At 49.2% G+C, this 72,089-nt stretch overlaps 1 protein-coding gene across 1 annotated transcript; it reads right to left on the bottom strand.

The window, feature by feature from the left end:
• Positions 1-43,054: 43,054 nt before the first annotated feature.
• LOC144159999 (calcium-activated chloride channel regulator 2-like) lies at positions 43,055-65,175 on the bottom strand. The gene is made up of 7 exons (XM_077691626.1): positions 65,024-65,175; positions 64,780-64,959; positions 59,618-59,798; positions 51,833-52,116; positions 51,634-51,647; positions 47,874-47,980; positions 43,055-43,060 (listed from the first exon to the last, which is right to left on the bottom strand). Exons 1-7 carry the CDS (start codon positions 65,173-65,175, stop codon positions 43,055-43,057), a joined length of 924 nt encoding a protein of 307 aa, XP_077547752.1.
• Between the last annotated feature and the right edge of the window lie 6,914 nt (positions 65,176-72,089).

Genomic DNA, 72,089 nt, shown 5'->3' with positions numbered 1-72,089 from the left:
TTGTGGGTTCTCGCAAATGAGTAAGAGGTCGCATTCTGTGCTTTTACTTGTGTGACACCAATTTTAGCTATCTTCAGCTAGCGCCTCGCATACGTCGTGAAACCGCTCCCCACTGCCTACCCAAGACTGTTAATTCTGTGCTGTGAGCCTCACAGCTATTGTGCTCGCGAGAGCGGCAGTGGCCGTCGAGACCCTCCACCTCGCGGCCCGAAGACGGGCGTATGATGGCAGGCCGTACTCGTGTACTTCGGCAACAAAGTCAGGCATCGGGAAAGCGCCGTATTCGCTCGCCGACGCGCCCTGACCACATACGTGTCTACCGGGTTCTGGAGGAGGACTTGATTAGAGCGAGTTATGCTTTAAGAATGTAGGCAACGCAAGAAGATAATACAGCTGCATGTCCAACCCGGCCTGAAAATCCTCTGTTTACTGAAACGACGAGAAACAATTTGCTTGACGTTGATGGTGGCGGTGTTCGTGTCAGCGCTCAAATAGATACCGGTGCAAGTATCTCCGTCATGAGGTCCAACGTTCGCCGGCGCCTCCATAAGGTCCTGACGCCTGCCCGATCTCCTGTAGTCAGAGTGGCCGACGGCCGCGCGCTCACTGTCGAAGGACTGTGCATCGCTTGGGTTGGTGTTGGGGACTATCAAATTCCTGTCATGTTCACCGTCTTCGATGCATGCCCGTATGACATCATTCTCGGGCTTGACTTTCTAACCGACAAAGCCGTGCTCATTGACTGTGGCACAGGTATTCTTCGTCTTGACATGCGGACCAGCTGTGCCACAGACGTCGCCAATTTTCTACTACACGCTGTCATTCTGCATCACGGTGCTCCTCGTCAGCTGGTCACGGACCGTGGTCGGTGTTTCTTATCTCAGGTCAGCGACGACCTTCTTCAATCCTGTCGCATTTAGCAACACATCACCACGGCCTACCATAGGCAGACCAATGGGCTCGCTGAACGATTTAACAAGACACTCATAGATATGCTCGCTATGCACGTGTCCCCCAACCATCGTGACTGGGAAGTTCCTCTCCCATACGTTACATTCGCCTACAGTTCGTCCCGCCTAGACACTGCCGGATTCTCTCCTTTCTTCCTCCTTTTCGTCCGTGACCCTGCCCTGCCATTGGGTACAATGTTGCCTGACTCAGCCATGCCATGAACAGAGTACGCACGTGATCTCATTGACTAGGCTAATGTGGCCCGCCATACCACCCGCGCCAAGATTACGGCGTCACAGGCAAGTCAGTAGCACCGCTACGATGAGACCCACCGTGATGTCTGCTTCCCACCAGGCTCCCTTGTCCTCCTTCGGACGCCTTCACGCCGCCTTGGGCTATCTGAAAAACTACTGTCCCGCTTCACAGGCCCCTATCGCATCATTCGCTTGCTTACTCCTGTGACGTACGAAATTATTCCAGTCACGCTCTCGCCGTCAACTGTGTGAACAGGCAAGTCAGTGTGCATGTGTGCATGTGTGCAAAATTGTGCATGTGTCCCGCCTGAAGCCCTAATTCTTCCGTGATCAGCCCTCAACTTCTACCGTCTTCAGTACCTGGACGTTGCTTCTACCGCCGGCGGTCATATCATGGGTTCGGTCCCTTGGCTCCTTACTAAAAACAGAACCAGTAGCCAACCCCTCTCTGCGGGTATGCACCCACTGGGATAAGTGAACCCACAGGCTGGAGAAGAAGGAGAAGACGCTCGCGGATGTTGGTGTGCGTGCAGTACCTGGGACATCGCAGCTGCCTTGTCTGTCTTTACTATCCCGTCTATTTTTGTAATTACTATCTCTAAATACATCCCCTTCGTTGCCACGTCACAATGTGCAAGTGCAGGAAAAGGTGGCACGATGAAACCTAGAACTGCGTTGGAGCGAGTGAGAATCCGGCCGCGAGACAGGGCGCGGGCCGGCGAGCGAGCAGGGAAATTACCCAACGCCCGCTTTTGTTGTCGATTTTCAAGAGTACATCACGCATAAAGAACGGAGTCTTGGGTAGGTGGGGAGGGGTGATATCACATCTTAAGGCTCCAGCCTTAAGTTCTGCTACTGTGCGAAAGAGATTTTTCGTGAAAGGCAGTTTCTTTTTTTCCAGAACGAACCAAGTGCTGCTGTCTTAAAGCATAACACTGAATACTTAATGGCGGTTTTTGCAGTACGTTTCGCTTAAGATTGAGTGTTAATAAGCTGGAAGTTTAGGCTGAATATTTTCACTCACGCATGTGTTAAGGAAAGTGCTAGGTTGTACTGTATTTGGTAATTAGCTTGCGTTAACACTGCAGTGAATGCTTTTACGTGTTGCAGGCGCTTTCCACGTAAGGGTGCCTCCCGTGGCGAAGGGGCGGATCCAGCAAGGGGAAAGTCTCTCCCAAGCTGGAAATTCAAAAATACTGCTGTTGAACAATACATTTCCTTTAAGGCTGATAACTGCACTATTGCAAAAAACTTATTGTTTTTTTTTGTTGTTTCTGTTTTGTAAGCATCTGAAGTTGCTAAACACAGCAGGAACCGAATGGCACAGTATGAGCCTTTTTTATGTCTACTATTTTCGTGTTTTTATTTCATGCTGGAGTCCTGAAATAAAGAGCGTTATTTTCTTTTCTTGCGATTGTTAATCATTGTCGTGTGATAAATGTGTGATGTGCATAATCAGAGTAACCAAAAAGAGCTGGTGATTTTTTTAGGGAAGTCACGTAATTTCTTCCCTGAGAGTTCGTTTATTGGGCCAGTGCCGTTACGCAATTGCTCTGAGTATGTACATCGACACTGCAAACAATGGTCACGCGGATGCATCTTAGGCAGGGAATTACACGCTTCGAAATGCGATTTCTATTATGCTACGTAGTGTAGCCTCCTTGAAATTATATTTCACCTAATGCATCAAATTCGTCAAAGTTAAATTTTTGTGAAATCTTCATTGACATGAGGTACAAATGCTTTTCAAGTCTTCGCGTAGAAATTTGAAAAATGCGTTCACTTCCAATCATTGGAAATATTGTTCAGAAACTTCTTTAATGCATGCCGTTCTCCTTTTGGTCAGTGCCTATCCTATAGATTTCTTGCTGCCTCATTTTTGTTTTATACATGCCATTGCCCTAAAAATTACTTAAACTGAATTATTTTGAAGCTAGCATTGAATAGTTTCCTGTAAAGTGGCATGTATTATGCAAAACTAAGGCCGCAACAAATACTTGAAGAAATACCTGCAACCACGGCCACGTTGAGGTCGGCCCGTCAACCGGGCTTTACCTACTGCATGATTTACCCAATAAAGTCCTTTCCATCCATCCATCCATCCAACAAGTAAAAGACTGCATCAAGGGGCTGCAGTAGCATGGTTCACAGATTCTACGAAAGCCAAGGCATTGTTTCCACCAATGGAGGTGTAAGTCGAGATGTGTTGAACTCTTTTGGCCCACTCGGACCAGATATTGGCTTTCCATGCACTGAACAATTTCTTGGATACGAACCATACTCATGGTCGCGCGGGGGAGGATGTTGTGAAATAAGTAGATATCCTGCACTCGTGCCCCACTATCATCATCGTAAGTGTGCTCGATTAAAGAGAGCATCGGGAGGGGTCTCCAGGGCTCGTCCCTTTCTCCACACTGTTTAGGGGAGAACCTCCATTCTTTACACAAATTGATTTGCGAACACAAACTGAATCACAGTGGAAGGACAGCCAAACGAGGGAAATCCCCCTGTTACCTCCGTTGCAGTGGGTGTAAGGATGCGTGTGTGATTGGCGACAACGGTTGCGACGCATTCCTTGCAGAGCTGACCGTTGGGGTCGACAAGCCAGGCCTCAATTGCTCCTGGATGGTACTTTCTCACATGTACCTCCGTATTGTTTCCTGCTTCACTGTCGATGTAGAATGCCTTCTCAAACGTGTTTCTGAATTCCTCCTCACTTTTCAGCAACTGTTGTCAAAAAAGGACGAACATGCAAGTGAGGAAACACTTAACACGCATTGTTGTTTAAATCATTCTTCAAAGGGTGCCTTCGGGAAGAAAATGGCCCCTTGCCAGGCAGGGTCAGCGTTATGTCTTATTCCGGAGAGACTAATGTTACTGAGCCAACCTGGTGGGACGTTACTGGGCACACATTTTCTCTGGTGACTCCACGAATATATTACCGATGACAAGATTCAATGGTGCACCAGATCTGTCAACCTCTTTATCGTCTCTCCAAGTTTTTTTTTTTTTTAAATACGGTGAACTTTGCTTCCACTGCGTGGCTGGTACGTAGGAGATAGGTTATTCCGGTACGTGGGAAGAACAAAAAGAACTCACAAGTGTGCGGATCTTTTAAACAGTCGAATATCGAAGCGAGTGACGCAATATTTGATGCCACTTGGAATAAATTAGCATTATTTGGGAATTTCTAATTATTTTCGGAGAGTCCGAATACGTTAGAATCTCGATAAATGGAAATCGTTTAAACGGAATTACCGCTTAAATGGAACAGTTGCCTGCAATTTGGTTGGTTTTATATTCAGATAACGGAAAAAAACTCTCGGTAATCGGAACTAAAATTTCCGAATCACCGTGTAATCGGAACGAGAAATGGAACTTATTGTGAAATTCACTGGCATGAGAATCAGCTTTTTACGGTTCCGGCTGTTTCGTTCTTGTTTTTTTTCTTCCTCCATGCTTTTTAGCCTTGTTGGCCTCGTAAGCCTCGTGTCGTAAGTGGTTAGCCGTGTTAGCGCAACAAATGCAACATCGCAGTTCTTGTTCCAGTCGTTCGGTCTCGATTCTAGACGCCGAGGCTACAGGGCTCACCTCCTGTCGCCTCGTTCGTGCAATCGTTGTGCTATTCGTCCTTCATTACCACGTTACCGTCTTCTAAATTCGGTGGCTCGTAAGCACTCGCGAAGTTGAGGCTTCTAGCCTCCGTGAAGATGCAGTTGCAAGGACTCAAACAAAAATAATTGACGCATTTTGTAGTGCACAGTGACTCATTGTTGCCAAATCAACTTTGTGAATGCTCTGCCTACGCTTCTTGTAGTTTTCTTGCGTTCTGAAAACTATCAGCTATAGTCACTTTCTAGTGGTTATAGTTCCATGAAATGCCCTTAGAGGTGTGTACGCACATAATATTGCACCTTAGAACATCTCTCTCAGAAACAGAACTCCTTTGAAACGGAACTAATTTTTCCGGTCCCTTGAAGTTCCGTTTATCGAGAGTCTACTGTGCTTGCACCGGCGCTCTTTTGTTCTGGCGATGCGCTTTTCCGCACTTCTACTGCTAGATATCCACGGGCTAACCAGAAGCGCGGCGGACGTTTGCCGAGGGGTCAGTCACTGTCCTTCCCGAATTTCCGGCAGGAGGCTGGAAGGGTGGAAGGAGCGTGCATGACACCTGCTTGCTGTACCTGCGTTCGCTCTCGGAACCCGCCATCGTGTTCACGCGCAGTAGTTGCCGCTGCTAAAGGTACCCCACTCGGTGGAGCCAAGGCATTGTTTCTCTTTTTTGAGGGGTCCGCGAAGCCAACCCTCAAAGCTCCCTCCACTTCAACACCCGTCCGCCATTCTTTCGCCGGGTTTACCAGAACTTGGTGGCAATGCAAAAAGGTGGTTTCGCCGCATGACATCTACGCTTATTTTCTCCTAATAGGCCGTATATTTTAGCGTCGGATTTTGCACAACACGCCAGCTATAAGAAAAAATCACAACACGCAGAAAAGGCAGCATATACAGTTCAACCTGGATATAACAAAGTCGACGAAAATTGGCAGGTTTTCGTTGCATACAGGTTTTCGTTACATGGAGGTTTCGTATTGAGGCTCACAGGAGTTAAGTAGAAACAAAACCTTAATGCTTGACATCAGTGACAGTGAACACCACACAAAAACAGCGCTCAAGACAGGACACAAAGAGGCAACGCACACATAGCCCTGAATATCAATAAAGTCTTGTTTGCCTCTCGGAAATATAAGAAAAGGTTACACACAGAAAACGAAAAGAATACAGATACATAAAACAATAAAAGAACATAAAAAAACTATAAGCATTCTATTCATCGTAATACCAGTTTGACCATTTCGCTCCTAAACGATAACGGTTAGTCTTCAATAAACGCTATCTCCTTTGGGGAGAAGACAACAGAAGGGGTGCTTACACAATCAATACCTCTTTTATATATCGTGTAAGCTTCCAGCAGCACACGCGTGCGCTGATTACCATAGTGCTTTATCAGTTAACACTGCTCAAATTCCGCGGTGCACTTGCAGAACGGCACGTGCGAGGCGAGCCAGCCGTCGGACTTGGCTCTGACACTGGACGCGTACTCCATAAGCCGAATGCTCAGGCACTCACAGTGAACTGACCTTTCAAGGAGTTATTTCTCAGTAAAAAAGTGCGTGATTTCAACCGACTGCTTTTCCATGGCGCTATGAAGAAGCAAAGTGATTTACACCCGTATTAACAAATGTAACTTACGCATCAGTTTGGCTTTTGACACTTTTCGGTGCTTTAAAGCGTTTCAAGGAGCAAACTTCTGCTGAAAGTACACCTTTTTCGCGAACTCTATGCTCTTTTCCGCACACACAACTGGTGAGAGGGGGCTATCTAGGGTGCTGTACCGGGCGTCGACGCTCTTGTTTCTCGCCGGCGGAGACGGCATTTAAAATTTCGAGCATGTATGGAGACGACAAATCTTTTCTGTTTCTGGCAGCAGAACTCATCTCTGCTCAACCGACACCACAGATGGCAGTCTAGACGAGCGACTACACGCCGACAAGCAGGTCTAGCACCTAACCGACACCGCAGTTACACTGGAAACGCACCGCAGTGTGCGGTGCGGGCGTCATTTGCTAAGTGCATTTCCCAAGCCGATTTTTCAGAAAAATTGCAAGAAACAACGGCTCAACAGCATAGCGATCTTGTTACATCAAGGTTTACCATTGCAGCGGCTTCGCTACATAGAGGTTACAAAAAAATGGGTTTCAATGAGGCTGGCAATGGGGAATTAAAAAAGTTCGTTAAATACAGGAATTCGTTATATAGAGCCTCGTTACACCCAGGATTACCTGTAGGTGTTTACAATACTTTTATGTTCAAGAGCAAATTGTTTATCATTATGACGCGCGTCGTCATAAACGTCGAACACAAAAGACGAGCAAAGAATAAGTGTGTGAGCGATGTAAGCTGCAAGTGATGACACCGATCAACATATATTTAATCGTGGGGTCCCCCATCACATTCGCAAGCCCAAAATGGGTCCCCGGCCCACTCATGACTGAGAAACACTGTTCTAGGCTCTCAATTATGTTTTCGCTAACGAGTTGACTATTTTAAGGTAAACACGTACTTTCAAATGTACGTATTTATTACCTAGCATTTGTATACAAGAAACATTGACTACAATACTCGTTCTCAACTGCATTTTCCGAGGGCTAGTTTTTAAGGGAAAGAATTCCAACAGTAAGGGGACGTCTACCACAACTGAAACTCATACCGTTTGCGACTGATCAATGCCGCCACTCTGGGCAGTGGTAGCCTCCATGAAGGCTCTTTCCAAATCTAGACCCGCGTTCCCCTGGAGGTCTTGGAAGCCGAACGCCTTGCCACCAGTCAGTAATGCCAGCTCCTCGAGCTTGTTGTCCACCGTCAATCCCAGTGTCACTGTGCTCACCACGGCTTTCGCTTCAACCACCATCGGCAGAATGGCTGTGACGCTGGGGTCGTCGGTTTTTTTGCCAGCACTTACAAGCAGGATCAGACCCCCTTCTGCGGTCTCATTCGAAGAAGTGAGTTGCTGGAAAGGCAAAGATTGGGACTAAGTCATCGCTACTTACTCTTTGCGCGCCGCGCAACGTGACTACTTTATGACTACTTTTTACACCTTCACGTGAGAGAAATAATATTAACTGTCATTTGTGTTTGGATGTAGGATAGGTGCAAATCGACAGCTTTTTTAGGGATAACATGGCCTTTAGGCAATAAAGAACCGTTATTTAACCAATTTAACCAAAAAAATAAAAAAAACCCTGCTTTGTAGATGTCACAATTTATGTGCATCAATGGATCGTGCCACAATTTCTGAGCCTACCAATGCTCAGCAACCGCCATCCATCACATTAGCAAGGTCCAATAGGATGCCTGGTCCGGTCATAACATCGCCGGATACCACGCGAGGCTGTACTGATAGGTTCAACCATGCTAGGTGAGGCTCCCTGGTACACAAAACAGCATTTCCTCGCAAGGCAAAGATTTGGCAACACTGGTTGAATACATTTGCCTAAAAACCTCCTAATGATTATAGTACAATCACACTATTCGCCTTCAGGCACTCTATAGCGTGGCTAGAGATCCTTGGGACAGGCCTCCGTCCTGCAGTGGACACAACAAGGCTTACGATGATGAAGATTTAAACAGTTTATCAAGCCTGGGGAATCAATCAGACTTCCTGTTCATGTAAAGGAGGACACCAGTGTATTGCCAAGTAAAGGTTGTTCAGGCATATCAAATGAACAGAGAACAGCTGTTTCGGAAATACTCACATGCTTGCGCAAGAAGGCACCACTTACCGTGTTTATAAATTAAAGTGCATGGACTAGTCACTGGATATGCGAAACAGTGTTTGAGGGTGCTCGTTGACGCCCCTTGGCTATAGAGAGACTGTGTGTGTGTGCGTGTGCGTGTGCGTGTGCGTGTGCGTGTGTGTGTGTGTCTGTACGCGTGTGCGTGCATGTTTTGCGTGTGTGTGCGCGTGCATCCGTGCGTGCGTGGCGTGCATGTGTATGTGAGTGTGTTTTGCGGGCGTGTGCGTGTGCGTCCACGTGCGGTACGCTCTAGTAATATACCTATTCACCCCTGTAATCACACTTAAAGTAGTAATTCCCCAGAGCAATTACCCAACTTTTGGGAAACACTGAGTTTTTTCACTACTACTACTACTTCTACTACCACAGCCAGGACCTTTAGGGCAGCTGAACGTTTGGAACAGTCACCTCCACAATATCAGTCCCATCCCTACATATCAAAAAGCTGCCAGTCTTCCCACAACGCACCCATTACAAATCAGAGGTATGGCCGAACTATTCGCGCGGTGATATAATTCATGTCTCAATGCTTAAGCCCTACCACTCCCTACAGGAACGCCGCTTTTCCTCTCCTTGGGTTATGTTCCGCGGACATAGGAGGCAAGCCAGAAGGAATATCCAGCGCAACCACGTCTTCACGCATGCAATATCTCAGCGCTATGTGCGTGTGTCGTGCCAGCTGTACTCCTAGTGCTTGCAGTAGGCGATAAGGAGGTCTCCCTCATGTTGGGGCCGCCTTCCCTGGCTTGTGACCCCACCTACTTGGACAGTGCCTACTGTACATACCTGTCAATACGCTACCCTTCCTTGTGCCTTCATCGTAACATCTTACGCTTACAATACGCCACTGTTTAAGGCATTCGATCGCAACAGTTCATTAAGAGCACATACAATATCTACACGTGATTCCCTTCCACGTCATCTATAGCCAAAAACCTGCAGGCCGCTGAGCTTTTGCATACCTCAAGCGCACTCTTGAGACCACAACCGATGCAAGTAGATCCGTCCCATTCCAACTTTTCAATTTCGTCCAGGTATCTCCCCCGTGTGATGTTATTCACCAGCATCAAAGGGTGGACAACTTTCGCGTTCGTACTGCACGCAACGATGCCGAGTCGTCTGGAGTTATCTTCAATGTTCTGGACATAGCGCTTTGCAGCCTCTTTCAGGAATTTCAACCAGTCGTTTATCTGTAACAAAATTTGTGAGCGAGCTAGTGAGTGACCGAGTGAGTGAGTAGTGAGTGAGTGAGTAAACAAATAAGAAAGGAAGAAACAGTAGAGCTGCGGGCCTGTGATATGAAAATGAAACGTTCTGTTGACAGCAAATAAGGCAATGAAACAGAAAAACAAGAATCAACTGCTACGTAAGCCTCACAGTGCAGGGATTGTAACCGCTGAATCGCTAGCAGTTCTTCTCGTGGAAAAAAGCAATGACAAAGACAGATTTCCGTTAGACATAAAAATGATGTTTCCAGATGTTACAGACACTTATGACGAAATACTTACATTTGTGCTGTTCGAAACATCCTGGACAAGAACAACGCGTTGGGTCAGGTCATCCTTCTGCTGCGCCTCCTCAAAGGTAACATTAATATGCTTTGACAGATCCGGCTTTGTAAGTCTGTATTAACGAAAATGAATGGGTCTGAATATTCACGGTGCCGCAATTGCCATGGAACACAACCAGCGACATATCAAATGTTCCCGAAATTGTTTTGAAGTACGCTGAACTAGCTGTTTGTTATGGGAATTTCCTGCGGCCTATTTCTTTTTTGTTCTGTCATATAGCTTGTCGCATTCAACTATATACAGTAATTGTGCGCGTGTTGAAACAGCTTTGCCAGTAAAACATGCGAGTGAATGCAGAAGTGACTGCTTTGGCTTGTGTCAGTTATGTTGGAATCTTAGGTTTAACGCGACTATATTTTTCTACAAAACGTACGCTTACACAAAACGACGAACAGGACGCACCTGCAACATCTCTCCGCTTTCACTTCACGGTGTTCCCTGTTTTAACGATTGTGTTCTTTAAATACAGCATCCTCCAATGTAAGATTCAAAACAATCAGTGGGTTGATACTGCCAAGACGCTTATACACGTGCTGCGCGCACCTTAAAAATAACTATTCAATGAGTAAACAAGAGTAGGATGATGCAAATCTTTAATGAAAAAACAGTTGGCGTAACGCTGAAATAGTCATCAATCGACTTGTGCTTGTACCCTGGCATCATCACTTGCACGTTGTTACAGTGCACGCAGATTTTATCGTCTCTGTAAACGTACTGCGGAAGGGTCTTATCCATGTGGTCGACCACCACTCGCAACCCGGTGGTCGACGGTAGAGGTCGAACTGGACCCGTGTGTCATGGGAAGCCTCCAGCACACAAGGCGTAAACCCATCGCTTTGAAGTCCGGACTAAGCCATATTTAAATTACCGACGACGACCACGGGGGTGGTGTGCACGCAACTAGGCGCTGGTCCTTCGAAAAGTGAGCCCTTCTTAGGGGGGCCTACTGTCCAATAGAACGCCAGCGAGGCAATGCTTCCACCCACGTTCTCCAAAGGCTTCGACCTTTTGCAGCCTGAAACGATGTGCTTCGCGATCCCATTGCAGCTTAAGCTTTCACTGACTTCAATCTCTTTCCTACGCGTTGCGCTTCTGCTTGTTTCCTTTCGCTACTGCGCAGCAAAAGCGCGTGCTATATAACTCCTCCCGCAATGAAACGCCTCGCGTTGCGAAGTTAGCCTAGTACAGCTCCTTTGTACAATGGGAGCGCTGCGATATAACACCACTTGCCGGGAAGTGGTTTGTTTTCTATGCGAGCGCTACATCTAAATTTCTCCATTCAGTCGTCTTATCTAAAACACCTGCGGGTGGTGTATTAACGCGTTTTTTTTTCTTTTTTGCCGAATTGCTCTCAAGTCAGACGTGTTTCGGGCTTTTCTGATTATTCACTTTCGAATATGTCGTGACTGATCGCATGTAAAATCAAGTGGCGCTTTATTCCCTTATCCATGTCACTTGTGACTTGTCACATCATGAATCACGTGATTGCCTTCTTGAACATTCTTTTCGTGCTCCTCACGTGCTTTATGTTTAAGATAAAAACATTCCAGTCTTTTTTTATGACAAAACTGAGCGCTGAACAACCCAAAGCCTCCATTTCGTAATACAGAGCATAAATGAGACTTGAGGTAAAAAGATACTACCACAAAATTCTATTAGCGTTACGTAACAAGTTTTTGTGACAGCCAGACTACAGCACTTTGAACTACAGAGCTACTAGCACCTAACAACAGTTTATTTTTCTATTTGTATTTTTATTGTTTTACAGCTTCAATTACATCTTATATTGTGTGACAATAAGCACGTTGTGTAAAGCGTTATTTCATAAACTAAACCAGAACAGTGATATACGGCAAACATCGCATTAAAACCACTCACTTTTGAAAGTCGGCATGTTCACTGATCACTTCCCAAGTCGATCTTTGATTGCAGATGGCGTTTTGTTCATTTGGAGCAAATGGGTTGTGTTGACGGTTTCCATTTCGACCCTTGCAGAATTGGTTCACCTATTGGGTTTTTGTGGCCAAGAGGACCAAAACTGCAATGTAACTGTGAACTACAAAAAGCACACACCAAATGCAAATTTTCTGCAGACGAACTACACTTGCACGTGACAGTGCATTCCCTTTTTATAGATAGCTGCTGCTCTTCAGAAACCCAATGAATCTCCTTTAGGTCAGATGGCTGCAAGAGTACTGACAAATTTAAGTGCCTTGAAAAAGCAAAACAGCCAGACAACCCTATGTAATGCAATGGCAACATCTGTACACTTGTTAAGACATGTAAACTTTGTTTTTATTATGGAAGAAACCTCCAACCCTTCCAGTGCGGGACCTACGAGCAAAACAGATGGAATAAACTTTTTTAACTACAAGGTATGGTTTGAAGTCTTTCTAATAAAATTGCAATGAAAGACGAAAAAGATGGTGAATTGAGCTTGAGGTGAAGGTTCTCAAATGTTCCAAAAAAGTTTTATACACCGCTTGCTTAGGATGGTTTGTGAAGTGGCAGAAGGACAGCATCCGCCTATTTCAGGTGATCTTGCTTTGCAGCTATGCAAATTGGATGAGAGGCATTGGATCTTGCCAATAAAAGTCACATTCTTGCAATTATGCAAATACCAGAAACCATGAGATTTTCTGCCAGAAATACACCGTAAGCCTCAGGACGTAATATGCTATAAGTGTTAGGAAAATTTTGAGTCGCAGTTTGAAAACCATGATTATGTGCGAATTCTTATTATTTTTTCTTCTGTATGAAAGACTTCATGAGGTCTCTTTAAAAGCCAATTGCAATGAAATTTTCTGTTCCTTAAACCCTATTTTCGGTAGACATGAAGTCTCTTTAAATGCCAACTGCAACAGAATTTTCGGCCCTTAAGTACAATGTTTTGCGGTAGTATTAATTAAAAAGGTTGAAACAGGCAAAATTTGGAGGTCCAAATATGGGTCGCTGCATCGTAAACGAAGATCAAAAATGCTCTTTCCAAACCGAAACTGGAAAAGAAGGGCGGATATTACGGCCGGGCGGAAGTAACGTATCAGTCAGGAATCGAGTGAGCGCAGCCGGCGGATTCTTACAACGCCTGCCTGCCAGAAGTCGGCGCGCAATCCATGTGTTTCGGGTCATCCGTTTTTTTATTTCAAAAAGTTAAAACATGATCGCAAATTGGTTGGGAGGTTCGTGCAACCATTATTGCTTCGCTGTAAGCGGCTGAGACGCGCCTATAGTCGTCCGGTAAAAGGTAAACACGCATCGGGAGGAGTCGTGGCGAAGCTGGGAGCTAGGAAATACGTACACAAAAGGCACTGTTCAGCGCTAGACGGGCACCGGCACAGCCATTCTGCCATGTGCCGATCGAACCATTTTGTGCTTACGAGTGCAGTCATCCTGCGTTTGTGAGAGCACAAAACAAAGGGATACGGTGGGAGGAAAAAATTCCCCCGCATTTCCCCGAGGGGGAGAATGTGAAAGTGCGAATGCACGGTTGTCGGCCCGCTTGCGGCGCTTGAGCTCGGCCCCCGCAGCCCACCGCCTCGCCGCCTTCTCTTCCATCTCTTCCATCGGGTTTGTAGTATCACGTGTACACCACGCAGTTATCAAGCCGCTATAACGCCGCTGAGTCGGCAACGCACGCCGCTGACGACGTAGTTTGAATGCGTTAAAGATATAAGGCGCGTTACTAACACTGATACCAGCGTCGCGTCCGTGGCTTAGTCGGTAGAGCGTCGCGCTGCGGCCGTAAAGTCCTCGGATCGAAACCTGGCGCCGGATGCTGTTTTTTTTTATATATAGAGAGGAGGACTGCGGATGCCGCCGCCGCCGCCGCCGGCGGTGGAAGGTTTGGGGTCGCTTATAAAGTGCATTCGCACTTAAAACGTCGAAAAATGCCGGCTAGCGTTTAAGAATTCGGCTTCAGCGCATGTTATCAAAGTTCAAATCTGGAATTTTACTATTTGTGTTTACATGGGCAGCTTTGTTCCTGTTATCAGGATAAAATCGTTAGATAATGTCATGCCATGCAGCGACGAAAGCACTGCAGTGTCTTCGCTGGCGTCGTTAAACAGTAGCGAGTTTTAGCTGACCGTCTTTCACGGTCCGCTCCGCTCCGATAGCGAGCGGGAGTGCCATTGCGCAGGCGTGGCGCGCTCGTGCGCGAACGGCATTGGCTCCGGTTGCGCTGAGCAAGCCGCCGATACTGGAGCGGACCGTCGAAAACGGTTAGCTAAAACTCTCTAACGACCTTTCCCGAGACGCAATGCTGCCAAATGTGGCCCTCTTTTTTATCTCTTTTTCTAACCGGTGAGCAAAATTTTGCCAACAGTGGGTGATTTTTATTTATTTTTGACGAAGTTGCTTGAACTGAATCGATTCCGTGCAGCGCGCCGCATGCTGTAGTTGTTCGCGCTTCGACCGGCCGCGATAACAGTGACGACCTTCCTCCATGGTGACGACAACGTATCGCACGCGTCGGCCCTACTCGCGCCACTCGCGCTCTCGAAGAATCGACCATCCGTGATCGTGCGGAGCGCCGCAGAGCTAGCTTCCGTAGAGTTCCTGTATATCGCGTAGCGCAAGAGTTGCGCGTCTGATTGCCACATGACGCGGGTTCCAGTTCAACAGAAAGCCCGCTTTCAGTGCTGCGCACAGTCAGTTCTACTCAACTGGGCATCGGCGGTTGTGGAAGCGGCGGCAGCGGTGGACGCTCATCTGATAAGCGGTCCAATATCGTGCGCCAGTTTTCGCCCGGCCGCACCTCGCCACTGCTCCTCGCCGCTGCAACTGGCGCGGCGGCAGCTTTTTCACGCGAGAAGGGTGGCTTTCCCGCACGACCTGGAACTCAAGATGGCGGATGAACGCGCAACTCTGCTCCCCTAGGAGAGTTATATACAGGGATTCTAAGCTTCCGTACTCGTTCGCACCCTCACCGGCCCCGACAACAGCGTATCGTCTTGCGTTGGCCGTTCTCGCTGGCTGCGCATTCCTAGAGACGCGCGGCCCCAAGCCTGTAATGCGCCGCAGAGCGGCTGTACTCGTTCGCGTGCCGACGCACCGACCAGCCGCGCCAACAGCGTATCGTCTCGCGTGCTCGTGGAGTCTAGCGACAGACTGCTGCCCCCGTCGCGACCACAAAATCAGCTGTTATGCAACTGCCGTACTCGCTCACCGAAGGTGTATCACCTCGTGTGGGCTGGCCCGGGCACTCGTGGAATTTGCTCGTTTAGGGCGCAGCCCTTTGGCAGCCGTTGCCTGAGGTTCGTGGCGTGGGCGTTGTCATAACAGAGTGACCGAACGCGGCAATTACGGCAGACAGATAACAGAGGTGCGTCTGGCGAAAAGTGAGGAGGATGGCGGCACGCGCGGTAATGACATCATCTTTCTCACTGCCTCCCCTCACTCTGGTTTCAGACGTCTACGCACAAAGAGTGCCCTCCCCGCGCACCCCCTCCTCCAACGCTATTTCGTTCGCCGCTAATTCAAACCACGTGACATTTGCGCGGGAGGTTCAAACATGATTTGCAACACTCTGGCCGCCGGCAGCGACGTCCTACGAGGCAGAGTAGCGCGCTCCGCCGGCCGTTCGCTGACCACGCCATCACTTCCTCAGACGCCACAGATATGCGCCGTCACCGCGACGACTTCAGCTCGCGCTGTGCCCAAATTTTGGATTGGGCAGTATTTAACCGCCAGTACATTTTTTTGTCTCAGCAACCAAGAACTTCTTCAGCTTCTGGCATTACGGAAACTATTGAAAGCAATTTTTCATGCACGAGGCACGAATTATGCGTGTGCTCGCTCGCGTGTGGCCGCACGTAAAGGGGTACGGATGAGAGGCGACAGAAGCCGCGGGAACATCCGGGAGTTCACCGCAGTGGCGACAAGTTGTGGTGACACTCCGCTAGGTGATGCATCGACTGCAGTGGCGTGTTTTAGAATGGGTTCAATAAAAACACCGCGGATGTGGAGCTTAAAAGTAGGTCACAAGAGACTTTAGTGGCGTATACCACACGTTGAAACAGAATTTGGGGCAGGTAAATTTTCGTTTCAGTGGGCCTTTAAACCAGACAATATAGAGATGCACATGCGAGATGACACGCTCTGTGATTGGACAAATGTACGCTTCGTATTTCTGCAGTTATTACCACCCGCCGTTTGTAAACTACGCTTTTAAACACACAAAAGATACAGCGGTTATCTGCCGTACTTCTGCTCGGCTTGCTAATGAGTTATCTATAGGTCTTGAAATATATTTACTACTGGGAGTAGGTCTTGACGATGGTCGCCCTGCATGCTCAAAGTATTCCTGCATCTAACACTCTAGAGTTGCTACGTTAATTAGATGAGAATAATAAAATATCCACCTTATTTTTTAGTACTTATACGGTATAAGAAGAATATTTTGTGCCGCTGAGTAGCACGCGCGGCAGCATCTTTTTATATAAACATGCGCAAGGTTTCGCAAAAGGTTCTCTGCAGCTCTTGCGGTTTTCTGCCTGCACTGATGTTTCATGGCGGCGGTTTGAAGCACCAAATAAGCAAAACTGGAGAAAAGAATTCCGGTTCCTTTCCAGGCCTTTAGAAAACAAATAGGTTTGACGTTTCCCTTGAGAACCATCCTTAATTTCCTCATCGCCTCCCCACCTACAATGTACACCAACATCAATCATTTTCCACCTTTGAAGCAATTTCGACGGACATTTTTAAGAATTCAACGTTTTTACGTGGAGAACGACGCTTATAAAATTTTGATATATCCAGGCTTGACAAATTTTTTCATCTATACAAGAGGACTGGCGGTAATGCCCTTTCTTTGTGGCTTTTCATGGTTTACTATCTACTATCCCCCATGCCCTTTCTCTCTTGTTTTTTTACTACTCACTATCCACTATCCACCACACTAGCCGCCATTTTACTATTCACTATCCACCCTTAACTCCGAAATTGTAATCAATTCGACAGCCCTTTCTACTTCCACCTGAACGAATGAAAGTGTCCATTATCTGTTATCTGGCAGTCTGAAAATATTCCCAACATCGCCTGCATTAATCTCAGCTCAGTGATAAGACCGCCGAAATATATATATTGTGCATTAATTGGGAGGGAGACACGTACAAGTACTGTCTGATTTATTTTTAAACTTGTATTTCCCGCATATTTCTTGTTTTTTCTTACCAGAAAGTTAATCCTGTGGACGTCTTTTAACTCAGGTAGCCACAGTGACGTTTACAGTCACGAAATAGTACCAAATGTAGTTATATTTGTTTTGTTAAGGGTTACGAAATAGTGCCGAATCTAGTTATATTCGTTTAACTGACGCGATATTTGTAAAACTTTTTTGGTCCTCTACTGGCCTCCCTAACTTGCTGCGTTCATTTCTGATCGCAAAATAGCCCTCACAAAGTGCGTGCTATAAAATATAAATATGAACAATCGCTCAGAATCAGCTAGTGCCTCAGATCTGTGTGTACATTTCATAAGCTAAAGTATAATAAAAACCCTTCCCAACAAAACCTAACCGCAAATACCTGCAAAATACTGCAGAGGAAGATTTGGACAATCTTCCGGAGGGAACGTCAAGTTATGTTTTCAAATAATAAATTTTTCCGGGACGGCCTAGAACATCACTGCTTTCTACCGGTATGGTCCACAACAGGTCACTCTCTTTCGATACCGAACCCTTAACACAAACGTCCAACGTGCAGTTAGCACCCGTGCACCTGAAACTGCTAAGAGCGTCAACATGTTGCGTCATCAAACGAAACTTCCTAAATAGCTAACTAATCGCACAGGTTACTTTGTTCTTGAACTGAAACCGAAATAGTAATGGAGGCTTGCAAAAAGTGTCTAAATGCAGGAGTGTATTAAACACTTGGATTGACAACCAGGGTTCACCCTGTGAAAAAAGCCATAAGCCAGATCCTCAGCCACTTTGCAAGCCCACTTCGCGCGAACATTGCTTTTAGAGGGAGCGCCGTGCCAGCTACATCTTTCAAAGTCGTTCATCGGGTCCTAAGGCAAAATCACTCGCCTGCGCGCATGCTGCGCATTTCTTATCTCTTCGCTCAATTGGAGCCTCCCCAGTGCGGTACCACGTGACAAGGCAAGAGTGAAACGGCTGCTTCGACTGCGCTTGATCGCTCAGCCCACGTTGGGCCGTCTGTTTGTGCGGTTTAGTGCAAGTGAACCGAGTGACTAGGCAAGGGTTTCACAGCTGCTTCGCCGATGCTTGGTCCATCAGTCCCGTCACATATGACGCACACGCTGGCTGTCTGCGCGTGCCATTCAGAGATAGCAATAGGATGAATACAATCACCCAGTAGATATAGCCAGACAGCAGACAGCAAAATATCAAGCAAAGGGGAACTTTCACGGAACACTTTGTGCACTGTCTATACGTTCCGTCGTGATATATATGTCTAGACTTGCCAAACTGAAGTTTATTTTCAAGTAGATTTATAAATTTTGCCTATCTTTCTCTCTGTCTTGGGACGGGCCTTAATAAACATGTTATGCTCCATGATATAGGTAGTTGAATATATGCAACCGAGCGCACTCGATCTTGCAAAAAGGCGGGGGGTCTAATGCTCATGGTACTTTACTCGGTATAAAGACCATATTTGTTTTGGACGTTATTCATCTTTCCTTTTTTTCACCTTTGATCTAGACGACATGACTCCACTTTCATATTTTTGGTAAAGCCACGTTGTTGGATGGATTGTTTCACTTTGATCTAGACGACATGACTCCACTTTCATATTTTTGGTAAAGCCACGTTGTTGGATGGATTGTTTCATTGCCATCCTCCTTCATTTTTTGCAAGCTTCGTAACCTTTGCCAAAGAAAAAAAGATCCGTGGCTGAAGGGACGCGACCATGTGTGCCACTTTTAAAGAATCTTTATTCTTTTATAGTACAGAGAGGCGTGTGACCAGTTTCCTCAATACGACCCCCCAAAAGTTGACACCGGTTTTCAAAAAGTTCCACAAAGGTTTGCAAAGGTTGTGAGCACGTACATGCAAAAAGCTATGCATGCTTTAAGAGTGCAAAGCCCCGTTTCAATCAAGGAACTACGAAAACTACTTACATTCTTTATGTAGGGCATGAACATGATTGATGATTCAACATCCGCAATCTGCATGGGGATAACGATTACGCAGTTGTCGGGAACAGTGCACCTTTTGCTGATGCGACAAACAGTTCCCGGCGTCTCCGCGATGAGTTTAAAGGTGATATTCCTTGAGCAGGCGTTCAGCTGCACCTAAGGCAAGTATTAAAACAAGGAAGAACATGGTGCATGATTAACTACGACATTTATGTTAATTCCAATGTACTGCTGCCAGCAGTTTTGCGGAAAAAATGGGGCATCTAAAACGTAGCGTAACTATTAAAAATCTCTGCAGTTCCGCATGGTCATGTGCCCGATGAGAGTGGTATGGCTAGTATCGAAATTAGACCTGACATGCTTGCCTTTTTTAGATAGCCCATAGACTCGCAAATAATTCTTTTCTGCAAGAACCCGCACATGCGTAAGATAAAAAAGGTACACATTCCCTGTTCCTTTGTCTTGTGTCCATTTGCTTGCTTACCTAGTGCGAGGGATGTTGTAACTGTTCTGTATGTTGACTTTGTGAGTACATTGGTGTATGAATGGGTGCTATCGCACACCTCCACTTACAGCAGCAATAAAGAGAAAATATAGACTTGGTTGTTCGAAAGGTTGCCTCGTTTGGAGAATGCTCATGCAGCATTTTATGACGATGGTTCGAGTTTTTTGGCGGAAGGCCAGCTGGGGCAAAGAGCGCCAAACAAATGTATATAAAAGAAAGTAGTGGCTACTAAAGCCAGAATAACAATAAAACAATTAACGGCAACGGTGATGGCTGGTGTATAGGGCCAGATTTGATTACGCATGGTAGGAAAGGAGGTTTAAAATTTTAACATCAGGTCAATATTTAAAAACGAGTTGTACAGAAACCATGGCATTGTCACCCAGAAACAAGGAAGGGTGTAGCGGAATGTGTTGTCTGTATAGTTCCTTAAAGTGTCTGTGTCTTGTTGTGTCGAGTGCCTTGCATGTGATTAGGACGTGGACTACAGATAGGCCCTCACCACACCTGCTACACACGGGTCTGGGAGAGCTAGTGAGCAGGTGTGAGTGCGTCGCATGGGTGTGGCCCATCCGTAACGTGGCGAAGGCGAATTCCATGTGTCTGTTGCGTGTGTCGGTAGTGTATGGTCCCAAGTGTGGTTTTATTAGGTGTTACGTGTTGCCTGTCTGTGTATTCCAGTCTGCTTGCTATACATTGTGAAGGTGCTTTCTAATGTGTGGCTTGGGGTCTGTGTAGGGTACTGTAGCTATATGTGGAGTATTTGCAAGCACAGCAGCAGCGGCCACCTGTTCCGCGATCTCATTCCCAGCTATCCCAGAGTGGCCAGGCACCCAACACATAGTTCAAGATTCTAGACATAAGCAGAGATAATGGTCTTGAGGACGAGATTGACGACATAGCTTTTGGATGATTTTGTGGATGACAATGCTTGCACCACACTCAACGAGTCGGTATAAATGACAGACTTAGGGATGTTATGTTCAATGATATGATTTACAACGAGAAAAGTGGCATACGCCTCCGCTGTAAAGGTACTGGTGTGTATATTCATGGTTCTACGTGCAATAAAACTGGACCTTGCGCAGCACAGGACACGGTGGATAATGTTTTGGACGCATCGCTGTAAAATCCTGCGCAGCGGTATTTATTCTGTAAAAACAAGAAGTCCTGCAGAATTGCGCTTCTTGGAACTCCATTTTTTCCGATTTTTACAAATGACAAGTCGCATAGCATAAGGCGAACTTGCCATGGGAGTAAAAGCTTGCTACAAGATGTTTTATATGTATATAAAAAGGAGACAGTCAGTTCAGACACCTGCCCTTCGAATCTGAGTGAGAAAGGTGCAGAGATGATTGGGCGATTTAGAAGGATCTTGGATGGGGCGGCATCATTGAAATAGTTTTAAATGAATGGTCTTATATTGATGAAACTTTCAAAGCATATAACAAGTCAACATAGGTTCACTGGTGCGATAAGCACCATTTGTCACACTCTACATAAAGACTCTGGACAGGGCTAGTCCGGAATGTGTCACACGAAAGACGAAGCCCCAAGTGCAGTACTGGGTCGAGCATTTTGAGTGTTGTTTTTGTTTCCGACCCACAGACCCCACTCGCTTAGTCCAAAGGAGATCCCAACAAACTGGAAAAAACACGCAAAAGAAGTTGTTTGTCCGCACCATAGGACTGGTGTGATTTTAAAAATGTAATTGTTTTCAAGCATTTATGTTTGAGCTGTTTGATGTGGTCAATGAAGGTGAGTTTTCTATCTAGAACTACACCTAAAAACTTGTGCTTCTTTTTTTCATGAATCCAGTTGCCTTGAAGTGTAATGTAGGATCCGCGTGAATCCCACGCCTCTTTGAAAATACGGCGCAGGTACTTTTTGTAGGATTCAGTTTAAACCCATTTTGATCAGCCCAGCACGCCAATTTATTAACGGCAAGCTGGACTTGGCGTTCGCAAATGGACAGATTACAGGATTTGAAAGATATCTACACATCGTCTGCATACATGTAGTACAAGATTGTTCGAGGCAGTGCTTTGCCCAGCGAGTTCATCTTCATAATAAACAATGTGCAGCTCAATACTCCACCCTGAGGCACACCGTTTTCTTGTACATGAACTCGTGAAAACGCAGAACCTACTCTCATCGGAAATGTTCTGCTAGACAAGTAGCTTTCAAATATGATCAACACGTTACCGCATATTCCAAAAGATTTCAAGTCAATGAGGATGCGATAGCGCCATGCTGTGTCATACGCTCTTTCAATGCCAAAACATATGGTCATGCAATATTGTTTGTGCACAAAGGCATCTTTTATATATCACTCTAAGGCCACAAGTTGATCATTCGTGGATCTCCCCATCCTGAAACCTGCGTGGCAGCTCTCGAGAAGACCGTTGTGCTCCAAAAAGTACACGAGCCTTCTGTTAATCATCTTCTCAAGAATCTTGCACAGGCAGCTTGTCAGTGCAATGAGACGATAACATGTGGGTAATGTGGGGTCCTTTCCCTCTTTAAGAAAGGCTACTACTATCGCTTCCCTCTAAGACATACGAAGGTGCCCCGAAAGCCATATTTATTGTGTAAGTGGAGAAGTGCTTCTAGGGTTTCTGCATGTATGTGTTGTATCATTCTGTATGTAGTGTTGTCTGCACGCGGAGCTGAAGGCTTACAAGTGCTTAGATGAGCAGCCCTAAACTCATGGAGCCAAAACACGCAGTTATAAGCAGACTTACATTTGTCTTTTTCATGTAAAGGCTTCTTTTCAGCAGATCTTTTGTGTTTCATGAAAGTGTTTGTTTAGTGTTCAGAATTGGAGACGTGTTGGAAGTGTTCTGCGAGTGCGTTAGCCTGGTCTTGAAGTGTGTCCCTTGTTGTGCTGACAAGGGGCAGGCTATGTGTCTGTTGTCCGTTATATTTACGTATTAGCAGAGTCCTTCAATGCTTTGAAGGACGCTGGTATTAGTATCCATCCCTTGTGTGTGTCTGTGTATGAGTTTATGAACGTGAGGAAGGCGCGCCACCTCTCCCTTTTCGCCTCACGGCACACAGGCTTTCCAAAGGCCTTTGCCCGTTTAGAGAAGATGAGGTTCTGCGACGTGGGGTACCGACGGAGGACACCCCACGCCTTGTTCTGGGCTTCACGCACCCGCCTACAGTCCTCATTCCACCACGGCCTCAATGGACATATTCTCAATTCGATGTTTACACCCTTTTCTCCATTTGAAATATTTTTACATTTGCGGGATTATGCTGCATGCAGCCCCCCGCAGTTCACACAAGAGAGGGTATCGGATGGGCAGTTGTCACTCGGATGATCATGCGCCGCGCATTTTGCACAGGCCGTGCGGCCACGGCAAGAGGTTGTACCGTGCCCGAACCGCTGGCACTTAAAACAGCGGCGCGGGTTCAGGATGTAGGGACTTATTGAGCACCGGATAAAACCTGCATTTATATGTTGGGGGAGAACTGCGCGGTCAAATGTCAAGATCATGTGCTTGGTAGAAATCCTCTTGTCGTCTCTGTGGATGGTGATGTGTCCAACGGCAGTGACGCCCTGATCCTTCAAGCCCGCTTGGACCCTGGCCCTCTCCATCGTCCCAGAGAAAAGTGTTGGTTGTTTTGTTTGACTATTTACACGTAATGGGCGTCGCAGAGACACTTCAGAACTTTACCTGTGAGATCATGTGGACTTTTACGTCACCACGCAAAACTTCGTGTTCCCTTTTTCTTTTAATCTCTTCTTTTTTCCCCTTTCTTCTGCCCGACTTCTTTTAGGGCCTTTACTCCCTTCTCCCCATCCCCGCAGAGTAGCATGTAGGCGGCAACATGCCGGCAAACCTCTCTGCTTTCATCTAATAAAGAGCTCTCTCCCTCTCAAAGAGGTCCGCATCCGTTTCGTTCAAAAAATCTGTCTCGGATATCGCACCATGCGAGCTCTTGAGACTCCGATGCGGTGTGACCCTGATTTTTATTGTCTGAGCTAGGAATTTTGTGGACTGTTGTTTGTCATTTACCTCGATCAGTAGTTCACCAGTTCACCAGGCCTTAAACGATTTTCCTATTATGGCTTCAAGATATTTGGCGATCAAGAAGACTGACTGCGATGCAAGAGGGTGGGCTAGACTGAGTGATTTTATGACAAGAAACCGAGAGTAATGATGCGGTTCAGGAAAAGTTATAGAGAGCAATGAGGGAAAAGATACTTCGGTGCAGCCCCTTTTCGGGGGCCGATCACGTTTGAGGGGGGTTAGAAAAAACTCCCACCTCCCCTCGTGGGAACCCCCGTGTAGATGCGACGCATAGGGGGTTCACGTTGCAGCGTTGGACAGCGGAGGAACGGCGCTGGAACGATGGAGCGGAACGGCGCAAGCACCGCGTTTTATAGCGCCCATAACGGTGAGGGAACGCGCCGGCGCCAGTGCGTCTGGCGCGGCTATGACGCAACGCAATCCAACACAATCCAACACAATTTACTTTAATCCAATTCAATCCAAATCCAATCCAATCCCAGCCAAGCCAAGCCAAGCCAAGCCAATTCAATCGAATCCAATCCAATGCCCCTCACGAGAGAGTGTTCGCTATCGGAGAGGAGAGGGGGTGAGCGGTGGGACAGCGCAGCTGGCGCGGCGAGGAGAATGGGGGAGGGGGGACGCCGACGACGACGACGCCGGATGCAGGTACAAGGCGAGTGAATGAGATGCAGTCGCATCTAAAATACCATATAGCATAGTATAAAAGCAAGGAGACGGTGGTACTTTCTTCGTCAGCCTTACCCTGATAGCTGAAGACGTCCCGGAGCTCCCTGCCTGGCAAACAGGCAGGGAGCCCATCCGTCGGAACTTGACCTGGGCTCCGGCGGCCACCGTTTGTGGTTTCTGCGCTTCACCTTACAACTCGTAGCCACGGTAGCCTACAGCAAGAGTATGGGGGCTCGGGGTCCGTGGTCTCGCCAACGCCGTCACCAAGATTACTCAAGGGGCCCCGTGCGGGGTCATGGAGCATTTCAATCGATCAATGAATTACCCTTAGTTCCAATGGAAGGCAGAACGAGAAAAAAGCTACGTCTAATTATTCTACCTAGAAAAATAGAGAATTTGCAGATGACGACCCACTCCCATGAGCATTGCAACCACTTTCAAGTATTTTAACCAGTTGTGTATCTCTAAATGCAGATGACGACCCACTCCCATGAGCATTGCAACCACTTTCAAGTATTTTAACCAGTTGTGTATCTCTAAATGATGTGAGTGAGTGAGTGAGTGAGTGAGTGAGTGAGTGAGTGAGTGAGTGAGTGAGTGAGTGAGTGAGTGAGTGAGTGAGTGAGAAGCGGATACTTCACTAAATATTCCATACGCCACATTGTTACGCTTGGCCGAGCTGGGCCTCAGGTCGACGCAGAAAGCTCATGCCGGATGCTGAAAAGGCCACATTTATTGCGGCTCACTTGCCGACAGAACAGAGAAAAAGAACCCGACAAATAACATAAGTGTTTTTCCATAGCCCATACCAGGCATGCACCCGCTTCTTCGATGGCAATGTAGGCCCGCTCTCGAATTTTCGGCTCGCGTAGAGAATTCGGTGCTCGTGCACAAACTACACCTAACCCTTTTTTGATTTCGAAGGGCGTAGCAATTCTTTTTCTGCCATTCTTGGAGCTGGCGCTGGCTGCTATTCTCATAATAGCGCTTTTTAGCTTTAGCTTGTGCCTCGAGCTTAGCCGCTTTGACAAGAAGCTGCGTGTCGTACAAGGGCTACAATTAGTTACAAACCTACTCGACTACCACCGAATCACTGTCCTGTTCCCCGTTCTCACAAATTAGCTTAAGTTAAGAACGCAATACCCTCCCGTACACGAGCTCTGCTTGGCTGAATCCGGCTGATTCATGCACCATCCAATGCAAAGCAAACAGCATGGCTATTTCTTTCTATTCTTTTTTTGTATTTGGCTTTTCTTCGGGTTCTATTTGGCTTTGGCTTTTCTTCTGACTTTTTCACTATTCTTCTTTCTATTCTTCCTGTTCTTTTGTTCGCAACACAAGGCCCGTAATATGCGCTTCATTACGGAATGAACCTTCTCTCAACTGTTGCATTGGGTATAATGAACAGAGCTGTGGTGTATTTCGATACCCCACTTTTTCAGAAAAGTAGTTATCAGCTCGCTTGTGAGGACGCAACCAAGATCTGACTGTATTTCACTGGGAAATCCAACGCGGGCGAACGATGATAGAAGCCAATAAATATTTCTCGAGACGTATCATCGCACAGTAGCACTGCCTCTGGAAACGTGGCCGCGGGGCAGACAATGGCCAAAAGATACTCACACCCTGACTGTGTCACAGGTAAAGGTCCAATGACGTAAACTACGACTTTGCAAAACGGCTGAGTAATAGGCAGTGTTGTCATGGTTGCCTTTCGTTTCTCGTTCGGTCGACCTGTACGCTGACAAATGCCAGAGCTACGAACAAATACCTTTTTCTTGAGTAGAAAATAAAACAGTAGCCCTGTAGTACCCCTCATAAGTTATTTATTTTATTTGTTAAAAGACCCAACTTCACTCTCGGCAAGAGCTATAGCTCTTGCCGAGAACGTTTGTAGGGTCCCTATACAGACACTACGAACTGGCACTGCATCCGCGGAAACGATCTGTTTTGGGAATTCACGTCTTCTTTTTTTTGTGCGTGTGTTGAATATGCAAAAAAGGGTATGTGCATTCGTATATAAAACAAATAAATACTTTGAAACTGATATATGCAACCGCCGAGACTTGAACCCACACCCCTGCCAGAGTAGGCATCCGAGCAAGACGTTCCAGACCGCTTGACCAACGCGGAAGCAAACGGAAGGGTGCAATTTCAGCTGTAATTCACCAACCCTCTATCGTGCGGATGTAACGCAGAAACCTACGTGTTTTTTAATTGGCGCCACATGTTGTAAAATGGACCGTTGCAACAAGGTTGCAGGTTGATAGAGCATCCCATACTATGCCTCTGCAGGCCGCAACGTTTGTTACGGTGGAATGCGTTTGACGTAACTTCAATTTAATTTGCAGATTACAGCGGACGCAAGTAATTTTTTACTTTTAATTTTTTACATCAGACTCAAACATTAAGTTAAAATAAAATCGGACCTAACTTTAATTTAAAAAATCGCGCGGCTTGGTCCGAGTCACCTATGCCGAAGTGAGTAGGTTATTCTGCTTATTCTGGGAAGGGTATAAATTAAATATAAAACTGGAAGGTCATTTTGTACCGGGTTGAGCGGGAGGGAACCACCAAGAAGGTTGAAATAAGAACGGTTTCAAATCGCCATGGGTTAAAATCGAACAGGCTAAATGGGAAAAGGCGAAACAGGAAGGATGTTTTGCGCCGGGTTGAAACGGAAGGGAACAAGCCGGAAGGTTGAAATGGGAATGGGTTCACACGGGAGCCTCCCCCTAGAACATGTGCGTTTTTTTCTGTGTTCGCAAATGCACACTAAACCTTTTTACACCCTTTTTGGCCGAAAACGGTGTAAAAATCTTGTCCCATGGCTAACAACTTTCAAAGGTGTTTTGGCAAAAAAAAGGTGTATGGATGAAAAAGGGTGTTGAGCTCAACACCTTTAAAAAGGGTGTTGAGGATGCTCAACACCCTAATAAAGGATGTTGAGTCTCACACCCTTTTTTTTTAGTTGATGGCATGCGCAGAGGCAATGTCAAACGGCAGAGCGACAGCATTCAAGAGAAACAGCCACTACGTACAAGTTACAGTTGGAACACGGGATGCAAGCGGTACAGTGTTATGACTCACTGGCGCCATGTTAGCGCGGGTCAGTCACCCGCCGGTCGACCTCCCCACCGCTTGACGACGGAAACGAAAGGAGGCCGACACCGCGGCGGCGGCCACTGACTGACAGCGGCTTTTGAGCGGTGTTGAGTGTTGTCGCCCCAAAAGGGATTAAGGAGCCGCCGGTCTGCCCCCGGCCTGAGCAACTGAACGCGTGTGCGCGTGAAAGCCCAGACGGCGACGACCGGACAATGGGACCCCGTGGCGGCGGCAGCACAGCGAAGAAGGCAGTGGCGATGGTCAAGCCATTAACCCTTCCCGGAGTGATTCCACGAACCTTGTTAATCTGTGCTGTTGGGCTCCCTGGGAACGCAGCGCGCGGCAGACACCAAAAGAATACGCGGCGCCCACGCGGGTCCTGACGAGTGGCAAGGGTGTGTGTGTGTGTGCGTGTGCTGTGCATCTGCCGACATACCTGAAAGGCGTGTCCCTACCCGAGGGCGGTGCTTCACAGCGAGGAACGTACACATCACCATTGGTCCGCATTGTTTTGTATGGGGATCCCTAACCTAGGGAACTAGGGATCGGGGGTCAACAAAAAGGGCGTGCTGCGGCCCGCCAAGAGCGGTCTTCTGTCTTCATATCCACAACTCACTGTAAAAATGTAAATAAACCCGTTGAGTTTGCTCTAAGCTCTCCCCTAGTCCTGGCTCGACGGAGCGACGGCGACCGGCCCCGCTACCAGCAGACTGCGGTCGCTACAACTCGCTACAAGACGCGACAACTGGATGGCAAGCGGTTGGATCTGAGCCTGGACGTCGGAGAATGATCAACACGCCGAGATCACGGAGACTGACAGCTGTGAACTGGTGAGTGCTGGCTTTGGTTTTTTGGTTGCCAGGCTGATAAGATAGAAGTGCAATCTTTTCGCTGGTAGAGGCTACCACAGAAGCAGTTGTTTCCGGAACTTCTGGGTAGAGAGTGAGCCGCACCACACTAGTTCTCTGTCATGGATTGGAAGCGTTTGTTGAAGAATCAGCTGCTGATTCTGGGGGAGGAGCTAGGAGCAGAGGTAGATTCGGGGATGAAGAAAGACGCAATTGTTCGCGCTATCGAGGGCTTGAATCTGAGCAGTGAAGATATCAAAGAAACGTGGAACGAGATTCAAAAGCAACAGGAACAGGAGCGCGAGCAAAAGCGGGAGCAACAGGAGTGCCAGCTAAAGCAACAGGAGTGCCAGCTAAAGCAAAAGGAACTGGAAGTAGAACGGCTGCGCCTGGAGGTGGAAGTGAGGAAGATGGCCGAGGTTCAAGGAGTGGAGGTAGCAGGCAGACAAAATCTTTGTGATTTATCTAAACTAATGCAACCCTTCAAAGTAGGGCAAGATGTGGGCCTCTTTCTTGTGAACTTCGAGAGAACCTGTGAAAAAGCGAAGCTTGGCCGTAGCACATGGGCTCGAAATTTGTTAAGTTTGCTGCCATGTGAAGCAGCGGATGTGATCGCGCGGCTTCCGGTGGAGGATGCGGACAATTACGACAAAGTGAAGGATAGCCTTCTAAAGAGGTTCCGACTTTCGTCAGATGCGTTCCGGCAGCGGTTTCGCAATCTGACAAAGAAGCAGGGCAGCACGTATTCTGAGTTTGCCTACGAGTTGAAAATCAACTTAGTAGAATGGATGAAGGGAGCCAGCGCTTTTGGGAACTTCGAAAAGGCTCTTGAAGTAGTGGCTCTCGAACAGTTCTTTTCTAAGCTTTCCGAGCCAATGAAGCTCTGGATCCAAGATAGGGCCGGAGTAGTAACCGTGCAGGCAGCCGCCGACTTGGCTGATGAGTACGCGTCACGCCGGGGAGAAAGGGACGAGGTTCCTCCAGCAAAAGCGGGAGATAAAGGAAAACCTTGGACGGGAAAGCAGGGGGCTGGCGCAGGTATGACGGCACAGAAAAAGGCGGACTTCGCTGAAAGTAGTCAAGGATCGCAAAACAAACAGGAGGGAAAGGCTTCGGAGACTTCTTCCAAAAAGAGCCCTTTTGACGCGCGGCAACCACCTACCTGCTACAAATGCAAGGAGGTCGGTCACATTGCCATAGGCTGCCGTAGGCCCAGGCCAGCCCTTTCATACACTTGTGACTCTGCTACTAGTGAGGAGCTACTTAGTCCTTACCTTTTTAAACTAACAGTGAACGGGAAGCCATGCCGCGTCTTACGAGACAGTGGGGCAACCATTGATCTGGTGCACCCGGACTATGTGGCACAAGCAGATTACAACGGCAAGTGCGCATGGATTAAACCGGTTTTGCAAGAGGGAAGCATTTGTCTCCCGGTAGCTCGAGTAGTCATCACTGGGCCGTTCGGAGAAGTAGAGACGGAAGCGGCGGTGTCAGACAAGCTGCCCTCGCAGTACTCCTACTTGTTCTCGAATCAGACCGACCGTCTGCTTAGAGAACAAGGGAAAAGTTTTCAGGAGGGAACAGTCCAAGCCTTGACTAGAGCTAAAGCACGCACGCCAGCAGCCGAACTAAAGCGGAAAGAACCGAGTTTCACCGGAAGTACAGCAACACCAGCTGGAGTCAGCTCAGCGGAGTCTACTATCCCGTCGCCTACTGAAAAAAAGAGAGAGGGGTCGGAGGAGACTAGCGCTGATATAGCTGAAGGGGAATCGGAAGAGGGGCTGCTCGTGTTGCCTGTATCAAAATCACTAGACAATGTAAGGGAGAAAGTGACAAGAGACGAGCTCATCGAGCAGCAGAAAAGCGATCCTAGCCTTAAGGAGGTTTGGAACACAGTCAGAGAAGGGGTGGCGAGGAAGAATGTCAGTTTTCCCGTCAAAAATGGCATCTTGCACCGCCACTACCGGGATGCAAAAGGTCGCACGTTTGACCAGATTGTAGTTCCGACTAAGTATCGGCATGACATTGTTGATCTCTGTCACGGAGTTGGTCGGTCGGGGCATTTAGGAACTCGGAAGACCAAAGATAGGCTCCTAACGGAGTTTTATTGGCCAGGATGCTTCAAAGAAGTTGAGAACCACGTAAGAGCGTGTGACACCTGTGAGAGAGTGGGAAAACCGCACGAGAAGGGAAAAGCGCCATTTAAGCTTGTTCAGCTCATTCCGGAGCCTTCTCACCGGCTGGTAATAGACGTTGTGGGACCACTCCCAGCGACAAAATCAGGCTACCGGTATTTGCTTACCGCTATTTGTCCACCAGCCAAATTTCCAGAGGCGATCCCAATGAAGGAGCAGAGCTCGGTAGAAGTAGTCAACGCACTACTGTCTATTTTTTCTAGAGTGGCCTTACCTAAGGAGATACAGTGCTACCAGGGTTCAGTGTTCAGCAGCGTTCTGACTGCGGGCTTCCTGGAGACGTGCGGGATAAGGCTGATGAACCGAGTTCTGCAGGGGGCTGAAGAATACGCTGTTCCCTACTTAGTCGACCTTGCTATGTACTACAATACATGGGAAGACCACCTGTACCATCTTAGCGATGTCCTTAGACGTTTGACACACGCTGGACTGACAGCGAAGCCGGCTAACTGCCAGCTAGCTCGCGCCGAAGTACGGTACCTAGGGCGCGTGGTAGGGCAGGGCAGGAGGCGACCTGACGAGTTGAAAGTAGAGGCGGTTAGCGAATTCCCGCAACCAGAAATGGAGGATGCTTTCCAAGGCCTCAAAACGGCTCTTGTAAACTCGCCCGTACGGCATGCACCGAACTATGATCGTCCCTTTACTGTGCAATGCGATGCCCGCAACAGAGGCTTAGGAGTAGTACTCTGCCAGGAGGATGAGAACGGTAACGAGAACCCTGTGCTGTACGCCAGCAGGAAACTCTCGGTTCGCGAGGAGGCCTACAGTGCGTCAGAAAAAGAACGTACCTGCAATGTGTGGGCCATCCAAAAATTGGCCTGCTACCTCTATGGAACTTCTTTTGTCTTCGTCACTGACCACTGCCCACTGACGTGGCTGTCGCAAATGTCGGGAAAGAATCCACGACTACTACGCTAGAGCCTTGCGCTTCAGGAGCTTAACTTCACTGTGAAGTATAAGAAGGGTTCTGCCAATGCCAATGTTGGCACATTAAGCAGAGCCTTCTAGCTTTTCTTTCGCGTTCTTTTGTTTTCAGTTGAGGAACGTTTTCAGTAATGGTTTTGAGTAGTGTTGTGAGTAACTCAGTCTAAGCTTTTAGCTGTGAGCAAGAGTATTGGTGTGGTTGCCATATGAAAAAAAAATTGCAAAGCGTAGGTGCATTGTAACACCTTTGAAAGAGCAGCCTGGTTGCCGAAAACTCATTGCCGGCGCTTGCTGGTTCGGGAGGTTGATCTTTGTGGTTTCAATGGTGCTGAACAAATGCTGCTACTGTGATCTCTCCCGTCGAGCAGCTGATACTACACGACGTCCGAGATCTTCCCGTCGGCGGAGGAGCTGTTATGACTCACTGGCGCCATGTTAGCGCGGGTCAGTCACCCGCCGGTCGACCTCCCCACCGCTTGACGACGGAAACGAAAGGAGGCCGACACCGCGGCGGCGGCCACTGACTGACAGCGGCTTTTGAGCGGTGTTGAGTGTTGTCGCCCCAAAAGGGATTAAGGAGCCGCCGGTCTGCCCCCGGCCTGAGCAACTGAACGCGTGTGCGCGTGAAAGCCCAGACGGCGACGACCGGACAATGGGACCCCGTGGCGGCGGCAGCACAGCGAAGAAGGCAGTGGCGATGGTCAAGCCATTAACCCTTCCCGGAGTGATTCCACGAACCTTGTTAATCTGTGCTGTTGGGCTCCCTGGGAACGCAGCGCGCGGCAGACACCAAAAGAATACGCGGCGCCCACGCGGGTCCTGACGAGTGGCAAGGGTGTGTGTGTGTGTGCGTGTGCTGTGCATCTGCCGACATACCTGAAAGGCGTGTCCCTACCCGAGGGCGGTGCTTCACAGCGAGGAACGTACACATCACCATTGGTCCGCATTGTTTTGTATGGGGATCCCTAACCTAGGGAACTAGGGATCGGGGGTCAACAAAAAGGGCGTGCTGCGGCCCGCCAAGAGCGGTCTTCTGTCTTCATATCCACAACTCACTGTAAAAATGTAAATAAACCCGTTGAGTTTGCTCTAAGCTCTCCCCTAGTCCTGGCTCGACGGAGCGACGGCGACCGGCCCCGCAACCAGCAGACTGCGGTCGCTACAACTCGCTACAAGACGCGACAACAAGGAGTGCATACTTACTTAGCAATGCAAAAACTGATATTTTAGCGCAAATTTTGAAAGTATGGATTTTACTACAAGAATATACAGATCAACACGCGGATTTGCAAAAACGTTTTAATTACGCGGTAGTTTTTCTGATCCGTAACTTATAGAATTTTATTAAATACCATACAAGTCTTCCCTACCACCTCAACACCCTTCAAAAAGGGTGTTCATTATTTCAACACCCTTTTTCCCAGAAGGGCGTAAAGCTACAAATTAGGGTGTTCGAAACTAAGAAAACGGGCGTAAAGAAAAAAAGGGTGTAAGAAAAGACCGCCAACGAAGAAAAACAAACCGGTCTCGAGATCTTGTGCGCATACCATCATGCGTTGCGGGGGGTCTGCGAAAGTAGTGTAAAATTATAAGTATAGTGAACAAGGTGTCACTTTAAAAAGACATCCCCCTCGCGAGGGGCACGATCAAATGCACAGCATTTCCGAGGGGGTGCGCCGGCAAGTCGTATCTCTTGATTGCGGGACCCGTGTCGCCATCTTTTGGAGGCGCGGGACAACTTGTGGCGCTTTCGAAACAAACGAGAAATGAGTGAAGGATATAAGGCGCGTTCGGTGCGTCGAAATGTGTGTCGGTTTCGTGGCTCGGTCGGTAGGGCGCCGGGCACCTTGCGTTCCGCCCGCGGCGTCATGGGTTCGAAACCGGGCGCCGGAAACTGTTGTTTTATTTCTTCCTGGCTGCGGACTACGACAAGGCGCGCATGCGGACTACGACAAGACGCGCATGCGGACTACGACAAGGCACGCCAACGCCGCGTGACATTGTGAGTTACTAAAATGCTATGCATTTAAAAAGGTGGAGAGACCTCCAATTTTGGTGGCATTTTGTACCTGTTTACACGGGTGGACTGAACATTCTCTACAAGCGGGCGAGGGGAGGGGTTGTACCTCACGATGTTTACAGCAATATGAATTGGCATAATTTATTACCAAGGAAGCTCTTTAAGCTTCAGGAGGTAGTTTCTGTGGTATTAGCAAAAAAATACAAAAAGAATTGCCCCCACCTCCCCGAAGGGAATCGTGAGGAAGTGCGAATGCATTTCTTGCGCCGAGAGTACACGGCGTAGTAATTCTGCCATCGCCTTGAGAGGCGCAGTACCGGCGAGGGGGAGCTGTCAGGCGAGGGGAGAGGCGCGCGCCGAGGGTGAGTGCAAACCTAACGGGGGGAGAGGTGCGCCAGCTGCAGAGCATGTGACGTCACGGCGCGAGGAGAGGGGGAGCAGACGCAAAGGCGCCAGCGCGCGGTGACGTGGGAGTGTGACGTCACGGCGCGAGGAGCGGTGCGGGAGCCGGCGCGGGCGCGCGCAGCCACGGCGCGGGAGACGGAGCGCGCGCGGGTCACGTGGGGTGTGACGTCGCTGCGCCGTTGCTACAGACGCTCCTTTCCGCTCCTCGCGCCGTTGCTAGGAGAGAGGAGGAGGAGAAATGCGGACGGCGGATTCAGGGTCGCTTATAAAGTGCATCGCACTTAAAAAAGAACTGAGGCACTTGTAAAGGGTGCACCACCGCAGATAGGTATTATAACAGTGAAGTCGGCTTTCGAGCTTGTTAGAGTGTGAGCACAAGGGGCGTATGTGTATCCGCACCTCTTACTGTACCATTTCAAAGGTACTAGCCTTTTTTGGATTCTAAAAGGTAAAAAAATTCCCGCACCTTGCAATAGTGGTGCAAGGCTGGAGAAACAGCAACGCTGGGGGCCGACCTACCTTGTTTCCCTCTTGAATCTCCTGGAAATGGGGAGGGGGGAAGGGGGCACACTGGAACAGCCTTGTAAAATCCGGTTATATTTGGCCTCATCCCTGAGCGGTCATCCTGGCTTAGCAAGAACACTGTAAAGCTTAGCAAACTTAACAAAACTTAGCAACACCGGAAGAAACTAGGTCGACCCCCCGCTCCACAGTTCTTTTTTTGCAACTGAACACCTATTTCACACCGTTTCAACAACCTACAGAAAGCCAAGCGTGTTGCAGTTGGTAAACATCCTTTTCACCACACGACTACAGTCTTCTTAATTTTGAAGGTTCAAATTGGTGTTTCACGTGCCAAAGCTAAACTTGGGACATTTGGTGCACCGAATAAGGACACGAGCGATCATTGCATAAGACAAATTTTTTTTGCATTTGGAAATTTCTTGCGAGTAGAGGAGCATATGAGGGGATGTCTTCTTCTTTAGTGTGCTATTATGCATCCGAACATGGCCTTATTCAATGAACAGCTGAACACCTTTTCCACACCCTTTCAACACCCTAAGAAAAACCAAGGGTGTTGAAGTTGATCAACACCCTTTTTTTTCATACAAAAAGGGCGTAGAGCTAGGAAAAGGGTGTTGAGACTCAAGAAAAAGGGTGTAAAGGCCTCCCAACACCCTTTTTCCACTTATGCTACACCCTTTTTGGCTAAAAAGGTGTAAAAAAGTTTAGGTGTTTCGCACAAGGCTGTCTACAAACTCCGCTGCTTTTCATACCGTTTTCACGTCTGGCCCATCTAGAACCCATTCATTGTCTATTTGGGAGCGTACTACAAAACTGTTCTAGGCAAATATCCTCAAACATTTTTGCCTTGTCATCGAAGGCTCTGGCTCCTTTCATCAAGTTTTCAAGAAAACGTGCCAGCTTGTCCGCAAACTCTGAGTGACTTTCATCTGGGTGCTTCAATGCTTCTCGAAACTTTAAGCGAAAAGCTTCCTGAGACAACCTGTACTGCGCTAACAAGGCAATTTCTACATCTGCATAATACCAATCATCGCCCCCTCACGTGGCATCAACAGATGTCAAATAAAAATGGCATATTGTTTTGTAGGAGCCCTATCTTGCATCCGTATGCATTTACGGTTAAACACTAGAAAGGATCGCTGCCCGCAAATGCAGATGATTTGAGCAGGGCTTTCTCATCGTTGGGGTAAGACCGCAACGATGCAGTAGTACAATGATTCTCAGTTCATTCCCCTGCCTGTCGCAGGTCCCCATTGGTCGCCAGCTCTGTTTCCCATAGAAAAGTACTGACACTCTCTGCGCATCAGGTCTGGCCTGGCCGCGCTAGGCGGTTGTTTGTGGCACTTGCGTGGGCTTGCTTTCTTGCCTACATCCAGGATCCTGGCTTTGAGCACTTCTCCTACAGAAATCCTGCGATGACAGCAGTTCTTAGTCTCTAGCTACAAGAACTGAAAAGTCGTCAAACGTGATGCGCTCGCCTACAATCCCGAAACCAACCCCTTTCAAGCATCAGGCTACAAGTCGTCAGCGGTGCTCCTATGCTGCCTCTTCCGAAGAACTTTCAACCTAAGTGGTGGAAGTCAAGCGTGGCACGTTGCTGCCTACTACCGGCTCACCTACCAAACTTTTGGAGAGGAACACCCCCTCTCCTATGAATTCTTCCGGCGGGAGGAACTGATGGTAGTGTTTCGCGTCCGTATGAGGCAGTTTCTTTAGGAAGAAGCCTAGATAGAGTGTGCGAAGACGTCGACGAGAGGTGGCCTGCCACCGCATTCGATAAGCGCATGGGCCGCGAGTGAGCAGATGTTACATCGTCGCTCAAACAGTGCTGGGTGCTCCCGAAGCCTCACGAGGCTCATGGCCTCTTACGGGGACATTCTACAGCAGCAGCAGCGTGCCCAGCAGGTAGAGGGTATGCTGCAAGCCAAGCTGACGCCGCTGCCTGTGTCTGTTCGTCACGCAACCCGCCGAGCCGACCCACGTTGCGGCTGATGCTTGTGCTGCATCAACACCCCCCCCTGTGTGCTCGTGCAGTGAAGTATTCGCTGGATGACCCCGCCGCAACTGTGACGGGGCGAATGGACGAGACGGAGCACCAAAAGTGCCCGTGGGTCGTTTCGGATGGCTCGGATGACGAGCGCGGGGCAAACGACGTCATGCCGAAGAAGAATGGGTGAGCGATGGCCATTGCTCGCTCTTACAAGGGTCGGAGCCGGCTCGGGGAAGCCGTCAATGCGTCATGAGCCCATGTGACCCCCATGACCCTCTTGTCTCTCTCCCACCAACCACCGCTCGCCCGGGTGAGCTTCCGCCAGCTTCCATAGCCCCTCTTGATAGCGCCACGAGCTTCCGCGCATCGCCAGCCGCCTCAAGCACCAGCGCTGCTGCCTTCCCTGCTGATCTGGTCATCGCGCAAGATGGCGGTGCCCAGGACCACAAACAGCCACTCGGGCCCCTCTCCATGGAGATCGCGACCTGTGGCGGTTTTTCAGGCGGCTCCACAGCCTCGGAACTTGCTCTCGGGAATCGCGAGGGCCCATGGACTCTCCAGCAGAGCCAGGACGGCGGAAGGCCAGGAAACTGGCTGCGCGGACCCAATCGCGCGGCCTGCCGCCGGCGCTTGCCAGTTCCGTCCCGCAGACCGAGCTGCCTCCTTCCTCACGGCATCGAGAGAGGTCATCGCTCGTGACCTCGCCCCCACCCGCGGGCTGTCAAAGGTTAGGAAAAACACCCGGAAGAACGTGGTCGAGGCCGACGCCAAATACGGACGAGTCTTTAGCTGCCCTCCTGGCCACTCAGAGTGTGGCTGGGATTACGGTGCAAGCGGACCGCCCCGCCAGTCGGGGCACGAGCCGCGGTCTCATTTTTGGTGTTGACCATCAACTCACCATCGAGGAGATCCAGGCCAACATCGATGGCGAGGTGACGGTCAGGGCTGTGGCATGGAAAGCTGATGGGGCTGTGCTGTTCACGTTTGCTGCCCCTTGCCCTCCCCTGTTTGTGTCTGTGTACAAGTTGCTACTGCCTGTGCGGCACGTCCCTACGGCCAATGTAGTGTGCGCGCTGTGGTCGACTGGACCATGTGACAGCCTGCTGCAGGGACAGGCAGGTGTGTGGTTGCCGCGGCAGGGGCCACACCGCTCTGCCTCTACCACACGCTGCACCAACTGCAGTGGCCCGCACCCCATCACCGACCCTCGCTGCCCCCGCTGGCAGCACGAACGCAACGTGACCACAGCCATCGCACATGCACTGAAACCAGTGCCCCGAGCTGAGGCTGCAGCGCCGGTCCGCACTGAACAGCCACCAAGCTACGTGGAGATGGCCAGGCGAAGTTCCAGCCAGCAGCAGGCCAGCCGCCAGTTGCAACAGCCTCCCGCCACCCAGGGACGCCAGCAGACGCAGCCTGCAGCTACCCTAGGATGGCAACAGCAGCCACGCCAGCCACCCAGGCGCCCGCCTACGCAGCCGCTCGCACAGCCAGTGCTCGAGCAGCTGCCTGCAGCCTCATCCTCAACCGGTCAGGACAAGCGCCTGCCTGCTGAGCACCCTGCACGCCTGGCGGCCACTGCTGCCCTGGCACACCTGTGTCCCCGCGCCCCCCGAACAAGGCAAACGCTCAGGCCAGCGGCCACACATCCTGCAGTGACTGCAACCACCTGGGGCTGCGCCACACGGAACTGGCAGAGCAGCTGCTGCGGAAGCACTTCTGTATGTATGCATGTGTTTATGGCACAAGGGTATCGTGGCCAAACAGCGCCGTCTCAGCCTGTGTGATCTGTCACTCAGTAAATAAACCATTAGAATGGGGTGTAAAAGGCCCTCAGGTTAAATTACCAGTGGTAGGTAATAATGTTTAAAAATCCGATATCTTGATTGTAAGTCAAAGGCAATTCGTGGGAAACATAGCTCCATCTGCCAAAAATTACGAGGGGTGAAGGGGAATGGCATATCTATAAATTTCGGTAAAGTGTCGGCGTCTGGCGTCTTCAAATCATAAACATTCACTAAAAATGTGTATAACTGAGAGCCGATCTTCACATCTATTGCATACCGGTGGTTCAGTGCTTTTTCATAGGTAGGAATCAGTACCACACGTCCCGCCAATTCCCAGTCTGCACATAGATATTTCAGTAAATTTGTTCCATTTTTCTGTAGTAGATTGACCCCGCTGTGGTTTTATTAAATGTTCTTGTTAATAATTTGTTCGTCCAATTCCCGTTCTCATTGTTGCAGGAGTTTTCTTCGTAGACGTAGCTTCATGTCCTGGTATCGGACTTGCGATTTTTCTATGCCACTTCGGTGTGCGGCCTTACCGGCCAATCTATCAGCAATTTCATTCTCCAGAATTTTACTTTGTGCAGGCACCCAACAAACTAATATTTGGATGTTGTCTGAATAGGACAACACTATCAATTTGATGAGATTATATACAACCATGTTTCTACTAGTTCACCATGTCTTCAACGCTGTGACAACGCTCAAAAACTTCAATGTGCTGGTGCTGCAGGAGATCATCGTCTGTGGTCATCGTCTGTGGCGTGGCACACGTACCCTGCGCCGGCCGGGGTACGTGTGCCACGCCAGCGCAACCAGCTGCAGCCTTCTCTCCTGCACCAGGCATCCATGCCAAGACGCCAGCCACCCACCAGGCAAGTTCCAGGCAGCTGTCTACGTGAGGGCCGCGCTCAACAGTGCTCCAGTGGACCTGGCCTCGGCCGTGGATGGCCCCATGGAATGCGCCACCGTCATGGTGCACATGGGGTCCACGGACACCACTATGGCCAGCGTCTACGTCCGCCCAAAGCGGCCCTACGATGCTATAGCAATGGGACGGCTGCGGGCCCACCTGGGCTTGGATGTTGTGTGTGGCGATTATAACGTGCACAACCCAGCCTGGGGCAGCCCCCGCACCACCCGCAGGGGACAGCTGCTGGACGCTACCACAGCCTGCGGCCTGCTAGTGGTCAGCGCAGGCAACCCGGCGTTCACCCGCCCTGGCCCCTTGGGCACGGTCCAGCTTTTCCACATTGACATCTCACTGGTGTCCAAGGGGTGTGCCAAGACCTGGGAAACTGCCACCATCACCTGGAATTCCGACCGCTACCCCGTCCTGGTCACCCCCAGCAATGTCCACAAGCGAAAAGACACCAGGATCGTCACCATTACCAACTTGAACAACTTCCGCAAGGAGATGGCAAAGTATCTGAAAGACCCAGAGCCTGATTTCCTGGCAGCTGTCGTGCACAGCGCCAAGGCCATGGAACGTGGGGAGGTACCCTTCTCCACGGCACTGCAGGACCTGGAGCTCCTCAGACTCCGAGCCAGGCGCCACGAGCCGCAAAGTCGGGCCATCGGGAGCAGGCGTCCAGAAGACTGGATGGCGTACCGGAAACTGGATGCGCAGGGCAGGAGGAGAGCCAAGCAGCTGTAGAGCCAGAGCTGGGAGTCACTCTACTCCTCCATGAACTCGCGTAGGAACCCGCACAAAGCCTGGAGAGTCTTGAGGGCCCTGCTCCAGCCTTCCGTAACCAACCATCGCCCTCTGGTGGCCTCCCTCATTTCCTTGGGCATCACCGAAGACGCCTTGGCAGAGCGGCTAGCCTAGCAGTTCACCCCGGCTCCACCGGGCGCTACGGCCCAGCTTCATGTGACGTATCAGATGCTCCGAAACTTGGACATCACCCAGCTGGAGCCACTTCTGCAGCTCGTCAAACGGGTGTGGAGGGAGGTCAGCCTTCCACCTACTTGGTGGGTGGCACTTGTCAGGCCAATGCTGAAGGTCGGTAAGCCGCCCACCGGGCCTGCATTGTACCGGCCGGTTTCCCTGACATCCGCAGTGGGGAAGCTGATGAAGAACACAATCCTAGCCCACCTCCAGTGGATTGGTGATCGTTGGGGCGTCTTCAAGGAGCAGCAAGGCGGCTTCAGGCGCCGCCGCCGCTGCACGGCGGACTCTCAGGGAGATGTCGCGTCTATGCTGGAGCAGGCTCGCCATGACAAGGAGGTGGCCTTCTTGCTCCTGCCGGACATGAAGTCGGCCTTCGACTCTGTCTCCCGCACGGCCATCCTGGAGGCCCTGAGCAGCATCGGCGTTTTGGGGCACCTCCGGAGTTACCTGAGGGCATTCCTCGCTAACAGGACACTACGAGTTAAAGAGCTGGTGAAGAGCTTTTCAAAAAAAATTTGTTGGGTGATTACATTATGGTTTTCTTGACGCTGAATTCAAAAAACATGTTCATTTTGTGTGTAAATACACCCAAACCATCTTTTTTCGTCAAAACAAACGACCCCTGCCCGCGGGCGTGGTGAAAGCCCTGGCTGCCTTACGCGATTGGCTGGCGGTAGATGTCATATTCGGATGTGCCGGCACTGCGGTAACCGCTCCGCCTGAAGATGTCGTTCTGTTCCCATTCAGATACGAGCCAGAAGGTCCTCTGGTAAATGGAGGGCTCACACAATCTTTCCTTAGAATAGGAGAGCCTAAGAGAAGTATAAACGCAACAGGTTCGTTCGCGGCGAGATTTAGAAAGGGGTTCTCCCCCGACGACTCATGGCCGACTTGTTTCTCTGGTGCAGGGAAATTGTGCAGATATTGGTTCGCCGCTTTCCCTACCAGCGCTACTCATAATTCCTAGAACAATTTTTCAACCAACCATCATCCCCATCCTCGAATGTGGAACTTTGTTTTTGCATTTTGACAGGCAGCAACAAATTCTGTGCAGCGGCCTGCGAAGCGCACGAGCAGCGCGGCCGACGCCGGCCGCCGCGTCACGCAGAGCTGCTGGTGCTAGGTCGCTGGTCGGCCGATCAGTGCAACAAGGCATTGCTGCACACACTCATGTATTAGAATAGGGGAGCCGAACGTTGGTCGCCCCGAAAAGGTAGAACCCAAGCGCAGCACGCTGGTACCCGACGAGCTTTAGAACGCCTTCCCCAACAGCTCCAGCCGGCTCAGGTTGCACGGATCGCCGCTGATGTTGGGAACATTAGGCTTAGCATCAATGGAGATAGTTGGTCTGTGCTATCTCTACAATTGCGAATGACTATCCTTACCACAGTTTTTCATCACACTATCATCCCCTTTATCGCATGTGGAACAATATTCCTACGTTCATAGTCATTCTAGCGATCGGTGCTGTGCTCATTCTTGAGCGCAGGTAACGACATCCATCGGCCTCTGGCCGCATCTCGTGCTCGGGCAGATTCGTTTCCTGCCGTCGATGAGCCTCCGTGACCGGTCGGCGCTCCGCATGGCGATGCAAATTGGATCACCTCTTTCGAAATCACCTTGGATCCTCTCTTGCACGTTTACCTTGCTTTTGGCGACGGCCTTTATTCTGGACGGCAGCGAAGAGCGGTCGCTGCCGCGGCATGCGTGGTGCGAGCCGTTTTGTGCGCTGTACGGGCATGCAGGACCGGCGAGTGCGCGGAGTGCTTCCGCGCGCAGAAAATGCTTCATTCTTTCTGCTTGCTGGATTTCTTCTTAAAATCTAGCTATTCAGCTAAGCTGTCGTCACAGCCAACAACGTTGATCGGGAAAACGAGCAAGAAGTTCCGGAAGCCCAGAGCGCTGTGATCCCACCAATTTTCTAATTCCCGTTTAATAATGGATCAGGAACTTGGGGTACCTCCGTATTTGTTTGAGTCTGTCGCTTCGCGTATGAAGCACAGAGCACCCGACGACACGGCTGACCCCGCGACTTCTCGTGAAGGTAATGCAGTAGCCACGGGCGCTCGGATACGAAATCTCAGGTATCTAGGAGTCGCTTAAGGAAATCACACAGTAGCATTACGGTTAAAAATCGACGCGGAAGAACTCTAGACAATGATGATTAATAAACTGCTGATTACACGCCTGCTTGTTTCGGAACTTCGCCCAGAAAACATGGACACAGCGAAGCGGCGGCGCCCGTCGCCGGCCGTCTTCTGAATATGACGCTACTGCCGGTCGCTGCCTTTCAGTTTCTGGCTCTTCCGGCGATGCGGCAGGGAGAAGTGGGTGGCGCCTAGGGTCAACTTTAACGACGAATACCGTTGTCCCCAAGCTAAAAATGACGAAAAAAACTTTACAGGCATAAACTGACCAATGTAATAATTGTAAAAAGTAGAATTTTGCCCTGTTTTAAAAGCGCTTCAGTACCCATATAAAATGGGCCGAGCAACCAGAAGTCACCAGACGTCAACTCTGGGGTTCCTCAGGGGAGCGTGCTCAGCCCATTCCTCTTCAACCTCGTCCTGGCTCCACTGCCGGACTGCATCCCAGGTAGGCTTGCATTTTCAGTGGCGTGGCAGTCTATGCCGACAACATCGCCATCTGGGCACACGGACCAAAGAGACTACTCTCCAAGGTGAAGGCGTGCCTCCAAGGGGTGCTGTGGGTTGTCGCCGCCTTCCGGACAAGCCGCGGCCTGCAGCTGTCCGAGACAAAAACGCAGGCCTTGGTCTTCCACCCGAGGGGCTAAAGGGCACTGAAGGCGACACCACTGCTTACCTTGAACGGCCAGTTCCTTCCGTAGTGCACCAGCGCTAAATATCTGGAGCTTCTGGTTGACTGCCAGTTGTCCTGGCTACCTGCGGTGAAGTCACTCCTGCAACGCACAATGAGGCTCCACCAGGGCGTGCGGATGTTGCTTGCACGTGGACAAGGCTGCACACACACCGTGGGCCTGCGGTTGTTTCACGGGATGGCGACGTCCGCCGTCCTCTATGCTCTGCCTCTAGTGCAACTGAAGCCGTGTCGATGGGAGGAGTGGAGGTGGATCAGCGCCGGGCTATCTGCTTTGCTTGGGCATTCCGAGCATGTCTCCGGTGATGGCGACGTCCACGGAGGCAGGCTCCTGGCCTATCCACATGCGGGCCCTCCAGGTGAAGCTCAATTACATACACCGCCTGCAAGGCATTTCTTCAGGGCTACCTCAGCCGGCCCAACTCTCGGATGGGCATGCTTCTCAGTACCTACGAGAGCCACATCGCGTTGCCGCAGCAGCACCGCCTGGACCCACCTCCCCCAGGAACGGAGCAGGCTCTACGCATCGCACCCACAATGCCGGAAGTCCGTAGCAAGAGGTCTACTCCACCCCAGACCGTCCATCAATAGGTGGCCGCCCTGTTGCAGGGCGCTCTGCAGGTATACAGTGATGGCACTGTGCAACAGTAGACGGGCAGAGCCCGAGCCTCCTGCACGGCCCTGGAACTCTGCACCAGCAAGGTGTGCAGCCTGCCATTCCCGGCTTCATCCACCCACGCAGAGCTGGCTGGACTTCACTTGGCCGCATAACTTCTCGAGCAGGGCCCCCACATCCGGGGGCCCATCATCCTGACTGACTCACGGTCTGCCCTCCTCCGTCTGCGCGCTGCCAACCAGCCAGCCAGCTCCAGCAGCTACGTACAGCGATCACTGGTGGCGAAGCTTCATGCGGTGGAGGCCCAGGGGTGTCCACTACAACTTCACTGACTCCCATCACATGTTAACATCAGCGTGGGTTAACGCTGGAAGCACTATCCTGGCAGGAGTGATAGAGGTCACGCATCCGGATGCCCGAGTGCTAAGCCGCCACGCTTACTGGTCCTGCCCAGAGATGCCCAGTCGCTCCTCTAAGGCTTAATTTCTGCTACGTGGGAGCCCGCCTGCAGCACCAAGGGCGCCTTGCATCCCCCACCTGAGCCGACTGCCAAAAGCCGGAGACGCTCGAGCAATTACTGTGCTCTTGCCGCCAGCATGACAACGCGATGGAGGAACACCGGGCCGCACTCCAGCAACTCGGTGCACCAAGCCACAAGCTGGAAGACTTCCTGTTCCCCACGGGACGGGAAGCCACCCGAGGGGAGGTCTTCCAGCACCTACTCAACTTCCTGGTTGTGACAGGACGAGAGCTTCGTTTGTAGCCGTCAAGCCATGCGCGAGACGAACGCGACATACACTGTCCCATCTCCTACCGCTCGTCTCTTTCCCCCCTCTCTCTTCCTCTCCTTCGAAACCCCACTCCCCTACCCTAGACTGGGATGTATAAGGGTGAGCTCCGCGCATAGTTCAACAATATCCCCAGTTCTCTTCTCTTCCCTCCTTTCTTAATAAATAACCACCACCACCACCAGCTGTTGAGCTGCAGTGCCAGCGCACCTTCACTCAGTGCAGAGTGAACCAATCTGGCCAAGCGTCTGCCCTGGAACGCTCGAGTTAGAACCGGCCGACAGCTGTGGCACTGGAGCGTGTGCGTGCGTACGTGTGTGTGTGTTCAATCAGCATCGAAGCAAGACCAGTCGTTCGACCCGCCGCGGTGGCTCAGTGGCTAAGGCGTTGCGCTGCTGAGCACGAGGTCGCGGGTTCGATTCCCGGCCGCGGCGGCCGCTTTTCTGATGGAGGCGAAAAGCAAAAACGCCCGTGTGTACGAGATTTCGGCGCACGTTAAAGATCCCCAGGTGGTCAACATTAATCCGGAGCCCTCCACTACGGCGCACCTCATCGCCTGCCTTGCGTCGGCGCGTTAAACCCTAAAATCAATCAAATCAAAGACCAGTTGTTCCAAAGCGTCTGCAGTAGGCCGCACATGCGAGAAATGGCAGACGCCGGCCAGAACTGACGGCGTTTTCGCGTGTCGCCGCGCACGTGGGCTATCTATGATTGTGCTCTTTCCCACTCTCCCTCGTGACGGCGGGGCTTGAAAAAAAAACCCAGCTTTGTCGCTGGGTTCTTTTTCTCTCTTCTGTGCGCAAGGAGGAGTAATGCCTCCTGAGGTGGTGCCACCCTTAGCCCAAGGCACCGTTGGTAGAGTCCTGGTGACCAGCATGAGCTGGTCGTTCACATCCGAGCTGGTCAGCGCAACATTCCATTCCTCGAGGGACTCATTGGAAATTGCAGGGACAGATTGGGCGCTTTGCCAGCCCATGCGATGTGGTACAGATATCCGTATTTGTCGGGGCAGTGAGGGCATTTGTTTCAGGGTAACTGGTCCGGGTAGATGACGTGTAGTAGGCTTACGTGCGTGTATGCGTGTTAGTCTGTAGGCATTTCCAGACTGTGGCTTCTTGTACAGAGTTTTTTGTGCAGCAGTGGGAGCTTCTGGCGTTCTGTATAGACCGTTGTGCTCTAGGATTTCGCGGTACTGTGGGGGGATGGGTTGCGGGACTTCTTGGTCTGAGTGTTGCGGTGCTCGGTGGGCACACGCTATAGCAACAGCATTTGGTTGCTGGGTTCCACCTAAACCATAGTGTAACACCATCCATACAAAGCGCGTGGGCGGTATGAGGTAACTTGGCTTGCTTGTGAGTATTCTACAAGCTGTATGTGAGATACGGCCCCTCCCAAAGCTACGGCATGTAGCTTGTGAATTCTTCATTACTGTAATACTTTGCTTTTTCGTGGGGGTTTTAATGGCCAAGGAGATGGCCGCTTCCTGTCCTTCGAATGGAATTAATGTTTTTATCATTACAGATGCAAGCTCTGTGAGGTCACTGTTGATTGCGCTAGCCACCATAGCTTCGAGGGCCTGGTAACTGGCTGCGTCCGTGTAAATTTTGTTTCATTTGTTCCCATATTTTTCTTCGAGGCGTTTTGCTCGTACTTGTCTTTGTGGCGCATGGTGTGCATATTTCTGGGTATTACCGTCATCGGTGGCTCAGTGGCTAAGGCGTTGCGCTGCTGAGCACGCGGTCGCGGGTTCAATTCCCGGACGCGGCGGCCGCTTTTCTAATGGAGGCGAAAAGCAAAAACGCCCGGGTGTACGAAATTTCGGCGCACGTTAAAGATCCCCAGGCGGTCAACATTAATCCGGAGCCCTCCACTAAGGCGAAAATCATCACCTGCGTTGCGTCGGCGCGTTAACCCTACAATCAATGAAATCATATTCCTGGGTATCGGAGCTATTGTGATTTTTTATCTTCTGTCGGCCGGGAGGTGAATCGTCGTATGATACGGGCTGAGAACTGGGTAGCCGAGCCGGGAAAGGGTCCTACTACCGGTGAGCGTCAGAACAACCATCTCATTGGCGAGATGTGCTTCTATGAGCTTTGTAGTAGTGTTGTGTAAGCCCAAATAAAGTAGGCGCTCGGTAGAAGTATTGGCAAGTGAGCCGCAATAAGCGTCGCTTCTTCACCGTCTGGCGTCGACTTTCTGCGTCAGACTGGAGCTCCAGCTCTGCTAAAACATAACAAAGCTAACGCTGAAGCCCGGTAAAGTTTTCACCACTGCTACTCACGAGCGCTCAAATTGGAAGACATTTTTATGGGCTATACACGCTGTCTGATATGAAAGTGCAGAGCGTGACAGAGTAATCTCATCATTTTTAGTGAACTCACGCGTTTGTATTTATTGAGCCAGCCTTGGACGTCGTCACCGCAGAGTCGTGCAAACACCTGGCGTTCAAACTGCCGGCTGGCTAACATTCAGGCCGATACTACATGCTCAAGAGTATTTGAATTAATCGCGAACAAGCCGAAAGCAGAATTATAAAGTTGCCGATCTAAGCAGCGTTAGAGGAACATGCCGGCGGGAAGGAATAAGGTGTCTGTAGGTGAAATCGAAGTTGGCCAACTATTCATTAGACAGACCCCGGCCAACTGGATCGGAGAACCCTTTATTAGCCGAACGAAAGCCCGACCTTCATGCGCCCCAGCCAAAACGATAAGTAGGAATGCGGGAGTCGGTGGGATGAGTTATGGTAGTGAAGACATGAAGACGCTAAGGATGGAGGCTTTCCTAGAGGTGGAAATGATAGTTAAATTGTGTAATTAGGTTTAAATCATAAAAATGTGGCAACTACGCCGTATTCACTCAAATGCCACGCAAGATTGTTAAGCTTCACTGGAAAACTAATAACCCCTGCCTAAACTTTCATGCCGTAGTTTATGCTGAAGATTTCTTGTCAGCGAGACTCCACCATTGTATGTGAAACAGTATAGTGTTGTTAGCGAGTGTTGGATAACGAGATAACCTCATTTTGAATGATATTATGTTCCACGATAAGCTGATGCATTTACTAGAATTAATTACACCATCAAAATTCCATGTTTATCAGAGTACTATTCGATGAAATGACATGTCGGTTTAAGATTATCTTACGGAATAAATACACGGTTTCGTACGCTGAGTCATCACCTAGCAATTCTTAAAGTGTTTCCTTTGTGACTGTGCTGACTACCACCAAATTTGAGATTACACTAAAATAGTGCTATTGTTTCGATAAAACCCAAATACGTGCGTGTTTAGAACAACTGAGTGCTTTCCTTTCCCATGCGGTTTCAGTAAAAATGCTAGACGTGTAAGCTATTTTCTGCGTATTGGAGATACTTAACAATATCGTGCAAGTCACACTTCGACTTCCTGGCACTCCAGCCCCTCAAGGGAATGTATCTCCAGCATCAATGTGCTTTTTTAATCCTTGCGACTGTCGTACGTATACTCACCATACGCCCGTGACAGTACAAGAGCGGGTACCTTGAGTCTCCAGGAATTCCGTGTTCGTCGAACACACCATACCTGTAGTGGGCCCATTCGTGGACAAACTTGTACGCTGAAATGCACGCGTATCCACTGTGTCAGAAAATAATGTAAGTGGATTCAAGACAGCCATGAAGACAAAATACAACTTTGCTCAGTTTGAAAGAACGAGCTTTTTTAGCTCTCCCAGTTCCATTCCAGTCACAAAAGACGGATTCAACCGGAAACAAAAAGTAATAACTCTTGAAAATTCACATTTCGCGCCCCATGGAATTAATATGGGCATGGGTGGTGGATTACAGGCCGGAACCGAAAACATTTTTATCAGTGTGTTAGCTACTCCTGAACATTGAAGTCCTATCATCAAACGGGACTAGAGGCCGCCAATACAATCCACTATTCACTTTTTTTGGCGGTGGCTCAGGTCGGCATCCACCAATCGCACAACGAACATTTTGTGATGTTATAGAAAAATTGCTGGAAAGTGGCTAGGGAGTCGCCACTGCTTAATCCGTTGTGTCTATTATTTCAAGGGACTTCCACCTCTTCCTGCATGAAACCACCGTGACGGACCAAAACTCACGTGCGTGTCTGCGTCGCATACTTGCTTATGTAAAAATATGCGTTAGATTGAAAAATTGCCTCGGCTGATGGACGTCCGAGCTACCTACCTGTGGTGCGCATAAACGGAACCATCTTCCGTCGCTTTGGCCCGTCTCTGGCCGCGTACACATTTGGGGGTGCTCATGAGGATTTCTTGGAAAATATAGCCTTCACAACAGCCCTCGGTGCCGTACGGTCAACTCACAAACGGGGCACATAAACTATCGAATAAGAGCAACCCTCCGAGCACTGAACACTCTTCTGAGGAGTTGTCCTCTTCCGGCGCGTAGCAGGAAGTTTTTGAAGGTGTGTTTTGTTTCAGCTATACATGCCCAGGTAGGCTCATTCATCTTTCTTTTTTAGGTCAGTACACGCAGATGGCTGCGTCAGGTAGCACGTCCGCTGCCTGAACGCTTGTGCCGGCGTCGTTCTGCTCACGTCACTGTGTTCTTTTAGCTCAAATTTTGGGTCTCTTCTATTTGGCGTGCACTTTGTAAACCTCTCCACGATTATTTCATCGCAGGTGCGGCGAGTTCAGAACTGATCCTGCACTTCCTTCATCTGCTTCTACCCCTGTTTTCTTTGGAGTGCAGAGAAAAGGGCAAATCCATCCTGCACTGCTTTCACCATCAGCAACTTGAAGAGAAAACTGCAGGCGCTGCGCACTGCAATCGAAAATCGAGGAGGCGAGTGGTGCAGCGTGTACTCTTTCCATCCAAGATCTCAATGCGTCCACTGAAAACTACCACAGGAGAATGCATTCAGTTCGCTTAGTGAAACGCATTTATTGGGTTCAGTTTCCAGCAATACAGACGCGTGGGCGGCCCTTCTCGAGGCGAATAGATGGGCACGATGCTGAGCAGGAGAACAGCAAGCGGCTGGGTTTCGCCGCGGCCTTAAAGGGACACTGAAGTGATTTGTAAACATTGCAGGATTACTAGCGCAAATTGTATTCTGGGGTCCTTAGGCCATGTTTCTACCACTCTGGGTGCGTTTACGCGAATTTATTTAGTAGAAAATTCAATTCGAAAACGCTGTCCTCCTCTCTGCATCCTCGGCCATTTTCTGTGTCGTTTTCGCGTGACTTAAGCAGGAAATGACTATGGCTTGACTGCGCTACTGCACGCCTCGCCGACCTTCCGGCAAAGTCAGTCGGCCCAGCATTTAGTCTGCCGGCCGCCGGCAAACTGAGGCATTTAACAGCCGAAAGCATGACAAAAGTACGGCATGGAGGTTATTCGGATACCAAGAATGCCCATCCAACGATAACGTCAGACACCAAGCATGTTTCACAGAATCGGAACCGAAACGTCTTTGAATGCTAATCTTGAACATCGTCCAATCACGTAGCAGCTTTACATGACGTCACTGCGGTTAATAGTGCAGCCACAGCAAACCACGCATGGTAGTTTTTCTTATTTCATGCTTTTCAAATAATACCGCCTGATAGCCCGGATAAACGATGAAAAGTGTGTTCATTTGAGCCAGTCTGCGCAGCGCAAGCACAAACTGGAGTTCCACAAATTCACTTCAGTGTCCCTTTATTACAATCATTGATCAACCACCGCATATGAACGTATATCGCCCTTTTATGCACGCGTTTGTCGTAAACATATTCAGTCTGCTTTGGATCCAATGATTAGTGGTCATTTGGCTGTAGGCGGCTAATCATTAGCGGTTAGTTCGTTGAAGCGTAATTATTGCCTGTCATGTACGTAAGTAAGAAATTCAGTGCCGTTTAGTGCGCAAGCACTTTGGTGGCCGCTACTCGGGCCTGGAAGCGGCGATGATCACGGCGACGGTGTTATAACCGAGCCAGCGAATACACAAACAAAACGGCGAAGGAAAGTATGGCGAAAGTGTGACGGGGAGGGTAATATTCTGAGCCCGCACGAGACGCTCATCGGAGCGCCTGGTGGGAGCATGTGGGGGAGGGTGGGACGCACTGCAATGGCGTCATCTCTCTCACTGCCTTCACTCACACTTTCGCCAGATGCTGCTCCTCCATACGTGGCTCATCGTAACCACGTTACATTTGCGCGGGAAGTTCCAACACCATTTGCAACAATGCTCGCCGTCGTGGTGACGCGTTGCGAGATGACAGCGGAGTAGCGCGCGCCGCAGGGCCACCGTGGAGATATGCACCGGGACCGGGATGACTGTAGTTTGCTCTGAGCACCGCATTAGGAAGTATAGCAATCGTCAGTGCGTTTTTTTTAATACTGTACTGCGCCTTTTAGAAAGATAAAAATATAATTTATTTAATATATAATAATCGCATACGTCATGTATACAAATTATATGCATTATATATAGACGGTATTCGTTGAAAAGTTTAGCGGTCAATTTCTTCGCTTGGCAACACTGGAAACGGCCACAGACATGGCCGATGCGCCACGGACACAGCGCAGCCTGGGCCACTGCGGCCGCACGCCGAGGAAGAAAAAAAAGACACCGGCGTGCGTCATGTGCTCCGTTCCAATCCGATTCTAAACTGTGGAGCACACAGAGATGTTACTAATCGCACTCATAGTGAACTCGACGCAATACTTTGTGTTCGGCGATGAGTTCGTAACGTGAAACACAGTCATGTGTTTCACAGTCGTGCTTAGAATGGACAAGTGCCGCCATCTCGCGGAGCCCGACGTAACGAGTGACGGCGCATGGAGGAGAAGAGGGGGGCCTGATCTGCGGGCCGTGTGCACAACGTCGCCTAGCAACAGACGCTTGGCCACAGATATGGCGCCGCACACTTGGTTGCCTGCATGCATTAAACCGTGTTCAATTTGAATTAAAACGTGTTCAATTTGAAAGGACTTGCCTAAACTCTCTCCGCTCTTTCCAAGCTACGAAAGACGTTTTTTAGCCAAAAGTGGAAGAAATGTTTTTAAAAGTGTCAACTTTCGCGCTAAAAGACATCACCAGTAATGTCATAAATGAAACACTAAAGACATAGTTGTCAGTGTGTTTACTGCACTATAGCATTCGAGTGATTGGATCAGGCGTTACCAGAGGCCCCACTACGAACTTAAAGTAGCGTTTCACCGCGGTGGCTAAGGTGAGCAGCCGCCAATTGCAAAAACAAGACCCTGAGACGTCATTGAGGCCGCGCCGGAAAGTGACCTGGTGAACCGCCACTGCTCCATTTGTTTTGCTTGTTATGTTGATTATTTGTTGGAAGGTTAAAATAAAATTGGTGTCGTTGTTGTCAGTACTCAGGACTAAGCAGTTCTTTTAATGAGCCCAACTTGTACTTTGTTTTACGCGCTCCTTACAAAGTGAAAGTTGGTACGTGCGAATCGACTTGCCTGTGTAACTGGACCCTTGCGTCGTCACGTTGCGTGTTTGCGCTAAGAATCCAGGCGTGAGTCCGATGAAGGCACCCTGGCCGCCACAAGGCATTCTCTTTTCAGTGAATGGCTCATCACCATAGGGCCCCACTGGCAGTTCAATGCGCACATCGCTCTCTTCGAACGAACTGGACGACAGAGGCCGGGCGCCGACCCTCTTGGGCCACGAGATTGGAAATTCAATGGTCACGCGTTTAAAGTAAACACGTCCATTCGTTGCCCGGTGTAGAAATTTGGAGGAAGACTCGAACAGGGCCTGCGTGAGCCAGAAATAATGAATTCAGAATTGGACAGAGCTCTGTTTAAGTGGTTACGAAGCATGTACGTGCTTTTCTGCGTTCGGGGCATGGGCAAAGTGTACTGATGCTGCAAAGGTATTTATGTGCGCAAACCTCTCGAGTCTCATCAAAACATAGTAGATGTGGGGAAGCAGAGGGGGGGATCTGATATTTCATGGCATGTTCAACTCGGTGGGTAAAACGAAAATTCTTACATGCATGTGAGGCCACAGGGCTCCCTAAATAATTTACCCTATAGGCGGAGTACACAGGAATTAGCAAGTGCGCATATCAGCACCCATGAGCGCCCCCTATAGTAAAAGTAGTAGCACGAAACGTTATCGAGCCATGAAGTAGGGGTGTACCCTACTACGGGAATCCAAGTCATGACCGGGAGACCCGTGCCTTTGATTCCCGAAGTGGCTCGACGTGCAGATGGTCGCTGGCAGTCAGGTTCTCCCACAGCTCCGAGAAGAGGAGGAGGAACACAAGGGTGGAAGGTGGGGGTGATCACTTCCAGAGACGCAGCTCTTTCTGGAGTATCGTAATGGTCAGTTAGCTTTCTTTAACACCAGAGCTGTTTAAGTCGAGCGTTGTCCCTCCGTCGCACCAAAAAACCTCGAAGCCTCAAGAAAAAAGGCGCTTAGGGAATCCCAGGAATCGAAGCCGAGACCTTCACGGCGTGAAACTGGTAACCTAATCCCCGGGCCACCCCAAAGGGCTGAGGGGTACGGGGTGAGCAGCGGTGAGGAACAATAAATTGTGCAGCCAATGGGAAAGAAAAAACTACACACTTTCCGTGGTCGGAATGAAGCGTTATGGAACCGGGGTCTGTCCGATTGAGCTGTCAAATCATTCCGGACGCACAAAATTTCCTTTGGGTTCGTAGCGCGGGCTGCGGCTTTGAACTTGGCCGCGGGTTTTAGCGCGTGCTAAGGCGGCCAACTTTCGGAGGGATGGGAAAGCCAGCGGACGAAAGGATTCGGGCCTGCCAGTCATGGATAACTCCCAGCGGCCAGTCCGGAAATAAATTCGAGGTGCAACAGCCGGGTCACCGACAAAGAGAGAGGGGTCGCCAGCTTTCTGTGCTCTCTTTGTGTTTTGATTTTCATGTATTTTGGGGTTTTTTTTGTTATTCGACTAATTGTTTTTTTCATTTTCATTTTGGGAGCTAGCCCCTGTTCATTTATATCTGATTGGCTGCAAACCTGCCATAGCTTTGCTGGTGCGGGTGTTGTTCCCCATTTTATTTTCTTGTTTTATTTTGGTAAGGGGAACACTGAAATAAGTTGGAAATTTGATAACTCCCAGCGGCCAGTTCGGAAATAAATGCGAGGTGCAACAGCCGGGTCACCGACAAAGGGAGAGGGTCGCAGCATTGGTGTTTCTCCAGCCTTATACCACTCTTGCAAGCTGCGCCATTTTATTTGTTTCCTGAAGAAAATGACTGCGGGGTATGCAACAGCAGGTTTATGAGTCGAGAATAAAGTTAAATTCAATTATATAAATCAACTAAACTTAATTGTTGAAAATAAACTTAGGGCCATTAAGCATATTTTTCTCAGAATTCCATATACAAGCAGCCGTGAGTTCCCCTGGGAACCTTTTATTTCTCTTCATTTAGAGTTGAAATCGTTTATCTCCATTGGAAAACATTTTGCAGTAGATAGTACAGTTAACGGGACTCTGCAACACTTGCGATATACGTTTTAACCCTTTCCTTTGCGTCTGGAAGCACTGCAAAAGCTCTAGCTATCGCCAGTGCGAAATGCAGTGGTGATTTCCTCGTCGCAGCAGATACGCCTTCCGTTTATGCTTTGATTTTGTGGCTTTTTTTAACAGATAGGCTGTCTATGCTTGAACTTGTTCCGGTGGCGTTAGCAAAAAACTACCAAGAGCATAAACTTCGGCACGAGCAAAGGGTGCACCGCCGCAAATAGGGTGTTAAAACAGTGAAAGCCGGCTCTCGCGCCTGCTCAAGTGTAAGCACAAAGGGCATATGGGCATGCGCACCCCCTTATTATACCATTTTAAAGGCAACAACACTTCTTGTGGTATTAAAATGCTAAAATATTGGCGCAGCTTTAAGCTATCGCCAGTACGGAGCGGCACTGCATGATTTGCTTGTCGCAGGAGATACGCCTTCCGTTTATGCTTTGATTTTGCGGCTGTTGTTAACAGATCAGCTGTTTAAGCTTGAACTTGTTCCGGTGGCGTTAGCAAAAAATACCAAGAGCAATAACTGCGCCGTAAGTAAAGGGTCCACCACCGCAGACAGGGTGTTAAAACAGTGATAGCCGGCTCTCGCGCCTGCTCGAGTGTAAGCACAAAGGGCATATGCGCATGCGCACCCCTTATTCTACCGTATTAAAGGCAACGGCATTTCTTGTGCTACTGAAATTCTAAAATATTGGCGCAACTTGCACTAATGGTGCAAGGCTGGAGAAACAGCTGAGCTAGTGGTCGACCTAGCTACTTCCCCACGGGAATCCGCTGTCATGTGGGTGGACCCACCGTAACGGCCTTGCAAAATCTGGCTAAACTTGGCCTCAGCCCTCAACACGCCGCCTAGTCTACCAAGAACATGGCAGAACAAAGCAAGAACAAGAACCAAACTTAGCAAAACCTGAAGTGGAAGGTCGACCTCCAGCTCCGTTGTTTCTCCAGCCTTCCACCACTTGAGCAAGCTGTTTCAATGTTTTGAAAATGGATATCGAATGCGTTAATTGCTGCAGCTGAAGGAAAGCCAGCCAGTAGCCACTCCATTGCTGTAATGACATAATTTCAGCGGTCGATGTACGCTAATATCAGAAAACATATAAAAATCTTTTGAGCATTTCCAAGTTATGCGATGGGCATAAAGCAGTAATGTTTGGCTGAGGCACTTAGCGACCTCCTAATATAAGTAATGGATGTGTTGGTTGACTACGTTCCGCAGGCATTTGAAATTTAGAAAAAGGTTGAAAAAATTGTTGCAGGGCCCCTTTTAGTTGGCCGAATCAATTGATTGATTGAGTCTAGGGTTTTAACGCACCGACGCAGCGCAGGCGATGAGGCGCGCCGTAGTGGAGGCCTCCGGATTATTTTGACCACCTGGGGATCTTTAACGTGCACCGAAATATCGTACACACGGGCGTTTTTGCTGTTCTCCTCCATCAGAAAAGCGGGCGCCACGGCCGGGAATCGAACCCGCGACCTCGTGCTCAGCAGCGCAGCGCCTTAGCCACTGAGCCACCGCGGCGGGTTTGACTGAATCAAAACATTTCCACAAATAAACCTATATTGTGACTTTGTTTTTCCACCGCTGTGACAGATAAACGACAACGCAGCACTAAAAAATCAAACACATAAAGCAACCCAGCTTTTTTTTCTCTGAACCTGTTTGAACCGGTTTGAACCGGTTCGAACCATAACGGAATGGTGCTCCGGAGCTGAACGTGGAACTAAACCCGAAAGGCGCGAAGCCGAACCCGAACCGAACCCGAAAAAATTCCGGTTCGACACCCTGGTTATGATACCCTACTTGAAAAAAAAACGCACGCGGTAAAGTCGTTCATTAGTGCCACTGCGCTTGTTTGAATACTTCAAGGGGCCGTGCAAAACGTTTTTCAACTTTTTTGATATCTTAAATTCTTGCACAACGAAGTCACCCAACACACCAGTACTTAGACTAGGGGGTCGCGAAGTTCCTCAGCCAAACATTACTGCTCTATGCCTATCAGATAATTTGTAAACTCGCTAAAAGAGTTTTCTCCCTTTCCCTGTCTTGACGTTGTTTGACGGCTTGTATCACGTCACTAAGGCCACGTAGCGGCTGTTGGCCGGTTTTCCTTCAGTTGCAGCAATGAACGCTTTTCGATAGCGACTTTTTAAAAAAGCCACAAAAAAAAGCAGATACGGAAGGCGTATTTTATGCGAAAAGCAAATCTCGCAGTGCCGCTCCGTGCTGACGATAAGTATAGCTTTCTCCGTGGTACCAGACGAGAAGGAAAGAGTGAAAGCGCTTACCAAAATTGGTCCAGGGTCCCTTTAATGCAAGCGTTTCTAAAGGGTGTCCAGGACTCCTTTTGTGAGGCAGGAGTACGGAGTAACACAGGTTACTCTAGTGATTAGAATTCCTCAAATTAGTCCTAACATCAGGTGGGACGCGCCGTTCGCCGTCCGCGCAACACCGCGAGTCTCGGGCGACCTCGGCCCGACGCTTCACGTCACCTAGACGCCCATTCTCTTCGGAGACGACCAACGGCCGGACTCCCAGTCCTAACCAGAGAAACTAAAGATGGCGTCCTCCGGAGATGGGACCGCCGTCACTCAAAAATGCCAATATCCTCCAAATATCTGACGAACCCGCTCAGAACTCGACTCGACCTCACCGAGCCACACCGAACGACTTGATCCCACCAGCTCCGCTGACGTGCCATCATGACAGTGAAATAGTTTAGGCCGACATTCCCGTTACTATCGTTGCGACCGAAAAGGAGTGCTTGGTCGTTACATGGGCAGTCACAATATTCCACCTCTACTTAAATGGCAGGCCATTTCGAGGGGTCAGCGACCATAACCGTCAGTGTTGGCTTGCCAACCTAAACGATCCGTGTGGCCGTCTCGCGCGCTGGAGCCTCCGGCTCCAAGAGTTTGACGTGACGGTCGCATACAAGTCCAGAAGGCGCCACACCGACGCTGACTGCCTATCATGAGCACCCCTGGGGCGACTTGATATCGACCAGGAAGAGGACACACCCTTTCTTGCAGCGTTGAGACCATCAGTCCTCACTCAATAGAAGGATCCAGAAACTCTGCCGCTCATAGAGTACCTCAAAGGTCGCAGCTCGCCTCCTCCACGGCTCTTCGAGTGCTCCCTGTCGTTGTTGCTGCATAACGGAGTCCTTTACAAGAAAGGATTTGACCCTACAGGAAAAACCCACCTTCTTGTTATGACAACAGCTCTGTGTGACGACATCCTACACGCATCCCACAACGCGCCTTCGTAGGAACATCTAGGTTTCCCCCGCGCACTGGCACGCATTTGTTACTGGCCAAATCTGGCTCCGGCATTCAAGCGCTACGTCAAAACATGCCGTGACTGTTAGTGGCGAAAGACACCGCCCACTAAACCAGCTGGTTTCCTTTAGCCTGTGGGTTCACTGAACAAGCAGGTCGGCATGAATTTACTAGGGTCATTCCCTACGTCTTCAGGTGGAAATCGGTGGATTGAAGCCACTACTGATTACCTTTCCGGTCATTGCGAAACCAAAGCATTGCCAAAAGGAACGCCGGCTGAAATTTCCCGCTTTTTTGTCGACAACACTGTGCTTCGTCACGGCGCCCCATCAGTCACCATAACCATAGAGCCACAGCGTTCACCGCAGCCCTTACCGAATAGGTAACAAAACTGTGTCGTACCAATCATCGCAAAACCACTGCACATCACCCCCGACACACGGGCCAACAAAGGATGAACACGACCATTGCCGACATGATTTCGATGTATGTTGGCGTTGACTACAAGAACTGGCATGACATAATGCGGCATGTGACATTTGCATACAATACGGCAGTTCAAGAAACAACAAACTTAACTCTTTTTTGGTTAGTCCACGGCCGCGAAGTGACATATATGTTGGATGCGATACTACTTTGGGATAATATTCACGTGTTTACGCAGACGCCAGGGTGTGCACTAGCCGCGCCGAAGCTGCCCGACAACTTGTGCAACGCATCGATCGCCAACAAACGATAGACGCCCGCAACTACAGCTTATGGCATCAACAGGTAACTTTCCAACCAGATGACCGAGTCTGGGTATGGAGCCGTGTGCGCCTTCGAGGACGTTCGGAAAAACTTTTACGTCACTACTTTTGGACCTACAGAGTGATCCGCCAAGTAAGCGAACTGAACTATTAAGTTCTTCTGAAAGAAACACCACGGTCAACAATGTCTGTCTGTCTGTCTGTGCGTGTGCGTGTGTGCGCGCGCGCGCGCGCGCGTGCGTGTGTGTGTGTGTGTGTGCGTGCGTGTGTGTGTGTGTGTGTGTGTGTGTGTGCGTGTGTGTGTGTGCGTGTGTGTGTGTGTGTGTGTGTCTGTGTTATGTGTCTGTGTCTGCGTGCGTGCGTGCGTGCGTGCATGCATGTGCGTGCGCGTGTTGCGTCGTGATATTTCGATTTGTGTTTTACATTCCCTTTGCATCCTAGTCGAGTACCTTTTTATTCTTACTCCTGCAGTACTTCTGTTTAGCATCGGGACAATTCTTCAAAAAAAGAGGGGGTATTGCCAGGATGACATAGTACTGAGCAGGGACAAACTTTCAGCAAATTCTGTCACCGTCAAGCAACTGCTTTGTTTTGATAAGCGAGAGGCTCGGCCTGCTTGCTCTGTATGTCTCTCTCCTTCCTCCTTGCTTGGGCTGCTGGCTGTTCTAATAGCAGCTCGTCACTCAATAAAGCTCCCCTCCATCTGGAACAGGCTTAGTGTCGTGAAATACCATAGAAATTCCGGTTACAAAAGCCGCCTTCGAGTACCCTAGAGAACATTGTCTGCGCCGTTTCGCGTTGGTTTAGCGAAAACCTTCTCGCTGTATTTGCATGTCAATAAAGAACACACGCTGAGGATATGCACCTCCTTGCCCGGAGCCATAACAAGAGCCCATTTGTGAAGAAGGGAAATGCAAATGCGAGCCATACAGCCTGAAGAAAATATACACACTGTGAGCCTCCCATAAAATCGCCGAACCTCCTAATAAAACATTTGTGACGGCGCAGAACATTTCGCCGCACATTTAGATCCTTAGGTGGTGGAAATTAATCAGGAGCCCTCTACTGCGGCGCACTTCATAGCGTAGGTGTAGCTTCTTTGCGTTACGGGGGACTAAGCTTATCACCCTCCTATGGTAATTACTAACTCCAGAAGGGCGGCTTAAAAAATAACCTCACGAAAATACGAAAAGTTCTACATATCCACAGAAGCGTTCCTCAAGGCCTGGTTATTATATTTTAGGAATATATCACTTCTGTGCTGAAATAAAATACTGACAAGAAATGTGTTTTAGTGTTTTAGTTTAGCTAAAATATGTTTAGAAATGTGTTTTAGTTTAGTCAGTTTTATTCCTTCCTCCCGTCCTTCCTTCCTTCCTTCCTTCCTTCCTTCCTTCCTTCCTTCCTTCCTTCCTCCCTTCCGTCCTCCCTTGCTTCCTTCCTTGCTTCCTTCTTTCCTTCCCTCCTTCCTTCAATCATCCCCCCCCCCCCCCCTCAATCTATACCTAGTAAAGGCGAAACCCATACTCAATACCTAGTCTGAAATGGGCGGCCAAACCGACTCCAATCGCAGTTTTCTTCGGTACCATTACTCCCGCACAATGCTGGGGGCACTTCGCTCAAAGGTTTCCGCCTCCACGTAGTCAAAACACTTGCAATTCTTTAGTTTCGACCCGATTGTATCGGGTGGAGAGGAGTGGGTGCCTATGTACACGACATTTCCGATTACCTTGATGTCATCGACGATGGTCTCGTTGTAAGGCACTTCCTTGCTAATGGACACCTTGACTTCTTCGTAGCCCCCGTCAGTAGTGTCAATTCGGATAGATGCAGCAGCGCTTAGACAAACTGCTGCGACGACGAAACGTAGCATGTTTTCTGCTGCCATCTCCCGGGAGGTGGAGAGGGATCTGCGAGTTGCTGCGCCGCAATCGCGGGAAGAACTGCAAGAGCGCAGAACGCGCGTGGCAAAAGAAACATCGTTTGTCCTTTCTAACTTGCGTGGATTCTTACTTTTTATTTGTACTTTCTGCATGCTGATTTTTTACTGCATATCCATGCATACTGCGCAGAAATAGGCTTCCATAGGTGTTGCAATATATGGATTAGAGCCTGATATATCGAACCCTGATATATCGGATTATTGCATGCGTATCAAACTGCCCAACCATCCCCTTGGAACTCTTACGCAACGGTATAGCCCCTCTGTACGCGTGTACCGATCTCTCGCCCACCCTCACATTCCACATAACGAATGCCGCTCCGCAAGTGCCCTAAATTCGGTATATCTGGGATCGACTGATATGGGAATCCTGCTGGGTGTATATTCTCATGTGCCATTTGCTGCCCATACACACGTGCGAAGCGAGAGCTTGTCAAGCTGTCCGGAACAGTTTTTCTCTCGGCCCGTCACGGCATGTACACAGCATTAAAATCCCTTCTGTTATATTCCATTCTATTTGTTGGCGATCTATTAATGGTTATATAAAAGGAATACTTTCACACGTTATTGAAAAAAATTACGCCCATCTTCCCGCGTCGGGGGGTCCAATTGGCGTTTCCATTGGGTTGATTCTCCAAATCGGTGAAACGTGTTCTGAACGCGTATGCTGCATTTCCATCCCATGCGGGTGTTCTCATACGCGGGGAGATGGGTGTAATTCGGCGGTCCTAACGTTGCCTTGAGTGTTTGCACTGACGCTGGTATTGGATTGTGTCAGCCCACTCGCTGAAGGGACCGTCGCTTCCATCACGTCTTCATCAGAAGAATCAAGCCAAGCAAGAAGTCGTCAATCAAGTCAAGCGGAGTCGAACGAGAGCGAGCGCTGACTGAACCGCCGCAGCGCGCTACCCGCTTTATATTCACAGCGCCTGAAGGAGAGGAGACAGCGCAGGAGAGGCGCGCATGCGCGCATTTGCGCACCGGAGCAGACGCGAGCGGAGCGAAGCGCGCGCGCAGCTGTTGTTGTTATGCTAATGCGACGGAGTGAGAGCGTTGCGCACAGCTGTCGGAGAGACGAGCGAAGGAGAGTCGCGCATGCGCAGGTGGCGTGCGGACAACGCCGCGACGACGCAGGAGGGACATGCCTCAGAGCAAGAGATGCGTCACATCTAAAAGTGGCCGATTACAACCACAATTACTTCACTGTAAATCTGTAAATGGAAACCGATTTGAGGTACATAATTGAACTAGGCTACAATTTTCAGGCTTAGTGATTACAGCCTCAATAAACTAACCAAAAATTGCTCTAGAGTAAGCGATTACTGCCCGCAATCCATCTTCTGTTTCTTTCTTTTGTTTTTTTGTTTTTTTGCTATCAGTATGAGCAAATGAATGTACTATATTATCGCGAAGCCCCCGTTCTGTTTGCTTTTCTATTTTGTAGCGGCCCTCTTTGGCCGCCTAGCCCCGTTTTTTCTAAGAAACGCATGCGGAGTGGGTCATTGCGCGCTGGCCGACCGGAGGGCGTTGTTGTCGAGTGGGACCATCGTCCCAGCTGCGGCCGCGACGCTCCATACCCCCCGGGACGTGCGCGCTGGTCGCTTCCGGCCTCCGGGTCCTCAGTGTACTTCAGGCGACCCCTCCTTCTTTTCCACTGTTTACTTTCGAGTGTTTTGTATGAACTACTTTCTTTACACCTATAATTCTCACGTGCCACAGTCACATCCCGCAAACCTTGCATATTTAATTTCCCTCCCAGAGATCAGTGATCACGTTGTACTGCATGCCACGTTTTCAAATCAACTACCACGGCCAAAGCTTTCTAAGAAGACAATTACACTTTACGATAAGGAAAACTACCCATATTCAGTGATTGGTATCTAACTAGTTTTTTTTTCAACGCCCCCTTGAAACTAACTGGTTCTTGTTCATGAGTAAAATGCATGAGCTGATTAATAAGTACATTCCCACTACCACAATCACTCAACGGCCATCATCACCTTGGTTCAATACATCCCTCAAGCGACTTAACAAAAAAAGCGTTTGTACCGTTCTGCAAAACAGTCGAACAGCGCTAACGCTTGGAATAAATACCGCAACGCGTCTAAATTACTCAGAAAACTTGCAATGAACCAAGCGTTCCTTTTTTTCTTCCACTTTGCTTAACATGTTACGCAGTACTCCAAAGCATTTTTTGAAAGCCATTAATCCTAACCCACAGCGCTCCTTATCATTGCTTCACGAAAACGGTACCCCTATACCTGAACATGCCGATTCCCATGTACTAAATGCCGTCTTCATCTCTGTCTTTACTTCTGATTCAAATGATACGCTTCCAGACTGCCCTCCTTTTGATAATCCAGTTATGCCGGACGTTGCTTTTGGTCCTAACGGTATCATAAAATTAATAGATGCGTTGAAGCTTATTTCATCCGCCGGTACCAATGGTATCAATTTTAAAATTCTAACAAACGCTAAATTGTTAACCAGCGTTATCCTTTCAGACATATTTCAGCAATCACTTTCATGCGGTGCGGTGCCGGAAGACTGAAAGCTCGGCAAAATCATTCCTGTTCCGAAGAAAGGTCCAGCATCTTCTCCGAGTAATTATCGTCCAATTTCCATCACTAGTGTATGCTCTAAATTAGTGGAGCATGTCATATAATCAAATGGCGTGAAATTTCTAAATTCCGTTAATTTCTTTCACCCTCACCAACAAGGATTTCAAAAAGGTTTATCATGGGACACTCAACTTGCTCTCTTCATTAACGACCTTAGTTCCAGCATCGACGTTAGCATACCCGTAGATGCATTTTCCTTGATTTTGAGAAGGCTTTTGATAAAGTATCCCATCAAAGGCTATTTCTCAAGCTCTCGCCTTGACCTTAATACCGTGGTATTTAATTGGATATGTGATTTCTTAACTAACCGCCAACAGTTCGTTTATGCTAATAACCATTGTTCCTCTCTTTCCACTGTGTCTTCAGGCGTACCTCAAGGTACTGTTCTTGGCCCTCTGGTTTTCCTAATCTAAATTAGTGACCTGCCTAATTACATATCTTCTAACATCCGCCTTTTCGCCGACGACTGTGTAATTTACCGTCCTATCCGCAGTACTAACGACTCTGCCACCTTACAATCAGATCTTTCTCTGGTGCAGTCTTGGTGCGAAAATTGGCTAATGCCTCTTAATATTCAGAAAAAATGTGTCCTGTACATTCACCGTCGCCCTGCTTACTCACCCGCTAAATACTCTATATTTAATTATGAAATTACACCATAAGTTCATCTAAATACCTTGGCATTACCATAGCTTCAGATCTCACCTGGTCATCCCATGTCATGAATATTATCAATGACACTAACCGTGTACTTGGCTATCTTCGAAGAAACGTGCGACTCGCTCCGCCTTCCGTTAAACATCTTACTTATCTAACACTTGTCCGCCCAAAGCTGGAATACGCATGTGCCTGTTCGGATGCCCATCAAATCACTCTTACTAACACACTTGAATCTATCCAGAACCTTGCAGCCAGATTTATTTACTCAGATTACTCCTACCTAACCATGTAACCGAACTCAAATCTCAAGCTAATCTTGTAGACCTAGCATCGCGGCGCAAAATTCACAGACTATGCATTTTTCAGGCTTTCATTCCTGCTCATCGCCTTTCATGTCGACTAAGCCATTCGAAAGGTGTTTATCCTGCTCGTGCGCATACTGCCGCCAATCATTCTTCATTTTTTCTTCAAACATCTAGGGACTGCAATGATCTGCCTTCTGACGCCATGCACCACTCCTGCATCACTCATTTCAAAGAAGGCATTGCACAAATCATCCTTCAGTGACTTGTTTACCCCCTCATGTAACGCCCTTAACGGGGCCTTTGAGGTATAATAAATAAATAAATAAATAAATAAATAAATAAATAAATAAATAAATAAATAAATAAATAAATTCATTATCACTTCATTCCTGGACATGTTTTGCGACGGTAGTGGAAATGAAAGCTTTCGATATCACTTCTCGCATTTTTGGATAAATGAACACCTTTCGCAGCTAAAATGACACAGATGAGTTACCAAAGGCTAGGTCTTTGAAGCAGCCCATAGCTTTTTTTAAGTGCAGAGCACTTTAGGGGCTCGCTTTGTCGTCGTAGCTCGCTCGCTGGACCCAAGTAGAGCCACACGGTGTACCGACGTCGCACCGTAACCCAGAGGTTCTAAAGCCAAACGGTTTATATAGTCATAAGCACTCGAAACTCGTGAACCGCTGGCGCTTATCATACATCTCCCCGTTTTTTCAAATTTTCTTGGAGGCGGGTCAAAGAAAACTTGAGGCAAAATATACGAAATTAGCCGGCAGCGGCAGCATTCATTTAGTTAGGAACGCTCGTTGGGTTGGTGTTTATGATAGTAAGCGAAAGGAAGTGAAAGTGCAACGCCGGCACGTGCGGGAGGAAGAGTAAGTACAAAAAGAACTCCCGCTGGCGCAGTTTCCGGCAGGGGGCGAGCGAGAACTGCGAAGGCGGGAAATTTGATTTGCATTGGGTGGTAGCACTGAGCACATAACGGCGCTACTGCTCAGTATGGCGAATCACTGTTTTGCCCTTCCCACAGGTTTCACACTGCGTGGAACGGCATTAATTTTTTGTTTTCATGGCTTAGAGTACTGCACAAAAACAAAACACACAAGGGCAAGAAAGGGGCATATGGAGCGCTACCATATTAAACCAACTCGCCATCACTTCACTTTACTAAATCTTCATGGCGCGTTCAAGGAGCTGAGAGCTGTAGGAGACCCGAGCAATTTGTGAGAGTGCACAGAAAGCCACTAATGGACATGCGCTGAAGTGGCTTCGTGCCTTCTGGGCATGCGTAGACACGTTCATTTCAAAGTACAGTAGCAGGACCTGCTCTCAGCTCGGGTACAGCTGCCTGTCCACTTACACGTCCGTCGCTGCGTCATCACTCGAGGCCTTGCTGCTTCTACGGTGCTTCTTTCGACGTTTTTCAGTGGCACCCGTCGACAAGTGCGATGAGGTGACGTCGTCTTTAGACGAAGCGACGGCCGCCGTCTTGTCGTGTGTCTTCGCCTTCGTTCCAGCCAGCGCCGATGCTTCAAGTGCGCTGAAAAGGTTGGAAAAAGAATCGTGTTCGGATGTTTAGTCCCGGTTGCTCTTAATACACTCACCCTTCGTCCTTGGGTGCGTTGTCGCTGGTCTCCTGGTTGTGCTTTTTGGAGCGCTTCTTGCGGTGTTTTTCGCCTGTAGCCGACGACACATATGACAAGCTGACGTCGGCTGCAGACGAAGTGGGGACTGCATCCTTGTCTGGGGCCTGCATGGTTCGCTTCTGCTTGCGCCTGAATTCCGAGGTCTAGGGCGGGATGCTGGAAATTATTGTGACGATGATGACAGCCCAGACAACGAGCGCTCGTCATAATGGTAATGATGATGGTCTATGTGAATGAAGCGCGCATCACTGCCGCGTGGGCTGGCAATGCTTAAAAATGGCAGCATCTCCACTCCGTGAATGATGGCGAGGGTGCGGATCATGGCGACTCGAAATGACATCCAATTTGCGCCCCGAGTGACACCCGATTTGAACCCCAACCGTCATTCAATCTGAGTCGGGAGCTGAACTTTGATAATTCCTTAATGAAACTGCAACTTGCGGCTGAAATCGTATTTCGCTCGATTTTCGCTTGATGGTGGTGTACGCACGGATGGACGCGGACGGCAATTGGGAGGTATTAAGGTACTCCGCATTGTTACAGGGGAGGGAGTAAGCCGTTTAACTCTCGGGTACTAACTCTGTCTGGTCTACAGACACAGGATCGAATCCTGCCGGTGCCTGTGTGATTTTTTTGCGGTTGCAAATGCTATGCGCACGGACGCGGACAGACATTGTGCGGTCCTAAGGTGCTCCGCACCTCAAAGGGGCGCCTACCTTTGCAGGAAGTTAGCAACGCATCAGCAGAAATTAAAAACGTATCTTGTAGGTTGTCGTTCTTCCAAAAAGATTTATTGGAGTTTAAAGTTACCAAAACAGGATAAAATGAAGGTGGGATGGAATAAGTGACCCACTTTTCAGTTGACAGAGGAAAAAAGGCCCAAAATAAAGTACGGGAGATAAACATTGGTTTTATAACCTGAAACCACCAAACTGAAGAAATAACACGCCAGGGACCCCACTGTAATATCCTTAAAGGGGCCATTCAGAAAATATACAAGTTTGTGTTGTTAGAAAGATTTTGTGTTTTTGAGAGCCGCCAGCGCTTGTCCTGAAGCAAACGAGGAATTAATCAATTTAAGATAAAATTTTGATTCTCCCGCCAAATGGCGTGTTTTCGCGACGTCTGAAATAACACTAAAGAACCACTCTCCAGCCTATTGCGGAGCCTTGTTTACCGCTAATCAACCTAGATGACGCCACCATACCGCGAAGGGCCATTTTCAGCCTTTGCTTTTTTTTTTTACCGTATTCGTACCTGGATTTTTTTTATTAAGGTTGAAAATAATCGTTTCGTGAAACATCGTGTTCGCTCCACAAATATGGTCATGTAAGACACAGTCGCTTGCGCCAATCGGCCAGTGTCGTCTGAGACAACACCAAAGGGCTGCAGTGCTGTGCAGGTAAAACAAGCATAGTGCGCACAGTACCAACAGCAGTACGCAGCAGTGCTTCTTTGTTTACGTATACTTTCACAACTTCCACGTTTTACCCCATTATTCTTACTGCTATACAAACGATGGGCCCTTAAGCGCACATAGCTCGTTCGGCAAGTTTGTAAGCCCTGCGTAAGCTTCGTTTGCTTTAGGCGGCCTCAGCCAATCCCAAAGCGGCCGCATATGACATAATAGGTTCTATTGCATGAAATGAGCTAGTTGGTCGCATGGCCATTCTCTATTTTCCTAATTATGTAGCTTATTTGAGCAAAGTTTGCGTTAAAAGTGGTGTCAGTATGATTCTAACGAGGCAATCTTTCGAATCAACCAAACTCTTTTTTTGTCGGCATGTCCCTTTTAAATTATCAATGTGAGAAAATATCAGGCCAGAGGTCCTGAGCAGCGGCTGGGAACAGTAACATGTGCAGCAAATTGAAAAAAAAAGATTGTGTTAGAATAGAGTGCGCAGCACCTACAAGAAAAAAAGGCCAGATATGAATTTCAACAAGTATGAGAGCCGAATTGGTTACTTTCGAAGTAGCAAAACGTAAGTAAACATAACAACGAAGTTAGGCGCCCATTGCGTGCAAACACCCTTCCATCTTGCCTTCCACCGCTTCATTACGAGACAGGAAGGCAAATGCACACATGTGCTTCGGAAGTTGGACATAACTAACGAAAGAATGAGAAAAAGCATTAACCTAACCCTACAATTTAAGCACAACAGAAAGCATTCAAATGCGCCGCCGCATGATTTAAAGAGAGACGAACAAGGGGAAAACGCTTGCCGTGCTCGGCATCTAACCCCAATTCCTCTCGTTATAAAAACAGCTTCTATGGGATGGCGCTCTTGTCTTGATCTGTCGCGTGCTGTTGTCCTCACCAATTCATGTGCGTTGACGCCTGAAGTGGGGAGCACAGACGTCGAGTTTGTGCGACTAACGGCGAGATCACAGACTGCTGACACGTGCCGAGGTTGCTGGAACGAGGCGAGGGCTGCTCGCACTCCATGGCCCTGCGAGTGTTTCATGAAATGGCGTCCTCGGCCGTCCTGTATGCTCTGCCACTCTTACACATGCAGCCACTGCGGTGGAAGGAGCTGTAGATGGACTAGCGCCGGGTCATACGCCTCTGCCTGGCGCTCCCGCACGTGCCTGGCTACGGCTACCTACACAGAGGCCGGCACCTGGACTATCTAGATGCGGTCCCTGCAGACGGGGCTGCACCACATCCACCGGCTCCATAGCACACCGGACGGGGCAGCCCTTCTGCAGCGCTACCGCAGCCGCCCCTACTGGCAGATGGGCATGCTGGCATCCATCTACGAGGTTCACATTGATCGCAGCGTCCCCCCTCGAAACACCACCACCTGGCACCGGGCGATCTCATGGCATCAGCATCACGCTCCCGGGGATTCGCAGCAAGCGATCAACACCAACCCAGGCTATCCATTACGATGTTGCTACCCTGCTGCAGGATGAGACGGCCGGCAAACTGCAGCTCTACACAGACGGCTCCACGCAACCCTCCATGGGCAGAGCTGGAGCCACCTGCAGGGCAATAGAGCCTGGCACCAGTCATGTGTGCTGCCTGCCCTTCTCCGCCTTCTCCGCTCATGCAGTGATGGTTGGTCTGCACCTTGCTGCAGACCTGCTCCTGGAGAAGGGCAACCTGATTCAGCACCGGCTCTGCTACTGCCGAAAGCGCGATGCCCCGCGAGCAGAGCTTCGGACCGCACTCCAGCGTCTCAGGCTGCCCATCCACACCCTGATGGACCTGCTTTCCCGACGGGCCCCAACTCCATCCGGCGGGAAGCATTCCGACTTGTTCTGGCCATCCTAGAGGACACCGACCTCATCAAACGGCTGTAGCCAAAGTCTGCTGGCCAGCCTTAAGCATTCTTTATCTCTTTCTTTCTCTCTCTTCCTCTTTATCGGTCCCCATTCGTTTACACCTATTCCATTTGATTCCCCTTCTCCCCTTCCCCTAGACTGGGTTGTATGCTGGTGAACTCCCAAATGCGTTCAAAATATCCCCAGTCCACTTCTTTGCCACTTTCTATATCAATAAAGCACTCACTAATCGACCAGATTTAGGGGAAACCCCCAAGGTGGAGTAAGTTTCTGTAAAGGAACTGAACCAGGACGAGGACCTGGACCAGGACGAATTTTTCTTCAACTGCGAAGTTTCAGAGAAAGCTGTATAGCTTTCCTTTGTAGCCGTATGGTTGAATTTAGGTGGATGTCAATCTTTCCTTTACAAAGCACTCACTAACTCCCAGTTCGCGAAGCTGGTTGCCGTGGGTTCTAGTGCACACTGATGCGGTCCACTTTGGGAGAGACATGAAAGGCTGCAGAAAAACCGATCCAGGGATAACAGTCATGGAGAAATTTCAGTGGCAAGTACGGAAATCCATGTGTGGGGCAACGGCTGGATCTCCGATGAAGGAAGAGGGGCCGCCAGGTCTGCTGTTTTTCAAGCCTTGAACCACTAGTGCAAGCGGCCCAATTTTTTTTAATTTGATAGAACACGCGCACCAACCAGAGCGTGGTTTGTACGCAAGATGGAGTCGCAAAGGTAGTAGCAGGTAGAACAGGTAGTGACCAAGGGAAGCAATCCGTGGACCTGTACTTCCATGAGCTTTTATGGTTCAGTCTGGTCAACCTTGCAACTCCTCACCCCGCCAGTAACCGTTTTAGTTGATGGGCATGCTACCAAGCCCACTGTTTGAACTGAAATCTTGTGAGTGTTCTCGCAGCATGATGGGAAGCATGCTACTCATCGCTAACCTGAAGACTACCGTGGATGATGTCACGCACATGTTGCGCAGAACCATCTTCATGACCAGAGTCATGGGAGGGCTCGACGATGTTATGGTAGCGCAGACTGGTGTGGTGCCCAGGGTGGTATACTCTACAACTTACACCCTGCTCACCCCTTCGAAGGTCGACAAACTTGATGCCTCTGTTGCGGAGTTACCACTCCGGAATTGGAATGACTCCGGATTCCTTCCACCTTTTCAACGTGCCGGAATGGTATCGGAATGGCAATAAACACATTTTGCTGGAATGGAATGTGAATAAAATGGTTATTTTTAGACGATGGCGTCACCATCGCTGGCGCCTTCCGGCTACTTAATTAGTCTCTGGCAACGACTGCGTTGGTATATCTCAAAAGGAGCACCGGCGGGGAAAACGAGGGCGCATACCCGTGATCTCGAGTAACCGAATCCGCACAGTCTGCGGCAGCGCGCGTGAAGTGAACTTCGAGCTTCACAAGCTCGTCTGGCCGGTGGAACCGTTAGGTCCGATCTTCGTGCTTTAGCGGCATTTTTAAGGCATAGCTCTGTACAGTGGCGCCGATGGGAGACCGGCTTCTCAGTGGCAGGCGCCGAGTTCCCAGGTCAGCAGGCAGAGAATAGCATCGAGAAGCGGGGGGCAGGAAATACGGAGAGCGCGCATCCGAAGTCACGGTGTTTCTCACCGCAAGTTGGTGCTGCGGAATCTTCGAGCTAGCAATATAAAGCGTTCGCGCATGAAATATGAAAGAACGAGTCTTCTTAACGTTCTCTTCCCACCCGTCGTGGCCGGCGCGCAATGAATTGCCTTGTAACTTCTAAGCCGAACAGGTAGGCATCTTCTGGGAATACGGCGCCAACCTGTCGACTCTCTGTCCGTCTGTTGCAGCGGGACCACAGGGATCCAGTAAATTCAAACAATGGCAGCAAAAAGAAAGTTGCGGATGATGAGGCGTTTTTATCCAGCTCGGGTGTTGCTTAGCTTTCTGCCTCCGCGCTCTGCTACGGTAGTCGGCAGCTGTGATATATGATTACATTAGACAATAAATACAATGCAGAAGACCCAACTGGCAAAGGGCATTTGTTTATAACAGCTCCAGCTGCAGCAGTGCCCTTATTTGCGAGTGTTTTGACGGGTCTCAGCAGTGCGACACCGTGCGTTGCTTAGATCCGAAAGTGCGGCCCTCTCCTCCAGTTGTGCCAAACTGGTTCGTGGTTTGGTTGCTGTGTTTCCGTGCACGTGGCGCTTGCTTCTGGGTACCAACGTACCTCATTATTGAACCCTTAATAGTCAGCATTAAATTGGAGCACCGGCACTATTCAGGTAGGTAGGCCTCATTTCGAAAGTTTGGTCAGGTTCTCGGGCATATTGCTTGGCGTTCATAGAAAGAATATGCCAGACCGTACTTCTTTGTTTTGACAGGGCTCCCGTGACGACATAGTTCTGTCACCTTAAATGAGGGGGTCATGAAGAATGTCCTGTTTTGAACGGATTGAGATGAAGTAGTGCCCGGCCAATAAGCAAGCGAAATCGAGGTCAAGGTTTCCACCTGGACCTCCATTTGCGACTCTCCTACGGTGAATGAATACTCAATTGGAATTGAACTGCCACTCCGTTCCGGGAGTGAGAATGGGCTAAATTTTGTCGTTCCGAGGAATTGAAAGGAATGGAACAACGACAAGTTCAAATTCCTCAAAATGGAATTGGAATGAAATCGGGATGCCCATTCCGCAACACTGCTTGATACGTTTCTTCGAAAAGCCTACAAGTAGGCGCTGGGCCTCCCAATTGACACTCTCACCACCAGAATTCTCCAACGTGATGTTCACAACATCATTTATTGGATCTGTGAAGTTCACCCATCCCACAAGCGACAACTATTACGTGGGGCTGCAATGAGAGCCCCAACCTAGCATCTGGGCCCTTATTCTACTTGAGTACTGGGAGAGAGCACTGTCCAGCTCGAACCCTGACGACCAGCTTTGAGTGGTGAAGAGATGCTATGAAGCCGGGCGGTCTTATGCGGTCATGGAATAAGGACACTTCCCCAGGGCTAACTGCTTCATAGGGTAGTTAATTGCTTCTCTCGGCAACACCTGCCGGTGGAACCTTCATACACCGTCTTTGTCTCCGAACACAGCAAAAATGCCCCTTATGACACATGGTTTCTATCCCCTTGAGCGTCCGCAACCTTCTCACAGTTCCTCCAATTTGCCGGATATGCACCCCGTCAAACACCATGAAGGCGGACGTTTAGCACGGGCTATTTCGTAGCGTACACGGACGCTGCTGCATTTCCGAGACGACCAGCCTTTACAGATCTGAAGCGCTTACGGCACAACAACAGAGGACCAGTGTCCACGTCAAGGCCAACACCACACTAGAAGCTGAAGTGGCTATAGCCCTCGGAAAAAAGCATCTAATAGTGCGACAATCGTCACAGACAGTGAACAGGCCCGCAGACATTTTTCCAACGGGCGCATCCACTGCAGAGCACGGCGTCTCCTCCGGGCTGCGTGTTTCCAAACGCTTCGCTTCACAACGCTTCACGTGGCATCTGTGATGTCACAAGGCCTGCATTCTACTTACCTGCTGCTAAAACAATCTCGCCTTTCAGGCTGTGTGGTCTCGTGGTAGATTTCTGGTTGCTTGCCCTGACGGCCAGAGCTCGAGCCCCAGCCGGTCTACTTTAATTTTTTATCGCAAATTTTCTTTGCATACTCAATTCTTTTTATATCACTGAAGAACTAAATCCTTCGTGTCGTTTTTGTTAAAGAATAATTATTTGGTA

This window comes from Haemaphysalis longicornis, unplaced genomic scaffold (genome assembly GCF_048455015.1).
Source record: "Haemaphysalis longicornis isolate Haplotype H1 unplaced genomic scaffold, Haemaphysalis longicornis Haplotype H1 scaffold_10, whole genome shotgun sequence".
Taxonomy (NCBI): Eukaryota; Metazoa; Arthropoda; class Arachnida; order Ixodida; family Ixodidae; genus Haemaphysalis; species Haemaphysalis longicornis.
Note: the sequence above shows the minus strand (reverse complement) of the source record. Positions and strands in the feature narration are given on the sequence as shown.

What these genes read in the sequence shown, in the direction of transcription:
- LOC144159999 (XM_077691626.1), bottom strand. Translation starts at nt 65,175, where the DNA reads ATGCAGGCCCCAGACAAGGATGCAGTCCCCACTTCGTCTGCAGCCGAC. An exon ending in AACGCACCCAAGGACGAAGG is followed by an intron (nt 64,960 to 65,023) that starts GTGAGTGTATTA and finishes CAACCTTTTCAG; the next exon opens with CGCACTTGAAGCATCGGCGC. An exon ending in CCATCGTCGATGACATCAAG is followed by an intron (nt 52,117 to 59,617) that starts GTAATCGGAAAT and finishes TGGCTCACGCAG; the next exon opens with GCCCTGTTCGAGTCTTCCTC.